Below are 72,089 nucleotides of genomic sequence, written 5' to 3'. Positions count from 1 at the left end.
TTTTTCTTGTACATGGCTAGTGTATGGCTTGTATATGAATTATAGATTTAACTGTATCTACCATTGCTTTCAATTTCCCTAGCTAGCATTAAATTCTCAATGTAACGTAGATTGAAAGGCAGAATTTTTAGCTTGCTGTGTCTTAATAACTTTTATGTGATTTGGCTCATATTGCCCCTGTGATATGGCATTTTTCTCTCCTAGACATTTTATAGCTTTTCCAATTAAGATTGTGTCCTTTGTTGTGAATCAATGTCATATGCTTTCAGAGTTGCAATTTTTTGTACCCACTTTCATGCTATGGACCATTTGATCATAAAGGTTTAAAGTGCAAATATTCCAAAATCCAAAAATTTCAAAATCCTAAATACTGCTAGTCCCAAGCATTTCAAATAAAGAATATTCAACTTCTACTTCAAAACACAGTATTCTGATTCTTCATCCCTAATGGAATATACTCTAGGAAAAAGAACAACCAAAATAAACATCATTAGTAATTTCATTGTTAGTAGTACTAGCATTGTTAATAGTAATATTGTAAGCACAGTAGGTGATAAAGAAATGATTCAATCACTGTATTAAAAAACAAATGTTTAACTTTGAAAAAGACATACAAGTAGGTAGAGAACCAAAGTTAAGCATAAATATATACTATTAAGTCTGAAATGAAAATATCAGTATGAACTCTTGATTTTTTTTCCTTTCTAAAAAGATATATTTCACTGAAAGTGCCTAAAAGCAGTAACACCCAATAGCAGTGAACCTCCCTAGTACCCATACTGTGGTCTCTAAGTAGATTTTCCATTAAAGCAGAACAATTTACAGAAAATATGTGAAGAAATAAGCCAAACAATACCACAAAGGTAAAAGGAGGCAAATCCAGAATTTGGGAAATTCTATATGACAAATAAATCACTTTCTTCAAAAATAGGAGACATAAAACTCTTCCTTTAAAAAATATAGAAAGGAATATTGTAGATTAAAACATATTTAAGAGACGTAACAAATATATAAGATGTATGAAGCTTGATGTATTCTAATTCAAATTAAAACTTTCTATAAAAACACATTTTTTAGATAACCTCTGAAATTTGAATATAGACTGGATATTAAATGGTATAAAGAAATTTAACTTTTATTAGATGAAATGATGTATGAAAAATTTTTCCTTATCTGTTAGAGGTGAAGACTTGCTCAAGTATTTATGGGGAAAATAGTATGATACCTGGTATTTCTTTAAAATATTCCAGTAACAAAATCAGTCCATGTGCTAAGCCAAACAGTCCAGAGTTCTATCACATAATAGAATGTATAATCAATTTTCACAGGTGAGTTTACTGCAAGGTCAGGTGCGGTGGCTCATGCCAGTAATCCCAGTACTTTGGGAGGCTGAGGCGGGTGGATCACTTGAGGCCAGAAGCTCAAGACCAATTTGGTCAAACTGGTGAAACCCCATCTCCACTAAAAATACAAAATATTTCCCAGATGTGGTGTTACACACCTGTAATCCCAGCTACTCAAGAGGCTGAGGCACGAGAATTGCTTGAGCTCAGGAGGCAGAGGTGACAGTGAACTGAGATCACGCCACTACACTCCAGCCTGGGTGACAGAGGGAGACTCTTGTCTCAAAAAAAATAAAATAAAAATAAAAAAGAAAGAAAAGAAAAAAGAGTTCACTGTAGACACACATAAAACGAATAATCACCATGTTCAAGGCCTATTTTTTCGATATATGTGAATCCCAATATCAATGCCAACAAACTCCTTCAATTCAACATCCCATACACTCACAGATTATAGGATACTTTGAATAAAAGCTTTGTTAAAGTTCTGATGGCTTATTCCAAATGCCATTGCCTTCACCTACTAAGAAAGTAAACCTAATAAAAGATAAATAAAGGTTAGTCTGGCATGACTTGTTCTTAGTGATGCCTCTGATTCCCAAAGATCACTACATTCTTGCCTATGTCTTCCAACCATATATTTAATAACTTATTGCATATTTTCTAAGGGACAACCCTGAGCTGATCATTTGTAATTCTCAACCTCTAACTTTTCCACACTGTTAAAAATGTATTTAATAGTTTTATTAAGAAGTAATCCATATGCCACCCAGTCTACCTATTTAAAGAATGTAACTCATTGTTTTTTAGTGTATTAAGAGGGTACAACCATCACCACAATCCAATTTTGGAACATTCTCATTCCCCCTAAAAGATACCCTTTAACGATTAGTTGTCACTCACCATTCCCCACCCTCTACCTCCCATCTCTAATCTGTCTCTATAGATTTGACTATTATGGATATTTCAAATTAATGGAATCATAAAATGTGAATTTTTTTTTACTGCTTTTTCACTTTTAGAAAATAGGATATTATCTTTTAGTGTCTCTCCAATATAACAATTAAGACCTTAAGATAATATATTCTAGTTCCTCCAGCTCTCCGGAATGCTTAGAGAAGCTCATACTCTGTCCAGAGAGTAGGACGAGCATTGGTTTCCCAAGGCTTCCATATTTGACATCTTTACTCCTGGGACACGAAAGGCATTTGAGCAATCCAGTACTCAGGGCCCAGGCCATTTCTCTGATCATCTTTGCCTCATGTCACACCACATACTGGTTTCAGCTTTTAATTTTCATAAGTGTCCTCTAGACTTCCACTCCTGCCTTGTCATTCTCTTTCTCTCTGACAACCAGTCAGGATATGCCCGTGATGCCAGGAGCATATGAAATACAGGTAGACAGGAGGATGGCAAGAGGGAATGCAGTAAGTGGGGAAACTTGATTCTGGGAATAGAGCCTGTGTCTTTGGTTCCTTTAACATCATTGAAGAAAGCAGAGATTATTGAATACATGCAAAGGCCAAATAGGAGACAGCCAATGCTAGACTATGAGGCAGAAATGGATTGGAGCCAAGTTCAAACTGCGGCAAAGGAACAAATAGCAAAGAAAAGAAGGAAAATTAAAATTATTGCTCAGGGCTCACATTACTCCAAGGAAAAAAAGACCCTTGATCAGGGTAGGTCAGCCCTGGGAACTGAGGGAGCAAATGGGCTGTGGGGTTACACAATGTGGCCTGTGGTTTCTCTGCTTTCTGACAGAGAAGGGATTCACACTGTCACAGGTCCAAACTGGCATTCTTCTGGCCACTAAACTGGATCCTGGGCAGAATTCTCTCCTCTTAGTCCTCTAAACTATATGCCAAAATGAACACCCATCACCACGAAATACATTATCAGACAAACAACAGAAAACAAACAACAACAACAACAAAAACTGCCTAAACCCCTCTGCAGTAGTGTTCCACAATATGAAGGAACATGCGCCATCTATTGCCATGGCTCCCAGCAGCCTTCTTCACTTCTGCCTGTGTTAGGCATTTCTTCTGGAAATAATGCAGAACAAATCTTCCTGATACCAGATGGTTAATCTCCTTTCCCATACTATAAGTTTTTAAACCCAGAGGCAACTTCCAATACCTGAAATAAATAAGAAGATATCTTCAGCAAGTGCCTCAGCCCTGCAATGTTGTTCTGGGACCAGAAAAATGTGTAGGAAGCTAATAAATATGGTTTCTGAGATAAACCATGTAGACTATAATTCATAATCTTAATGTTTCCATTTATTGCAGTTACTATTAACCAATTGGTATGCAATTATAGTAGTCTGATATTTTAACCTGCAGTACAGCTCTGCCAATATATCCTGGCAGATCACGAAGCTGAAATGATCAGAAACATTCTTCTGTCTTTGTCCGATTATGAAAGTGACACTGGACTCCATAAAGCTGTAAACCTCCTATCCGGACTGGACATCACTGTGTAACACTCTGTAAGAAGGAAACATTCTTCTAAACCCTATAAAGCACCATATTAAATGAGTTTTAAAGGAGAACAAGTTGAAAAAATACTGTGTAAGCAAAAGCTCTGTATGGTTATTAAAAGGAACATGTAAAATGACACCTATCGCATTACACACAAGAAACCCATCACACAGTAAAATTGCACCTATTAATTCTAACTATTCATGAGCAGAATGAAATTAAACTAAAATTCCTGGATATTCTTCTATTGTGTGGCCCCAGAGATATTTAATATTTGCAAACTATACTATTTGTTCTGCAAATAAAGGCATCACAGTACCTTAAAATGTCCATTCATTGCAGCATCATGTAGGGCAGTAACCTGGTACATTCCTTTGATATTGACATCTGCTCCACCTTTTAATAGTTCACTTGCAGTCTGATGAAATCCTTCTATGCTGGCTTCGCGAAGTGCTTTCCAACCCACCGTACGAAAAGATCCCAGCATTTGTTTCTATTTGGCATCTTAATAATGTTTTGTGCTGCCCTTAAAAAACAACTCTGATTCTAAGTTGTTTCTTCAAAAATGGTTTGATTATATGAGTCAAGATAGTATCGCCTGGAAGCACAGTGTGTTATTTGGTAGATTCAATAAACCTGAAGGACAAATCAAACTCCTACCCCCCACTCTGTTGTGCAAAAATATGAAAAGAAACAAAATATTTGAAAGTAGTCCTGACCTCTCCAAGTAAATAGGCTGTGCCGGAGTCTTTACCAACTCCAAGAGAATGCTGGTTGAAGGTTGCTTTTCTGCAGAGATGAGGGGAGAAAAGCTTTATTTCTAGTTTAAGGTGCTTCCATTAAAGTATCCAACTGGCTGGACTACATATCACTGTGTTCAAAAGTATATATTCACTTTTTCTCCTTCTTTACAAAAAGTTATTTATAGTAGTTTAACAAACCACAAACTCCTCCAAGAAAACCAGTCATACAGGCAAATACTCTTTTTCTTTGTTGGCCAAAGACAATGGTGTAAGTTATAGATATTTATTAAATTCCAACACATTATATGACAGATGTAAAAAAACTTTAAAGTTGCATGTCAAAAGAGAATTTCACTAGCTCTTCTCAGAACAGTCACAATAACACAGGGTTTGCCAATCTCAACTTATGTTTCCTAGTTGCTATGAGTATCACAGAATGTTTACCAGCATCCCTGGCCTCAACCCACCAGATGACAGCAGAAACTCCTATCCTGGTTGTAACAACTAAACATGTTCCCAGAAACTTCAAAAGTTCCCTGGGGGTGGGAGCTAAATCAATCCAGTTGAGAACCACTGCCACACAATGTTATGGAAGGAGTTTCTCCTACAGTATTAATTACAAAGTTTTGAGGAAGAAATGAAGAGATTCCAAAATGGTAAATACATGATTAATAAGGGTTTTTCCCTATAAATCTCCTTAAAATGAATATGGCTTGTTTAAAGCAAAAGTTATAACATTTATAATGTCTGTAGATATGATGTATATGATAGCTATAGCATAATGGATATGGGGAATACACAGACTATATGTATTCAGTGTCCTCGTATTTCATATGAAGTGTTACAATATTAATTTTCAGATGACTGTGAAACATTAGAGGTGTACACTTAATCTCTAGAGTAGCCATGAAAAAACACTACAAAGACAAAGAAAGAAACAAAAAAACAGATTAAGCAAACAGAAAACAACTAGTAAAATGACAGACCTAAATCCAACCATTTATGTTAAATGTGAATTGACTAATCATGCTAATTTTCAATTAAAAGTTAAGATTGTCAGAATGAATAAAAAGTAAAACTGTCTGCTGTTTACAGGAAACATAGTTTATTTCTGTTCCAAATTTTCTTTCAGGTTAAGGTTGTACATGTGCAGATTTTTTAAATGGATAAATTGTGCGTCACTGAGGTTTGGTGTACAAATGATCCCAACACCCAGGTAGTGCGCCGAGTACCCAATAGGTAGTTTTTCAAACCATGCCCCAATCCCTTCCTCCTCCCATAAGTAGTCCCCAGTGTCTACTGTTCCCATCTTAAGAAACATGCTTTAAATATAAAGACACAGATAGGTTGAAAATAAAAGGATAGAAAAAGATACAGTAAATAAGCAGAAAACATAAAAAGGCTAGATGTCTATATTCATATTATATACAGTAGACTTTAAGATAAAGTATATTACCAAGCAATAAAGACAGACATTTCATGATGATGCAAGATTTATCAAAGATATGACAGTCATAACTGTTTATGTATCTAATAACAGAGCTTCAAAATACAAGGAGCAGAAACTGCCAGAATCAAAGAAAGAGACAATTCTACAATCACAATTATGAGGATTTTAGATCAGTGGACATAAAATCCATAAAGACATAGAAGAGCTGAACAATATTACCAACAACTTTACCTAGCTGAAATTTATAAAACATTACATCCAACTAAAGAATAAACATTCATGTGTACATGGGATATTCAACAAAAGAGATCATATTCCATGCAATAATCAATTCTCAATAAAAATAAAAGGATCTAAATCATATAAAATGTATCCTTTACATCCTTTTTAGTCAAATTAGAAACCAATAACAGAAATGTAACTGGTAAATCCCCAAACATTTAATAATTAAACAACTTCTAATATAATTGCTGGATCAAAGAAGAAAGCATATGAGAAATTAAAAATATTTTAAACTGAATGATAATGAAAATAAAACACATCAAAATCTATGAGATGCAGCTACAGTAGTTCTTAGAGGTAAATTAAAGCTTTAAATGCTTCTATTAGGGAAAAAGATACAAAATCAGTGACCCCATTGTCTACCTTATTAAAACTAAACTAACAAAGAAAACCAAAATAAGTAGAAAGAAGAAAAAGAGCAGAAATCAATAATCTAAAACCAATAACAAAACTAAAAAAATCATAAATTGATTCTTGAAAAAATTAATAAAATTGATTAATACAACTAAAAAAACACAATTTAGCAAAACTGACAAGATGAAACAGAAAATCTGAATAGCCTATACCTATTCCTGAATTTATTATCAAAACTCTGCCACAAAAGAAAACTACAGGCAGAGACGGTTTCACTCCTAACTCTGTCAAACATTTAAGAAAAAAAAAAAAAAAAAAAAAAGCAAAAATCCTCAGTGTTAAACAAACTCACTCAGAAAATAGAACAGGTGAGAAGACTTATTAGGTAAGCCTGCATAATCCTGATATACAAAACCAAAGGAATTACAAAAATATTATAAACTGGTAATTATAAATTAAGTGTAAAGATAGATTTTTAAATATCCTTAACAAAATATTAGCAAATCTTGATTAAAACCATCCAGACAAAAGCATTATTCCCCCGAAAAAAAATTACAGACAAGAGAATCATCCTCTCCAAAAAAATTATAAGCCAATGTTACTCATGAACATAGATGCAAAAATCCTTATTATAGCAAATCGAATCCAGCAACATAGAAAAATAATGATACATCAGGACCAGACACCGTTTATTCTGAGAATGCAAGTTTGGTTTAACATTTGAAAATCAATCAACCTAATTCATGACAGCAGTAAAATAAGAGAATAATTATATTGCCATATCAATAGATGTAGCAAAAGTACATGAGAAAAGCTAACATCTGCTCAATTAAAAAAAAAATTAAAAGAAAACTCTACAAAGAATAGACTCCTCAGTCTGCTAAAGAGCATCTGTAAAAACCTATAGTTAAAATCACGTTTAATGGTGAAATATGCTGAAACATTGAAAGAAGCCAAACTAATATACGATGAAAAATAGCAGAACAGCAGGGGCATCTTGAGAGTAAGGAATGAATGGGAAGAGGAATGAGGGAATTTTCTGGGATAGTGTACCTGTCAAAATTCATCAAATGGCACATTTAGGATTTGTAGTTCACTATATGAAAATGTTACCTTAGAAAACACATGTACACAGACACACACACACACACAACTAAACTCTAATAATATTCATGCTGAGATGTTTAGTGATAAGACACACTGATGTCTCTAATTTCTTTGAAATGCATCAAAATAAAGATGGATTTATGGATGGACAGATTTCAAGATGGATATGTATCTGATAAAATAAATATGTAAAATCTAGATATTAGGTATATGTATAAATAGGTCACTTGAAGTTTTTGAATATTTTAAAACTACCTATTTTTAAAATGTATATACAAAGAAGATTTCCCCCAAATACAGTTTCTTATGGAAGGTATGAATTCACTGCTCTTTGGATTCTGGGCTGTGAACTAGTGAAAGTGTGCTTACCAATATGTACATCGGTTAACTTGATTATCACAGGTCTCATGTAGATGGGATGAAAAATTAAGTATCAGAAACTCAAAACTCATTAACTTTTGGAATGCAGATGATGATTTTCCTCCTAGAAAACTTCCTTTCCTTATCTATATTTTGTTCAAACTACAATAAAGATTAGTTTCCTAAAGACGATGAAAATGGACCAGGCGTGGTGGCTCACGCCTGTAATCCCAGCACTTTGGGAGGCCGAGGAAGTCAGGTCACCTGCGGTCAGGAGTTCGAGGCCAGCCTGGCCAACATGATGAAACCCCATCTCTACTAAAAATACAAAAATTAGCCGGGCATGGTGGCTGGCGCCTATGATCCCAGTTATTTGGGAAGCTGAGGCAGGAGACTCTCTTGAACCTGGGAGGGGAAGGTTGCAATGAGCCGAGTTGACACCACTGCACTCCAGCCTGGGTGACTAGAGTGAGACTCCATCTCAAAAAAATAAACAAATAAATAAAAAAGACTAAAGTGTCTACTATAGAAATGAGAAAATAACCACAACCAAATACTGTTTTTTTTTCTTGAGCCCAGAATGACTAAAAGATAAGGCAAATATAAAAGTAAACATATGGCTTCCAAGGAAAATCCGGTATCCTATTTTAAAGTTACTGAAGAAAATATCCAGAGAAAACAAGATACAAGTGTGAGTGATCCAAAGTCAGTAACGGGGTCAGGTCGGGGAGGCGCTTACAAATTAACCCTCCATATCCCTGATGAACACAGGGGCAAAATCTTCAAAATATGAGCAAACTGAATTCAACAGTACATTAAAAAGATTATTCACTAGGATCAAGTGGGATTCATCCCAAAGATACACGAGTGATTTAATATGTACAAATTAATGAATGTGATATATCACATTAACAGAAAGAAAGATGAAAACCACATGATCATTTCAAAAGATGCAGAAAAAAGCACCTGACAGAATCCAACATCCCCATTCATGATAAAAATTCTCAACAAATGAGGTACAGAAGGTATGTACCTGAACACAGTAAATCCCACGTATGGGCTTTATTTTTACCCATAGCTAACTTCGTATGAAACGAAAAAAGTTGAAAGTTTTTCCTTTAAGATCTGGAAAAAGACAAGAATGGCTACTTTCACCACTTTTAGTTAGTATTGTCCTGGAAGTCCTAGCAAGAGCAATTAGGCAAACGAAGAAAACGAAAAGGTGTCCAAACAGGAAAGGAGGAAGCCAAATTGTTGCTGTTTGTAGATGACATGGTCTTAAAATATATAGAAATCCCTAAAGACTCCACTAAAAACCTGCAAGAATAAAGTAAATAAAGTTACAGGATACAAAACCAACATACAGAAATCAGCAGTTTCTATGTCCCTTTCCCTTTCTATGTCCCTTGAGAACGTGAACGATGGCACAGAAAAAAAGGCTAATAAAAAGAAACATGTTAAGAGATGCTTGGGAAATCCATAAAGTCAAAATTGGCGGCATGTAGGGCTACTCTTGAACTCGATGGGCAGACAAAGTATACCAACAGAACTATATATCTAAGTGATGTGGCTGGAAAATAAGGATCCAAGATTAAGGGTGACCTGGCATGACCTGGGCATGACATTTAAAACAATATCCCGTTAAAATCCTGATTATAGTGTAAACCCAGGCCTTGCTAAGGTAAAGTACTGGGGGTGCACTTGTAATCACCTGCTCAACCATGGATTTTACTGTGCCTTCTCTGTACACCGTAAGATTCTTTGCACTTTTTCTAAACTGAGCAAGTTTAGAAACAACAGGAAAACTATGGACACCAAAAAGCACCAGTCAGGCTGTCCCAGTATTGTTCACTGTACTAAGTACTTAAGTACCTTTAAGGAATCACCGTTCTCCAGGAGAACACATCACATTCTACCAACAGGAAGATTGTACCAGTGACATAGCCTTGCAGAAAATACTGCTCTTACTGAGCCCCCTGTCCCAACCTCTGTACTTTATACCGTATTCTTTCCATTTCCCTGGCCACTGCTCCTACTGTACATCTACCATTTCATCATGAATCTTCCTCTATAGCTCAGTGCAACACCAGCTTCTTCCAGTGTTTGACATCATTTCTCCTTCATTCAAGGCTGAGTCTCATAGTAACAATGACCGTGCAGATCCAGCCCCATGTACCTTCTGGATGCCACTGCACACAACCCACCTGACATAATCCTTGAAAAAAGATTATCCCATTACAAATTGTAAAAGTAGGCGGGGCACAGTGGCTCACGCCTATAATCCCATCACTTTGGGAAGCTGAAGCGGGTAGATCATTTGAAGCTGGAGTTTGAGACCAGCCTGGCCAACATGGTGAAACCCCATCTGTATTTTGTAAATACAAAATTAACCAACCAGGCTTGGTGTTGCACACCTGTAATTCCAGCTATTTGGGAGGCTGAGGCAGGAGAATCACTGGAATTCGGGAGGCAGAGGTTGCAGTGAGCCAAGATCACGCCATTGCACTCCAGCCTGGGCAACAAGATAGAAATTTCATCTAAAAAAAAAGTATAAGAAGTTGTCGAGTTTTAATTTAGACCATTAGTTATTAAAATACATGTTTTCATTTTACATTCAGAGACTCAAAGTTGGTGAAGGAAGGTGATCTATGTAGTGGAAATAGCATTAGACTGAGAATCAGGGAACCGAGGTTTAATCGTTATTAACAGTACAACCCAAGAAAGATACAGTCACGTCCTCAATTTATCATATGTAAGATGAAGAGTGTGTGATTCATGCATTTGGAGCATGAAATGGGAAATCAAAACTTAGTAAGGATTAAATTATGGTGGCTAATCTTTTCTTACATATATAAGACATTCTTATTGCAAATGGAAGTCATTTAACAGTAAAATTTTATTTCTTTTTTCTTAAATTGTACTTAAAATATATAAACAGAATATATATAATTAGTCTGTTTGGCAACACCTAGAAAAATTAAGGCAATGTTCTTGCCCAGTTTTGAAATTATTACCCATTAAATATATGTGCTGCTTACTACAAAATGGGCAGGAAGATCAAAGCCTTTTGTTTTTGGCATGAGTGTTAATCTATAGGCTTTTATCACCTTAAAAAGAGCCGTTAGTCTAACAGAGTCAGAATTGGGTTGCATGTCTTTCAACACATCAGTCTACCAACACGATGCTTTTTAGTGCCTTTCTATTTGAAGACAAATGTACACCTATTTGTTAGAAATCTTGGCACCAACTCTTCTCTGTATGTAGAATATACAGTAGCTTGACATTGAAAGAACTTAGCTTTAACAAAATATACCAATTTTGTGTCACAGCTAAATTCTTCTTGGCAAAGGAAAAGGGCATAAAAAAGAAAAGTGTGAGTTCATGAGAAGAAATCAAATTAAGCCTTTGAAAATTCTTTTGGTTTAACTACCTGTGTTTCATCCATTGTTCATTAACAAACATTCATCATACCTTTTTTATGACTCATTACTATAAATTTGTAAAATTTTAAATGTGTGTCAATTTTACCCTCCTAACCTGCACATGAAATGCTTTATACCACTACAATATTTTAAGAGAAAACATCACCTCGTATGTTTTGAAGATGTACTTCAAAATTTGTGTTTAAAACATACTGTGACAACAAATTAAAATGTTTGCTACTTCTGTGGCTTGTGAAAAGGTTTAACACAAACCTCAATATAAAAATAAACATATTTTATCTTGAAAGGGTAGAAAGATAATTTGTTGAGCAAAGTAAATATTTTTTATTTTGAACATGAAAGAAACATTTGGCTTTATTTTTTGGGTCACTGCATGGTGGATCTGTTCAGGTTCTGGTGTAGCATTTCACTTCGACCTTACAGAGGCATAATGAGTAGGGTTAGGGGCTACCGTAAGCTTATTGGAGATGATGGGTATTTAGTTCCTGCTGCAGGGCATGCAGATGGTCTCCCCGGAGCCCTGCGACACTGAGTCCTGTTCTACCCGCAGACACTAAAGCAGGTGTGTGGGCTGATGGGGCTGCTCCGAATGGAACATGCCACAGGTGATGCTCATTAAGGAAGCTCAGGGACTCGGAAGGAGTGCACAGTTTACTCCTGATGGTGGCGTGCCAAAGGTTAGTGAAAAGCAGGATTGTCTGCTGGCCTGGGGAAGAGAAGAACACAAAGGGCACAGAAAAAGATTTGAAAATAGGCACTTACGAGTGTACCTTTTAAACTACATAATGCTGCATACATTGCTGTGCTTTTAGCAGTAAAATTGGGAGTTCTTTTATGAATGTATTAATTTATTAACATGAATTTGTGTTACCATTTAAGTAGCTATACTCTCGTTTTTATTTTGTCTTAAAAAAGGAACATCTAGAAAACATTAGGCTAACCTCAAATAAGCTATGATTAAAATAAATATCAGCGGTATCATGCCATTACAAATAGTTTTATATATTCACTTCCACATGAAGAAGAAAAATATTTTAATGTTAACAGCATATGAATTTTCATCTTTCCCTAATGTACTAGTTGTTTTAAAAAATATTTATTTAGAGAAGTGAACACTGCTTTCCACAGAACACCAGAATTGAATTTTTATTGGCATTATGATTATATGGCTAATTCTAATAATTATAAACCAGAGTTAATTCATGTTAAATTTATTGTAGATAATTTTAAATTTTATATATGCTACCTCATTATTAATTGTATTTTGCTTTGAATAAATTAGACTAACCCACAAGAAAGATGATCTAAAGAACAATGAATGTGAAAAATAAGGCAGGCATGTAGTGTGAATATTACAGATTTCAGCATGGTTTACCATAGAGAAGCTAGTTGATGATAAGCCACGCACAGATTACCTAAAGTACATGTAGTATAATTGATCATTCTGAATTTAACTAGTGTCAAGTTTGTTTTTCTTATCTATTGTGGCTCAACCAAGTAACCTATCATTTGATGGCTTTAAACCAGAACCATTTCATTTGCTTAAGATTCTATGGGTCAGGAATTTAGGGAGTGGGTGTCCTTGCCTGAGCATTTCCTCCATTCTTTGTCATATTTCATTACTCATTTGGCTGTACTCAACTGGGTTATCAGCTGGAGGTCAGGTTCAGTTCGAATACAGGGTCGACTGGTGAATGAATTCAGCCACCTCTCTGGTGTCTCAGTTTGAATGGCTAGAACAGCTCAGGGCTAGCTGGGCCCCTTGCTCTGTATGCCTCTCCAGTAGAAGATGGTTGAGAACTCCAAGAAAACTGAATTGCAAGCTGCAGGTAAGATGTGGCCTCAGGGGTTACATAGTGTCATTTCTGCTGCATTCTACTGGTCAAAGCCAGTCACTAGTAAGCCCAGATTCAAGAAGAGCTGGATAATAGAGTTTAAAGCTTGATGTGGGAGTGGAATGGGAGATATTATTGTAGTCATCTTTAGAAACATAGTCTAAATAAGTAGAATATTTTTTGTTTGCTACCAGAAAATGCCATATGTTTCCTAGAATTAGCATTAATAGTTATATTTGACCTTTTAAACATTAAATCCTGAAACACAGGAAATATCCTAGAATACTTCCTTATTAAATATATAAATTTGAAACCGTACTAAAAAATAGTTAAATAGGGCCAGGCGCTGTGGCTCATGCCTGTCATCCCACCACTTTGGAAGGCCGAGGTGGGCAGATCATGAGGTCAGGAGATTGAGACCATCCTGGCTCTAACACAGTGAACTAAACAATACAAAAAAATTAGCCGGGCATGGTGATGGGTGCCTGTAATCCCAGCTACTTGGGAGGCTGAGGCAGGAGAATGGTGTGAACCTGGGAGACGGAGCTTGCAGTGAGCCAAGATCGAGCCACTGCACTCCAGCCTGGGGGACAGAGCAAGACTCCATCTCAAAAAAAGAAAAAAAAAAAGTTAAATAAGAAGTCAGGGTCTACAACCCCATTGCCCTAAAGCAGTGCAGCAAGGCCTGTTTCAACAGGGAACACATGTCCACCATTACAAAGCCAAACCTCAGTGCACCTGGCCTCTCAAAGAAGTCTAAACTAGAATGAATGAGATACACTGTTAGGCGTGAGAATTTTCACCCATCACTTACGAATGGCTGTTACTTAGAAACAAACTACTGGCATCTCACCAGGCCATAATTGACCTTACCTCATTGCACCTGAGCACAGTGTTTTCAGGGAATTTCTGGGCAAGGATCACTGAAATCATAGTGGTACCAATTTCCTAAAGGGTCTAAATGAAGTAACTTCAACACCCACAGGGTGAAATGTATTTTTATCTAAGACTATTACAAATAATTGAACTAAAACAATGAACAGTAATAAAGTAAATAAAAGTGACTGTAACAAGATAATTTGATGTTCATTGACTTTAACATTCTCACTTCATTGGTTAAAACTGAAGCTTTGAGAAGTGGAAGAAACCATCAATTGTCAAGCCAAGATACTTGACCTGATTCCTTTTTACCTCTCACTGCATTATATTGACTCATACAACTTGTTTCTGTGTCTCTACATCTGGGATTGGCAAACTATGGCCTGTTTTGTAGAGTTGTCCTCTAAGGATTTTCATTTTTCTCATTTTTCAGTAGCTAAAAAAACTGAAAAGAAAAATATTTTGTGACATGTTTTGTGACATACAAAACTTAAATGTTAATATTTACAAATAAAGTTTTATGGGAACATTCTCACACTAATTTACGTATTTCTTGTGGCTGCTTTCAGACTACAAAGGCAGAGCTGAGCAGTTTGACACAGCTCTCTTTTGGTTCGTAAAGCCTAAAATATTTACTTACTGGTCATTTGGAGAAAAGTTTCCCTATCCCGCCTCTAGGCTCTTCTTTCTTTTGATCCATTATCTATTTGTTCTTTCCTTCCCTGCCCTTTATTTCTTTTCTCTGTTTTGCAATTTCTCTTTCTCTCTCGTTCCCTTTTTTCTTTCTTTCTTCATTTCTTACTTTTATTTCTCTCAGACTTTCCCTTTCTTATGGTAACAAGCTGCTCCCCAACTTTTCCCTTGACTTTTGCATACGTTTTTCTCCTATGCAGGGTTGTTTACATCTATTATACCCAAATGAAGACTTTGTCCATGATTTTTCAAAATGGCACTCAACCTCGAAGTAGACGTTTGTTTCCATATTATATATATGGAACAATTCAATCAGCAGTCCCTTCCACATTGGAAAATTCACCTGAATCAGAACCATGTGAAACTATGTCACATTAGCCAAAACAGAACAGTATTTGCTCTTGGGCTTTAAGAATGTGTATGGCACAGTTCTTCACCTTCCCCAGGTCTTTGCTGAATGTGCCCCTTTCAGCAATATCTTTCTTCGCTACTTTATTGAAAGGTGCCCAGTCCCCACTCTCTTTCTCCTTCCTTGTTTAAATTTCCTCCACTGTGCATATATCTGAAACATATAACTAATTTACTTATTTATTTTCTTTCTTCCCCACTAGAATGTGAGAGCTTGGCGAAGTTAGGTATTTGGATCCATTTTGCTAAATGTTATGACCCATTGCCTGGAAGCAAACAAGACCTCAGTATTTCCTTAATGAATAAAATAATTAATCTTTAGCTTATATGCAAATATAAGTCTTAATAAATTCTAAAAATACATTACTTGACTTAAGTCAAAACTAATAATTTTTAAATTTTAGAATGAAGCCATTTCTAAAACTGAAAAATAAAATTGTAAGAATTAAGCCCCAAAAGGCGCTATATCTTCTAACTAGACTTACATTTCCATTTCCTCAAGTAAAATAAAATAATACTGCACTATTTTACTGTATCTTAAAATATTTAGTGTGTTCAGGTGACAAGACAATCAAGGCTTCAGCATTTGCTCACTCATTTTAAATGTCAAGAAATAGCAAAAGAAGCCAGGCACAGTAGCTCAAGGTTGAAATGTCAGCACTTTTGGAGGCCGAGGCGGGTGGATAGCTTTGGCCTAGACCAGCCTGGGCAACATGGTCAAACTCTGTCTCTATAAAAAATATGTGTATTAGCTAGGCATGGTAGCGCACGTCTATAGTCGCAGCTACTCGGGAGGCTGAGGTGGGATGATCTGAGCCCAGTGAGGTCGAGGCTGCAGTGAGCCCTAATTGTGCTACTTACTGCATTCCAGCCTGGGTAACACAGCAAGACCTTGTCAGAAAGAGAGAGAAAGAGAGGAAGGAAGGGAGGGAGGGAGGGAGGGAGAGAGAGAGGGAAGGAGGAAAGGAAGGAAGGTAGGAATGAGTTGAGAAGAGAGATATGATCTCAAACTTATAGAAAAACTAAAAGTACAGTAAAAATCAGTTTTTTTTTTCTGATCTATGGCCCTAAGAATGTCTTTACAGCCAACATGTATTTCAGAGTCAGACATTGCATTTGGTTGTCTTACGTTGTTTCCTTCGGCCTGGGACAACCTATTGATTTTATCTAATTTCTTATCTTGATACCTTTGAAGTTTACAGACCAGTTATTTTGCACAATGTTCCTCTTTTGGGTGTGTCTTATGTATTTTTCATTTTCAAAATCATGTTATGTGCAGGAACATCATAGGAATGATGCTATTTTCTTTTCATTGCGTTCCATCAGGTGTCATCTGATTTCAATATTCCCCCTTGTTTCGAAAGATAAACTTTGCTCACTTGTTTAAGGTGACATCTGCCAGCTTCTCCTTTGCAAAATTACACATACTTTTTTTGTGATAGATAAGAGTTTGGGGAGGTGGTTATTGTGAAACTATGCAAGTATCTCATATTCATATTCCTTATCAAAGTTTAGTTCATTTATTTTATGTATCAGTATGGATTTTATAGATTACTAATACAGTCATTGAGCTATAATCTCTTGGTAACATTATTTGTTTTGATACCTAATGTGTTGTATATTTGTGCAGTGAGAGCCTTTCAGGTTGGCTTTTGTCCAGTTTTGATGTTTCCATAATCCTTTGAGCATGTCATTGCCTTTTGGCATAATAGGCTCTGCCAGGCTCATCTTGAATGTTCCCTATCCAAACCCTAGTATCATTTCTATCATTTCCATTGAGTTAGCACTGTTTCCAGTTTCTCTCAGCAAACAGATCTAGGTAATATGTGTGTATGTGGATATATACAAAATCCATGTTACCATGGCTTTTGTTTCCATGAGACTCTGCATGTCCAACAAATGTGTTACATAGTCTATATATATGTGTGTGTGTGTATATATATATATATGCAGAATTGCGGAATGGAGTATCAATGTCAGTGCCTATAAAGCTCATTGGCTTCTGCAAAGGCTCTCATTTTATAGACCATTTATGGCAGTATGTCCACTAAGTCAGCAGATTTTAAGACATGAATATCAGTGTCCCTATTCTCTTTTTTATATTTAAAGTAAATATAGATATACATGACCATTAGATAGATGATAGATTAGATAGATAGATAGATAGATAGATAGATAGATAGATAGATAGATAGAAAGAATTGAAAGAAATGGCCACTAGGATTTAAAAAATTTTTTTCCTGATAAATTTAACCTGCAACTATAGTATTTCATTTTCAGTAAAAATCCCACCTCAACTGTACAATTAAAACAACTTATTTTATATTTAATATAGAAAGAAAAAATAGTTGTTTTGGGGTTCTTCTTTGTTCTTATCCCTGTGCTACCATGACCAAATCTAATCTCTACCCTGCATCTCTAGCCCATCTCAGTTATAAGATTTAGATTCTCTCAGGGCCGGGCGTGGTGGCTCACGCCTGTAATCCCAGCACTTTGGGAGGCCGAGGTGGACGGATCATGGGGTCAGGAGATCGAGACCATCCTGGCTAGCATGATGAAACCCTGTCTGTACTAAAAATACAAAAAAAATTAGCCGGACGTCGTGGCGGGTGCCTGTAGTCCCAGCTACTTGGAAGACTGAGGCAGGAGAATTGCTTGAACCCGGGAGGCGGAGGTTGCAGTGAGCCGAGATCGTGCCACTGCACTCCAACCTGGGCGACAGAGCCAGACTCCATCTCAAAAAAAAAGTTAGATTCTCTCATTCCAGTAACTTGTAACAAAAGTGAGATGAAGAGGCTATAAATGGTTAATTCTGCAAGGTAATGCTTGGACATTGTTGCCTTACAGTTTAAAGAGCAGCTTTGGTCATTTTCCTTGTGATGAAACTTCCTTCATATGAGAAAAATGGCATTCGATCCACTGTTCTAGAAAAGTATGTGACGGCATGTCTTGGGATTGTCCATTCACTTATCAAAGAGAAATTTTAAACATTCCAGCAAAGGAGAGACGAAAGCATGAAAAGTCTTCATATTTAGCTCTTTTTAACAAGAATTAGGGAACATTAAGATTTTGGCTGAAAATATTCAAAATCATTACATCGTTTTTAAAAAACTTATTTTATTTTACATTTTATAAAATTATTGGCAATTCACTTTTTAACCGTAAACGGTAGATGAGTCTTTAGAATTTGAATTTGCCTGATGAGGTCATGTCTTTTTTTTTTTTTTTTTTAGATGGGGTCTTGCTCTGTCACCCAGGCTGGAGTGCAGTGACACAGTCTCAGCAAGCTCCACCTCCAGGGTTCAATCCATTCTCCCACCTCAGCCTCCCTAGTAGCTGGGACTAGAGGCACCCGCCACCACACCCAGATCTTTTTTTTTTTTTTTTGTATTTTTAGTAGAGTCGGGTTTCACCGTGATAGCCAGGATGGTCTCGATCTCCTGACCTCTTGATCTGCCCACCTCGGCCTCCCAAATTGCTGGGATTACAGGCATGAGCCATTGCACCTGGCTGAGGTCATGTCTGTAAAAAGGTAGTATAACTCTTATTTCTAGCCGGTCTTGCAACTAAAGGCGGCGTGTACAGAATAGCTCTATTCCTCTATATCATGTTTGGACAAACCATCTTCCCACTGATTTAAGCACACCTTCAGAATGAAACATAATTTCTTATCTGAGGAATTCCAGATTCCAAATGGAAGAGGCAAGCTTATATTAAATAATTTAGCAAAGCAGACTGTGCTTGGCAATAATAAAATAATCCAACATATAAAAAATAAGGAAAGAAGGAAATACCTGCTTCATAGTTGTAATAAATTAGAACTTTACCATGCAGAATAGGTAGAGAGGCATTCCTCAAAAGATTAAGAGAGGTATAATGTAAATGTGAATTATAGCGGTTTTCTTAGGCAGAGAATCATGCTTTAAGATAATGAAGGTGATGCTGGTATTCGGGTTCCTTTGGAGAAGGCAACAATAAAAGTAGAGTTATCATTCATGAGATCGAAGAAGCCCAAGAAAAGGTACTAAGAGCCCGAGCCACAGCAGGCTCAGGCTCTTTTCCTAAATAAAAAGAAATGAATAGCTAAATGTGACAAATGTCAAGGTATCTTTCAGGAAAGTTACACTTCCTCTGAACCCCAACAGAAATCAAAAACAGTCACCCTACCGCACTCCTTGCCTCTCTTCCAAGGATACAGCTATGTATTGTTTTTTAAAAGGTAAAGGGAATGTATCACTTGACCATGTCTCTGTCCAAGGTGAATTTCTCCAAAACCACAACTTTGGGGTACTTGGAAGGGATATAGTTTAAACCCCACTGAATTTGATTTCTCACCCTCACAGACACCTTTATTTTTTTTCCCTATATTTGTTTGTTTCTGTTTCCTTAATATATTCCAGGAAATATATTTATGGGCTGTCCTACAGGAGAAATGATGGTGAATGGAAAAGTGTGAAGAACCTTCTATTCTCCCAAGAGTATAGGGCCAAGAGGGTGCAACTGCACCCAAAATATCAGTATGGAATGGTGATATAACTGATACTATAAAGTAACACATTGTCTTACAGAATTCTCATTCTTGGGCTAAAAGATTACCTTCTTCATCAAACTTACCTGACTGCATGTTTGATATTGTTTGAGTAAAATATAATACTCTTTTATTTCCCAAATGTACACACACACACACACATACACATACACATAATATATTATGTTTTGGGAAATATATGTGCTATAGTATCTATATTCACTTCTAAAATGTATACTTAATTAAAATGACAAAAAATAAATTTGCTGAAAAGAGCTGGTAAAATGATCAGCTGTATTCATTCACATAACTATTATTTAGTCTTAGTAATGAAAATAGAAAAAAAAAAAAAAAACAGCTGACTGCAATGGCTCACACCTGTAATCCCAGCACTCTGGGAGACCAAGGTGGGTGGATCACTTGAGGTTGGGAGTTCGAGCCCAGCCTGGCCAACATGGTGAAACCTCATCTCTACCAAAAATACAAAAATTAGCTGGGCATGGTGGCCTGCACCTGTAACCTCAGCTGCTTAAGAAGCTGAGGGAAGAGAATTGCTTGAACCTGGGAGGCGGAGGTTGCAGTAAACTGAGATTGTGCTACTGCACTCCAGCCTGGGTGACAGAGTGAGACTCCACCTCAGACCAAACAAAAAAAATGAAAATAGAAAAAACCAACAAACACTAAAAACTAAGAAAATAGTGTGTTCATTTTGGAATCTAATTCAAAATTCATCATAATGAATTTTAATAGACCACCAAAGGCATGCATTAAAGTTCACTGAATATTATTCAATGTTTGAGAATTACAGACAACGCACATACTTTGTAGCAATGTTTGATTTGTTTTGCATCTATATATTTGCATTTATTTAAAATAGAAAACGTCAAAATACATTTTTTTTTGTTATTTGGAAAAACCATTGAGTAATTGTCCAAATATAGTTCTCTATTTTCTAATTTTTGATTAAAAATGCTTCTTATTTAAAAAAATAATGTATTTTAAAATAACTGACATTTAATGTTTTTACATTTTTTTAAAGTGTTAATGCACATCTATGTAATTTCTAGATGCTGTGAGGGAATCGTCAATGTATTTGGAAGCCAGATGCCAAAGATGTTCAGTTATTATCAGTATATCTATGCATAAAGGATTGAAAAGGATATTTCATGACATACTTTATCTAAATGTTCATTCCTTTGGAACACTGTTTTCCACAGATAGCAACAAGAGTTGGAACAAAATAAAATAGCAATATGATATGCATTTTCTATTTCTGCACTTTTCCACTTCTGGAAATAGTCATGGAATCATTTTGTGACAGATTAATATCATCCATGATCCTAAGTCGCTGAGAATAAGTGTTAGATTCTTTGGGTTAAATTGCCATAAGGACTAAATTTATTTTTTTAACCAATTCCCTGAAGAATCAACTGATTTTTAGTTTTACAGCATATGTATCATCTCTTCATCATTTTGCCTTAATTCTAGTTCTTTTTATTCTTCAATAGTGAGGATGAGAAAATCTGGATGCATATGGCTACGGTTGATTTGAAAAGTAGTTTTTAAACATTCAGAAGTTTTTCAAAACCGAAAACATATTTGCCAAGTGATCTTTTCCCCCTACATTTTCAATTCATGTGCAACTTAAAAGAAACTTAGACCATATTCTAGTTCAGATTCACTTTATATTATAATCATGAAAATTATATTTAGTAGCTTTTGACACACAAGAAGTGTTTAAATTAAGCTTCTCTAAATGTTACATTTTTCAAAATATACACTGTTTTCTATCTACCCTCAACCACTCCTCACTACTCTTCAAGAAAATATCAGATTTAATTCAGGAGATGTAAGTTGGATGTTTTCAGTCCGTCGACAATGATTAAGTAATTTAAAAAGCATTTTTTTTTCACTTCTTCTCTAGTTTTTGTTTGTTTGTTTAAATATCTCTGTGCAAGTTCTGAACAGTTTTATTTATATCAGGATCAATAATCTGATGGATGAAATAAATTGTTGCATTTGTTGCAATAAATGAGTTTATGCTTCCTTTCCAGAACATTAAGGACATGAACATTTAAGAACGTTTTAATGTTTCACTATAAATGATACTTGAGCCTTGTATTAGAATAAATAAGGTAAACTTATATAAAGAAAAAATAAAAATCTTCTTCTCATCTTCTGCATTTGCAATCCCACCAACACTTAAGTAATCAATGTTAGTGGTTTTCTGTCCATTCCGCCAAACCTCTAATGGATGGAATTTATGTAGTGTTATTCTTTGTCAGGTACAACTACACATGAGTAAACTAGGTGTGATTTGGAACTCAAGATTAGGATTTTTAACTAGTAGTGAAATGGGAGGGGAAAAGCAAAAGTAAAATACACATCAACTAATGGCAGAATGGGGTACAGAAGGGAGTCATCTGTATATATGACATCCGATGGCCCAACCACTCAGCTACCCCATCCACACATGAAATAATAGACAAGTGCATTGAAAATGGTAAGTGTGATGGAAAGGTCACCACGTGATTGCTACTATTATATTGTTTTATTATTTTGTTCTCCTGATATATAGCTCAAATGTATACTACAGGTTGTTCATATCCCTTAACAAAATATCCACTAATTTACAAATTTGTTAAAATTCTAACTTACTACAATGCCCTAAAAACAATAGTTCAGCCCATCTGTGGTGATGACTGTTCCAAAAGATCTTTCTGATTTGAATAACTAATATTGTTTTTCAATGTTACTATTAGGTTGGTGCAAAAACAATTGTGATTTTTGCCATTAATCACAACTACTTTTGCACCAACCTAATAGTAATTTAACATTCTGTATCTAACATTTGTGGACATTGTTCGAATATGTAGTATTCTGGGGAGAAGTTGGTGGAAGAGGTATGTATTGCTTTGTGAAAGACAGTATACTTTTCTTATGCTCAGACAGCAAAGATGCTTCAACACTTCTGTAAGCTTCTCTTATTGGACATTGTTTCATTTTACCATCTGCGGAAAGCAGGGCAAATAGTTTACAATTTTATACTGGTTATCAACTGCAGCATAACAAACCACCCCACAACTCAGAAAAATAATCATTTATCCTTGCAGCTCAAGTATCTGGAAATATCTAAGACCAAGTTGATCTAGGTTGAACCTAGTTGGGCTTGACTGAACTTGTGCTTCTGCAGTTTACTGACTGGAGGGAGCTCTATTCTTTACTGACTTGCACTGGGCAAATTATCTAATGAGGATCTGCACCACATTTCTTTCATCTTCCTAGAACCAAGAGACTAGCTGAGATATGTTTGTCTCATGGTAGTGGAAGAGGCACAAATCAAGTTTAATTATGCAAACTCCATTTAAGCCTTTGCTTGTGTAATGCCTGCTGAAGTTCCACTGGTCAAAGCAAGCCCCAGGAGTAAACCTAGGTCACCAAGACATAGTAGAAGGACACTACACATGGAGTGGATTCAGAGAAGTGTGAACATTTTAGTCAGATGTGTGATCTCCCAAAGACTGGCACAAAGGTGGGTGTCAGTAAAAGCCCAGCTTAATTCCAGCTACATGATGTTGAGTTCAGTTTTTCAGCTGTAAAGAAGAGAAGATGATGCCTACCACAGAAGGTCATTTGTGCGATGACAAGGATTAAATAAGAATATGAGAAATGTGTGAAGTGCCTAATACAAAGTTAATCGGTAAATGTTCTATAGTTTTCATAGAATCTTGGGCTTGAAAACAGATTAATTCTAAGCTTTTTAATATTATTCTTCATGATTGCATAGTTTAGTGGGTCTATCAGCATGTATAAGCAAATGCTAATCAGAGCCAGCCAAGATTGTGTCTTTTGGATACCAGGAAAGAAAGAGTTACAGTGGCTCTTAGAGAAGAATTGATATGGAGTAAAATACTAAATTTTAGTTTGCTATCCAAACTAAAATTGGCTCATGCCTGTAATCCCAGCATTTTGGGAGGCCAAGGCGGGTGGATCACCTGAAGTCAGGAGTTGACCAGCCTGGCCAACATGGCAAAACCTCGTCTCTACTAAAAATACTAGAATTAGCCAGGTGTTGTGGTGCATGCCTGTAATCCCAGCTACTTGGTAGGCTGAGGCAGGAGAATCACTTGAGCCCAGGAGGCAAAAGTTGCAGTGAGCTGAGATTGCACCATTGCACTGGAGCCTAGACAAAAGAGTGAGACTCTGCCCCCCCCCGCCCCCCAAAACAGCCCCTAGCAGCAGAATAAGAATACAGCAGAACATTTAGGTACACACAGAACATAAACTGAGATGGACTGTATCCTGGACTTTAACAAACATTAAGCATTTTAAAAGAACTGAAATCATATAGAATGTATCCTCTAGCCAAAATGGCATCAAATTAAAAATAAAAAAGTAAGATAACAGCACAAGTTTAAATACTTGAAAAATAAACAGCACACTTTTTTAGTTCCTTTTTTTTTACATTTTATTTTAAGTTCTGGGGTACATGTGCAGGATGTGCAGGTTTGTTACACAGGTAAATTTGTGCCATGGTGGTTTGCCCTACCTATCAACCCATCACCTTGGTATTAAGCCCAGCATGCATTAGCTATTTTTCCTGATGCTCTCCCTCTCCCGCCCCCATCCATGGGCCCCAGTTTGTGTTGTTTCCTTCCCTGTGTCCATGTGTTCTCATTGTTCAACTCCTACTTATAAGTGAGAACATTTGATATTTGGCTTTCTGTTCGTATGTTAGTTTCCTGAGGATAATGACTTCCTGTTCCATCCATGTCCCTGCAGTGAACATGATCTCATTCCTTTCTGTGGCTGCATAGTATTCCATGTTGTATGGCTACTGCATTTTCTTTATCCAGTCTATCACTGATGGACATTTGGGTTGATTCCATGTCTTTGCTATTGTGAATAGTGCTAAACAGCGAGCACACTTCTAAGGAGAACATCTCAAGGGGAACAAATATATTAAACTGAATAAAAATAAAAATACAATATATCAAACTTGATTTAACACAGTTAATGTCAGTGCTGAGAGGAAAATGTATTTCACGAAATCTGTATAATAGAAAAGTAGAAATTTCTCAAATAAAAATTCAAGCTATCACACCAAGAAAGTAGAAAATAGTAGCAAAATATAACCAAAACAAATATAAGAAAGAATATAAGAAGGATAAGAGCAGAAATAAATGAAACAGCCAAAAGAAAACAACAAAGAAAAGCAAGGAAATAAAGCTGGTTCTTTGACAATATCTATAAAATTGACAAACCTTTTCTAATAATGATAAAAAAAGGATGCCATAAATTACCAATGTCATGAATGAAATGGGCTATCCTTACAGACCTTGAGGACATGAAAATGATAATAAAGGAATGTCATGAACAACTCCACTAACATACATTTGACAACTTGGAGAAAATGGGCCAATTTCATGAAAAACAAACTACCACAAAACCCACCCAATTTGAAATAGATAATTTAATAGCCCTAAAACTTGAGGACATTTAATTTCTAATTTTAAAGACTCCTGAAGGAGAAAGCTCCAGGACAAAATGGTTTTACTAAAGAATTTTACTTGCTGCTTAAAGAATTGACAACAATACACACAATCTTTTCTGAAAATAGAGAATCTTTCCCAATTCATTTTTAGGAAACTAACATTACTCTGATATCAAAATAGACAGTATAAAAAAGTATAGACAGTGTAGTCTGGTAATTCTCTTGAACATAGATACACTAAGTCTTAACAACATTAGCAGTAGAACTCAGCAATATACACCAAGAATTACACAGCATGCCCCAGTGAAGTTTACTCCAGTAACTGCACACCTAGGCATTCATCCCGCTGAAATAAAAACTTTTTTTTAAATTGGCTTCCCGTCTGCTTTTGTTAGCAAGAGCAAGTCGGTGTCCCAGGGTTAGAACCAACTTTCTCTCTCTCTCTCTTTTTTTGTCACCCAGGCTGGAGTGTCAGTGATTCGATCTCGGCTCACTGCAACCTCCACCTCCTGGGTTCACACCATTCTCATGCCTCAGCCTCCCCATTAGGTGGGATTACAGGCGCCTGCCACCATGCCCGGTAACTTTTCATATTTTTAGTAGAGATGAGGTTTCACCTTGTTAGCCAGGATGGTCTTCATCTCCCGACCTCATGATCCGCCCACCTCCACGTCCCAAAGTGCTGGGATTACAGGCGTGAGCCACCTGGCCCAGCCAGAATCCATTTTTCCTCCCACACCAAAGCACCTGCGGTATGGGTGAAGCAGCCTGAAGCCTGGCTTCATAAGCCTGCACAGCAGGAGGGTCCCAGTAGGAGGGTTGAGGTGCCACTGCCTGGGTCCAGCTCAGAGGCTGCCAGGGAGGCCCGAGTGTGGCTCCCTGGTGCTGGCAGTGTCCTGTTCCCAGGATCTGCACATGGGGGTGCCTTCCTGCATCTCCCAATCAGCAGTAGGTGCTCCTCCAAGCCCCCTCTTGCAGGCCTGGAGACAGTGGTCTGAACCTCAACCCTACTGCATGCCAGTGAAGTGAAGCACCCCAAGCCAGAAGCCCCACAGCTGTTGGCCCTGGCCTGGACACCAGGCAGGGTGCACCAGAGCAGGAGCTAGCCGTCCAGCCCTGATTCTGTGACCCTGAGTGCCCCGTCGCTGATGGCCCTGTGTTCTGGGACCAAGGAGGAGCAGGTGTGGAAGGCACCTCAGTCAGGCCCTGTCCTCCGTGGGCTTCTTGTGCTTGGAGATTTTGAGGCGATTTGCATCCATCTCTGCCAACCCGAGCTCTGAGCTGCAACCGGGGCCACCAGCAACAGCACCACCACTAGCCTCTTGGGGGCTTTCTCCCAGAGGAGGCTGTCAGCATCCTCAAGTTCCAGGCGCATTAGCCCGAGTCCTGCTTCAAGAGGCTTTTTCCCACCGGAGGCCTCTCCTCAACGCCCTGAAATCTGGCCAACTCCCATGAAGTTTGCCAGTAATGCAAGGCTGTCACTGACATTTGTGGCGCCAAGACTTGTGCAGGCGGGTTGCACACATCAGCCACTGTCTGCGCCACGTTCAATGACGCCGCCTGAGGCGCGCACGCGGCATGCCGCATGCGCACGCGCACGCCGCACGTGCATCAGGGCTTGGCTTGCCTATAACCAGCTAGGCTTGGCTTTGCGTTCCTAGCTTAGCTTGGCGTTCCTCGCTTGGCTCGGCGTTAGTCGCTTTGCTTAGTGTTTCTAGCTTGAATTGACGTTTCCTCCCTCGCGTTCCTTTGCTGGGCTTGACCTTTTCTTTGCTGGGTTTGGCATTCCCTTGGCTGGGTTGGGTGTTTCCTTTGGGGGGGGGGTTGGCCCTTCCTGGGGTGGGAGTGGGGTCACCCCGGGTGGGCGTGGGTTTTCCCCTGGTGGGTGTGGGTTTTTCCTGGTTGGGGTGGGCTGGGCTCCCCTGCTGGGGCTGGCAGGTTTTGGCTGGGATTGACCTTTCTCTTCAAACAGATCGGAAACCCAGAGTTTCCTGCTAGTTGGTGAAACTGGTTAGTAGACCGCGATCTGCTCGCTACTACCGGCCTTCCCTGGCTGTTCAAAGCAGATGGTGGCTGAGGTTTCTTCAATACCCGCTGCCTCCACTGTGAAGAAGCCATTTGGTCTCAGGAGCAAGATGGGCAAGTGGTGCTGCCACTGCTTCCCCTGCTGCAGGGGGAGCGGCAAGAGCAATGTGGGCACTTCTGGAGACCAGGACGACTCCGCTGTGAAGATGCTCAGGAGGGAGATGGGCAAATGGTGCTGCCACTGCTTCCCCTGCTGCAGGGGAAGCGGCAAGAGCAACGTGGGCGTTTGGGAAGACTAGGACGACAGCGCCTTCATGCAACCCAGGTACCACATCCATGGAGAAGATCTGGACAAGCTCCACAGAGCTGCCTGATGGGGTAAAGTCCGCAGAAAGGATCTCATGGTCATGCTCAGGGACACTGACGTGAACAAGACAGACAAGCAAAAGAGGTAACCGGGCCTGGACTGGGAGGAGGCGGGACATGGGGGGATGATGGGAACATACCCTCCTGGTGTGGGGATCGGGGGCCAGGCTTTCTCTTCCTCCGCAGGCCCCACACCACCCTGGGTGTGGAAACCTCAGAGAGGTCAGGGCACAGGCCCTTTATGAACAGCAGCACAGAAACAAAACTTTAGCTGATTTCCTATCTGATTATAATTTCCCTTATAGAATTATAGAATTTCCCTAATAGACTGTTTTAAAGTGACTTAACTCGCAAAATTAAGTCGATGCAGCAGATTATTTTTAATGTACACATTTTAAAACAATGTTCTATACATTATAGAAAGGTGTATTTGAGAACTAAGTCCCATAATATATCCACTTCTGGGCTAAATATTTTTCAAATAAAATCCAATGTGGATTTTATATCGATGTACCCTATGTAAATATGTTCTTTACTGAGGAACCTTACAAGGAAACTGAAATGGGAAATATGGTTCATGCCCTTGAATAGGAAGATTCGTTTTTCTTAAGATGTGAGCTTTTTCTGTGTTTATCACTTTTACATAAATCAAATAAAAATAGGAAAGTTTTAGCGTTTTTAAATTGCACATGCTGCATTTTATGGTGATAAATTAATTTTTTGTAACAATGGAAAAAGACTTGCTTTTCCAGATATCAAAATGTGTATGTGCTATTTCCACAAATTGTTCACTAACAACTGAAAAAACATCAATGAATAGTACAGAGTAGGAAATCCAGAAATACCCAAATATATGTAAGAATTTAGCACTTGTTCATGGTGATGTTTCATATTGGTAAAACAAGATGAATTATTCATAAATGAAATGGATGCTGTTTGGAGAAAACTAGCTGGATTTTTATATCACAAAAATAAATTCCTGGAATATAGATTAAAAATTTTAAATATACAAAAGGAGAAAAGTACCAGAAGAAAACACAAATGCTTATTTATATATGCAAATTGTTTATTTATTTATTTATCTCAGACAGACTCTCACTCTGTTGCCCAGGCAGGAGTGCAGTGGCACAATATCGGCTCACAACAACCTCTGCCTCCCGGGTTCAAGCAATTCTCTGCCTCAGCTGGGATTACAGGCACCCGCCACCACACCCAGCTAAATTTTTGTATTTTTAATAGAGACGGGATTTCACCATCTTGACCAGGCTGGTCTTGAACTCCTGTCCTTGTGATCCACCCATCTTGGCCTCCCAAAATACTGAGATTACAGGCATGAGCCACTGAACCCGGCATATATATGCAGATATAATAAAATAAGCTCAATTTAAACTTGGGCAATGTACTTTTTTGCATATCTACCAGTGACCTGTGCACATAGGAAAATGTAGTGTTCCTGGTAAGAGAAGGAATTTTAGAAGAGGAATGAAGTACTGGTTTCTATTTAATTTAGAAGAGCAATGAAAGGCCAGTTGCGGTGGCTCACGCCTGTAATCCCAGCAGTTTGGGAGGCCAAGGTAGGTGGATCATGAGGTCAGGAGTTTGAGATAAGCCCAGCCAGCATGGTGAAACCCCATTTCTACTAAAAATACAAAAAGTTAGCTGGGCATGGTGGCATGTACATGTAATCCCCGCTACTCAGGAGGCTGAGGCAGGAGAGTTGCTTGAACCAGGGAGGCGGAGGTTGCAGTGAGCTGAGACTGCACCACTACACTCCAGCCTGGGTGATGGGGTGACACTCCATCTCAAATAAATAAATAAAAAGGAATGAAATACTGTTTTCTATCCACAAAGTTTGTGAGAGTGAGAAACAGTGGTACTTACATAGTTGCTGAAAGTTTAAGTTGCTGCAACTTTTCAAATAGACACTTTGATGGTAAGAACAACATTTTTAAAATGTGTATGCCTTTTACCCATCAATTCCATTATACTGAAATATCTATATGAAACAGACACATCTGTTTTTCTTAGTATTGCTTAAAATAGCAGTGTATTGAGAAGAACTCATGTAAAGATTTTCTGAATGAATTTCAGTGCATCCATAGGATGGAATAATTTGTAACCATTGAGAGTGTCAGTAGATATAGATATATGTTGACATGCAAAGATGTGCTTTGCTATATCAAGAGAGAAAAAATCAGTTTGTTATACACATACACAAACAGAATCTGCTCTTGTGTTACCTGAAAATATGTAGAAAACATAATCAAACATATTTCTGGGGATTTGTAAGTGAAGTTTTTCCCTTTCTCTTATCTGTGATTTATGCAATGAATATCTGAAAAGTTTTAGTTAAGTTTCATTAATAATGAAATAATCCTTGGGAAGAGAAAGAATATGCTACTTGAACAGATACAAATAATTTCTCAAATTCTACTATTTATTTTTATTCCTGTGGATGACTGTCTTCTGTGAACTTTTACCCTCTTCAGAAGTAGAGGGATTCTGTTTACCTGTTGCTGTAGGTTTTATTGTATATACATTTTATTATATAATTGTCTTTTCATTACATATAGATAAACATTTGTAAAAAGTATGGATTAGTTTATTTATGAAAACTAAAATAGCAAATATAAACGATCATTACTATTTCAAATGTATTGTTGTACTCAAAAGGAGTTTTCTTTAAAAATATTGAACTCCTAAGCTGTGTTTATCCATTCTTACAACACATTTAGCCATCAAACATAAACCAGACACCTATTATGTGGCAAGCATATTCTACTATCTCTCAGGATCCTTCCATCTTTGAAAACTTCATGTTTACCTGCTTGGCCTGAGCAAGCTGAGAGATTTAAAATTGGGACATTAGGACTTAATCTCAATTGAAGCTTTTCCTCCCTCCTTTCAAACAAAAGCATTTCTGAAGGTAGACAATAGTAAAAGATAACCCTTAACTATCCTTTTGAAAATGTATAAGTCTTGGCTAAAGACTGTTTTAGTACTTTTAAGAACTAAAATGTGGTACACAAACTGCATGGAATACTATGCAGCCATAAAAGAAAGAACGAGAGCATGTCTTTTGCAGGGACATGGGTGGTGTTGAAGGCCATTATCCTTAGCAAACTAATACAGGAACAGAAAACAAAATACCGGATGGTTTCACTTATAGGTGGGAGCTAAATGATGAGAATGCATAGATACCTAGAGGGAAGCACCACACACTGGGGCCTATCAGATGGTAGAGGGTGGGAGGAGGGAAACAAGCTGGAAATACAACTAACGGGTACTGGGCTTAACACCTGGATAATGAAATAATCTATGCAACCAACTGCCTTGGTGCACATTTACCTATGTAACAAACCTGCACATCCTGCACCTGTACTCCTGAATGTAACCATTGAGAAAAGCTCCACAAATAGTTTCATAAATCCATTTTAAAAGGAGAAAAATTATGTCTTAAATCTTAATATGAATGATTGGAAATATCTGATGTATATACATTGTATAAATCTAAGTATTGAAAAAAATGAGTCCATGCTATTCATTTGAATTTTAAGTTTTCTTTGGCTTAAAGTTTTGAAAACCAAATTAAGAAATAGATTATTTTAGAAATTTGTTTTTGTGTTCACCTCAGCTGTCTTATTCCATAGTTCTTTTAAGAATTAAAATTTAGCTAAATGCTAGTAATCTGACCAGAACTGCCCCAGACCTATTATATTATAACATATTCTACTTAATATAAGGCACCAGGGATTGTATGATGTCCCATTATTGTATGTCTCAATAAGAGAATTATTTAAATACTGCCAATTATAGTTATAGTAAATCATGAATTATAAGTGGTATTTCAGTGTAAGAAATGTTAAAACATGGAGACAACGATCATCTTAGAATCACTAAAATGCAACGTTATCAGTAATCTTTGAAACATACCTGAAGGTATTCCATGGTGTATATGTGCCACATTTTCTTAATCCAGTCTATCATTGGTGGACATTTAGGTTGGTTCCAAGTCTTTGCTATTGTGAATAGTGCTGCAGTGAACATACGTGTGCATGTGTCTTTTTAGCAGCATGATTTATAATCCTTTGGGTATATATCCAGTAATGGGATATCTGGGTCAAATGGTATTTCTAGTTCTAGATCCTTTAGGACAAAAAATCCAAGCACTGCATATTCTCTCTCATAGGTGGGAATTGAACAATGAGAAAACTTGGACACAGGAAGGGGAACATCACACACTGGGGACTGTCTTGGGGTGGGAGTGGGGGGAGGGATAGCGTTAGGAGATATATGTAATGTAAATGATGAGTTAATGGTTGCAGCACACCAACATGGCACTTGTATACATATGTAACAACCTTGCACGTTGTGCACATGTACCCTAGAACTTAAAGTATAATCTATAAAAATAATACCTGAAAGTGTAGGTATAATTGTATCATCTCACTAATTCAAATGTTATCTTTAGTGGTATTAGTGAAAATTATAATATCTTACAGTTACTGAGCTGTTATTTGTGTTAGGAACAATTCTGTATGTTTTGTGTAGAGTCTTTGTTAAGCATTACAGTGGTTTCCTCTGAAAAATCCACTATTTTCATTCCCATTTTATTGATGAGGAAATTGAGACCCCAAAAGGCTAAGCAACAGCTGGGAAGTGACAGAACTTCAAGTAGGATTCCAGCCCAAGTTGAATGTCATCCAAGGGCTCTGCTCTCTCTATTCAAATAGGCTGCTCTTTCATTAATACAGTGAGTCATGAGAGGTAATAAGCAGTGTGCTTTCTTAAAAGGAAAATTAAGTTTGTTTTGAAGGCAGAGTAATAGCAGGCTATTCAGTGTTTGCAATTACATGAATCATTGATGTGACTAGAGCGCACTACAATTTCCTAAAAAGTCTTCTCACTCTCATAGGACTGCTCTACATTTGGCCTCTGTCAATGGGAATTCAGAAGTAGTAAAACTCCTGCTGGACAGGCGATGTCAACTTAATCTCCTTCACAACAAAAAGAGGACAGCTCTGATCAAGGTATGCAGTAGTCAACTATATCAGCGTGAGATGGCTTTGATTTCAATACATAGCATAAAAATGAGTTTTCTCATTTAAATGTAACTAGTTGGTGAAACCTGTGGAATGTTTATTTTGAATTCCTAGGATTTATAATTTGTTTTTGGTCTAATACTGACAGGCTGTACAATGCCAAGGAGATGAATGTACGTTAATGTTTCTAGAACATGGCACTGATCCAAATATTCCAGATGAGTATGGAAATACTGCTCTGCACTATACTATCTACAATGAAGATAAATTAGCAGCTGCAGCACTGCTTTTATATGGTGCTGATATTGAATCAAAAAACAAGGTATAGATCTACCAATTTTATCTTCAAAATACTGAAATGCATTCGTTTTATCATTGATCTGTGTAAGGGCCAGTTTTCCATATTTGGAAGCTCAAGCATAACCTGAATGAAAATATTTTGAAATGACTTAATTATCTAAGACTTTATTTTAAATATTGTTACTTTTAAGGAAGCATTAGAGGGCACAGTTTTTTAATGCACTTGTGATTAATACTTTTTTAGAAAACACTGAATTTGTAAAAGGTAATACTTTTTTTTTTTTTTCAATTTTTCCCTGCCAGGTTTTTTTTTTTTCTCTAATGAATGTAAAATGACAAAATTTGCCCTGGAAATAGGTTTTGTGGTTGTTCATTCAGTTGTTTCCTTTGTATGATGAGACAAGGTTCTTTTCCATTTTAGGGAATGACAGTTTTCTGTTTGGGAAAGGGAGTTAGTAAGTCGTAAACTGCCTAGATACCAATTTTAGGAGGCCTCTGAGGAACCAGATTGGCAGTGAATAGGTGGTAATGTAATAGGAAACCCTTGAACAGAAGGAATAACAAGTAATTAACCAACTTACTGTCCTATTCTGGTAGAAAGGGCCAGTTAGACTCTCAACTCTGCTTTCAACTCTCGAATATCTTGATGGGAAGGTGGGAGATAAGGGGTTTGTAAGTAACAAGATCAGGTTGGATTTTGAGTTTACTAGACTTTGTTCTACTCTTACCAGGGAAAATTATGTGACATTTTCAGCAAATGAGTGTCTCTCCTACTCTTTCCTCTTTTTGGCCAAATACTCAAATGATAAAGGGAATTGGTTATGTGAATGACAGATGAGACTGAAGTAATTGTCTGTTGCACTAGCTTCCACCTAGAGTTGTGCATTCCAATTACCTCAGGAAAATTTTTAAATAATCTGCAAGTCTAGGCTTTCCCATGAAGATTTTGATAGAGCACATCTAATAAATCCTATATATGTACATTTAAAAATGTTTCCTTGAAGCCAAGCATGGTGGTGTGTGGCTATGGTCCCAGCTGTTAGGGAGGCTGAGGTGGGAGTATTGCTTGAGCTCAGGAGGTCGAGTCTAGCCTGGTCAACATAATGAGACCCCGTTTCTAACAACAACAACAACAAATTTCTCAAAATCTGGATACACTCCTGCTTAAGAACCACTGAAAACACAAGTATAATATGTAAATTCTTATATCTCAGAAACTTAAGATATTTCTAGAAGACTTGGAGTTGGATATGTGCTAATTCCTTTAAATCTTTCCTTTCCAATAACATTAACTTTTTTTTTTGTTTTTGAGATGGGTTCTCACTCTCTTCCCTAGGCTGGAGTGCAGTGATGCAATCACAGCTCACCACAGCCTTGACCTCCCTAAGCTCAGGTGGTCCTCCAATCTCTGTTTTTGTATTTTTTTTTTTTGGTAAAGATGAGGTTTTTGCCATGTTTCTCAGGCTGATGTTGAACTCCTGGACTGAAGCAAATCACCTACCTCAGCCTCCCAAAATGCTAGGATTATGGGCATGAGCCACCATTCCTGGCCTCACCTGTCTTATCTTGTTGTTGAGACATTAAAATGAATATTATTGGCACTATCTATCAGCTTACGGAATAATACCTTTTCCTTTCTACATCAGTTATTCACTGCCATTCAGAAGGTCTTTAGAAATTTGCAGTGAGTAGTCTCTCCGTAAGTAGAGGATGGCCCACTCAGGATTTTGTGTCTCTTTGTTCAATTCTTCTTAGGTCAGTAAGTGGTTGTTAAGAGCAGAGTTTTCTCAAGTAGAATTGTAGCAAATTCTAAAACTTTTTTGTCAATTGAAGCTGTATTATGGACTGTCCAGTATCTCTCTTAAGTTTGTAGAGCTTTGACATAATCAGGATGGCAGGTGTAAACACCAAAAACCATGGAGTTATTAAGAATACAGATAGGAATTCTGTTAGTTTCAGTAATCCTGTGAACTGATTATCTATTTAGTTAACAATCTGGAAAAATTAAATACAAATATACTTTAAATGAATAAATGTTGGAAAAATTCTTGAAATGGGCAGTATGAGTATGAAAGAGCAATTTTGCTTGCTCATTGGAGCTTGAACTTTTGGTAAAACGTGAAACGAAAGGAATATTTTACATTCAAATTCTTGCTTTATACAAAACAATTTTGTATTAGGGTTGGATAATACAGAGGTAAAAGATACAGCCCCTGCCCTCAAGAAGCTCTTTGTTTAAATGGAAAAAAAAATCATCATCCAAAAGTGCCATGCCAAATGCTGGGTTAGAAGCAAAGAGTCTTGGAAGCAGTAAATGTTGAAAGTGAGTTTTTGAGATGATCAGAGTTGATGTGGTCAGGCAGCGAAGGGGTGTTTCCAAGGGAAGCAGCAGCACATGGGAAAGCACAGAAGAGTGAGATGGAAGCAGCTACATTTTATTTACTTTCTATGAGTGTAAGTCCGTGGGATCTTATATAAAGTTTCCAATTTATTTGAGAAATACGTAATTTTTTGAATTACATATTGTTTTTGTTTTATATTGTTTTACAGCATGGCCTCACACCACTTTTGCTTGGCTTACATGGACAAAAACGGCAAGTGGTGAAATTTTTAATCAAGAAAAAAGCTAATTTAAATGCACTTGACAGATATGGAAGGTATAGTTATTTCTTTTAATCTGTGTGTTGTTCTAGATTGATAGTCACTCAAGTCATTAATAATAATAAGATTAAGTTATAGTTATTGGGACATAGTGATCAGTATCAACACAAATCAGTTAAATAGAAAAGCAGTTATTTGGACTGGAGAACATGAAGAACAGTTTTAGCAGGAGTCATCTTATCTTATTATATTGACTGATGTTATTTGTTGTATGACGTTTTTGGTTACATGATCTTATGTTAGCTAAAGGGATTTCATATTAATTTTATGAAGCTTGAAATTTAACTTTCAGTTTACTTTATGACTCAGTATTGAACTTCTTAACCCTTTCTAGTAGTTTTTAACCTCTGTGTCTTGTATGCTTTTCTACTAAATATGCTATATTAAACATAAATAAGGAGTTGAAAATCCTTTTGTCTTTTTAATGACTCTGCTTTAAGTTGCTTTCTTTGAAGAATATTAATGTTAACTTATCCCTACATGACAATTAATTGCTATTCCTACATACTGTGGTTTCAGCAGCTTTCGTCATTTTTTATATCCAGTGTATTTTGATGGTTTTTTTTAAATTGGTTTGGAGAGAGAGAGTAAAGATAGTTTTAAGTGGATATACTTTTCCTTTAATGAAGGCAAGCCGTAGGTGGGTGATAAAGAGAAAAGAGCTAGGCTTTGGATTCACACAAGACTGGGTTTAATCCCTAGCTTTCTTACTTGGTAAGTGTGTGACCTTGAGAATCTTATTTACCACCAAATGTGTTGTCATATATGAAAAGTAGGAGAATATATCCTTCAAATTGATTGTGCATAAGTAAGGAAGATATATATGACATTTAATTCAGTGCCTAGCACATGCTTATTGGCATCATTAACTGAAACGCCTATGACTGTTCTTACCATTATTATTAATATTACTGCTTTCAGCAAGCAGAGAGCTCTTACTTATCTTACCCTCTAGCTGATTTTCTATTACAGCATATCAGTCTAGGGGAGCTGTAAGGAAATCTTCACTCATAACTTTGTCCACTTCAGATAAGTGGCCCTAGCATTGTTTCTTGCCCATCAAAGGATTTTAAATTAGTAGCTTCTACTATGCAATACCCCACTGAGACAAGCGGTTTCCTTTTTGTCCCTTCCTTTTAATTTTAACCTTGGTTGTATTTTACAAAGATGAACTCTTGAGCACCCAAGATGCTTACGTCTTATTTAGCGCATGTAAATGTTTCATTCTGCATGGATAGGCAAGATGTTAAATTGGTAAAGTATATCAAATTAGCTTTTAAAATAACTATTACAGTTCCTAGGGGAGAAATTATCTCTGTCATTTTAGAAATGCTCTCATACTTGCTGCACGTTGTGGATCAGCAAGTATAGTCAGCCTTCTACTTGAGCAAAATATTGATGTCTCTTCTAAAGATCTATCTGGACAGACGGCCAGAGACTATGCTGTTTCTAGTCATCATAATGTGTAAGTGTTTACATTAAAAGGTGAGTTAATGCTAAATTGAGGTTTAAAATAATTGTAACAATTGCATCTTACGTATCAAGTGAGATGTCATAGTTTGGTTCAGGTAGTTTTAGAGTGGCAGTCAGTTAGTCCCCTGCATCAGCCAGAAATCAGACCAAAAGCAAGACAAGTTAGAAGTACCAATGGGTGCAGGATTCTTTATCTCAGGACTTCTGAGACCTTTATCCTTAGCGATCCCAACATTGTTCATTTCATCCAAGTATAACACCTATGCATGGGATAAAAAGTAGTGTCACATCTTTGATTTTTCAGATTAGTTATTGGGGTCTTGAAATGTTCAGTTTAGCAGAAAATCTTGTACTGTCTTCTGGAGACTATCTCCTACATACTCCTTGAATTTTTCAATAACTGAAGGGGCTCACTAAATCCAAGGAAGACAGTCCCTTTTATCAAGTCAGAAGGAGGAGAAAAAACGAACATTCCAATCATTTTGTTGTATCCTATTGTTTCTGTTGCTGCATTGTTGCCACTCAAACTGGTCCTGCTTCCTGGTAATGGTTGACCTTTGACACCAAGATGCCCTTACTGATTCAGATCCCTCAAGTCTTCATAGCGAGTCATACAGTGACTTTGAAGTTACAACGTTTTTCAGTTCCCATATCTATGCTTATATGCTTGGCCATTGTTCCCAAAGCACCAGCACCCTGCTCTGGCAGCTGGGCATCCTGACTTTATCCGCACACAAAGTGAGCAAATTGACCCTTCCCCCCATATTCAGAACCTAATGTGGAACCCACATCTTAGCCAAGAATTAGCTGAGACCTTCATGGTACGAGATCCTTTGAGGCCGTTGTTGGTCTTTTCTCTGGCAGATATTAATTGGGCTTGTTCTAAAGGGTCAGAGGGATTCAAATAATGTGGCAGAAGGAGATCAGTGTTTGTTTCTTCTTCTTTGCTACCAGATCTGTACTGTGCGGCACCTTTATATCCTGTATAGAACCTTAGGCAGTAGAAAGTCCCACATGAACCTTCCCGAAGCACTGGCTCCCAGTTGTGGTTGGCCCTTTAATGATCTGATTTACATGATAATGAAAATCATCCAAGCTACTTCCATCTCTAGCTCAAGATTTTAAAATATTTTCAAATTCTACCTCGCAGGAAGCCATTGAAGAGAATTCTCAGAATCTCAAGTAGGTTAGTTAGACTTAATAGGGCAAAGCCTTGTCCATGACTCATCACTAATCATGTGTAAAAGTAGGACTTGGTGCTTGCTTCAGCAGCACATACCTAAAATTGGAACAATACAGAGAAAATTAGCATGGCTTCTGTGTAAGGAGGCAGTACAAATTTTCAAAGCATTCCATATTTTGTGCAGTCACTGGAAGGTCATTTGACTATTTGCTGACTAGCTCTAAGGAAACAGTGTGAATCAAAGCAAAAAATGGGTGCCACTGTAATATTAAAATTGTGATTTGCACTGCAAAAATAGTCATGTAAGATGGTCTATGAGATGATTTAGAGCTGAATACCATATTTGGTGCAAAATATATTGTTAGTATGTATGTCAAAAATTAGAGAATGTCAACTTGCAACTTCTTCATGAAAACTAAAAAAAATAAAGGTAGAGTTTTGGTCTCCATGTCAGCTAGAATTGAATATCAATATAAACCATTATCCTAACAAACATCTGCTGGCTCATAGTTTGAGTCTGTAGAAAAGGATCATTGCTCCAAGCCAGGTTTTAACATCCATTGGTTCTTCGGCCCTTGGTGTGATTGATCAACTTCGTAATAGTGGACAATCACATTATCTACTTTAATGAGATATTTATGAGTAAATTTGGTTATAAATTATGACATCATTGAGATGCCCTGAAGTATAAGCCATAAGGAGTAGGACAACTAAGAAGCAAAATTAGGACTTAATAACATTTTCTGAAAACTACAACATTTGCATATTAGAACCTATGAACAAAATACACATAGGGTTTTATTTGGGATTCCAAGATAATTTTAGTCATAAAGTTTAGGAACAGATTATTCCATTGCTTTACTATTTTTCTGAGCATTTAAAAATGTTACCTTGTTAAATCGTTATAACAACCTAGTGAAATAAGGCAGCAAAGTCCTCACTGTGTTGATGAAGACATTGAGCCTAAGAGAAGCAAGTTGTCCAAGAACAAATAGCTGTTCATTATGGAGCCAGGACTTAAGCAGAGTTGGGACACTTTCTATTATGTCATGCTAATACAAGCTAATTTACTGGGTCACAGTGCCCTCGATTTATGAGCATTTCACCTTATTTTTTTTTCTACTTTAATTAGAAACTTAAAGGGAAGTTGGTAGAATGTACTCGTAAGTGGATGGGATAATACTGTTAAGTTCTGATATTATGATATTGTTCGAAATACTCTAAGAATTTTACATTTGGTAGGTATTTTTTATGTCAATATTAAAATAGTAATTTGGTTTATTACATTTTTATACATAGAACTTGCCAATTACTTTCTGACAACAAAGTAAAACAGATGCTAAAAATCTTTTCTGAAAACAGCAATCCAGGTAACACTTGTGATAGTGAATTACTTTAGGTCAGTTGTCCACAAACTTTGTGGCACCAGGGACCGGTTTTGTGGAAGACAATCTTTCCATGGGCTGGGGGAAGGTGGGGATGGTTTCAGGATTATTCAATCATGTTACATTTATTGTGCTACTTTATTTATATTAGATTACATTGTAATATATAATGAAATAATTATACAACTTACCATCATGTAGAATCTGTGGAAGCTCTGAGCTTATTTTTCTGCAACTAGATGGTCTCATGTGGGGGCAGAACAATGTGAGAAAGTGACAGATCATCAGCCATTAGATTCTCATATGAAGCACACAGCCTAGATCCCTCAGATGGGCAGTTCACAACAGGGTTCATGCTCCAGTGAGTATCTAATGCTATCACTGATCTGACTGGAGGCAGAGTTCAGGCAGTAATATGAGCCATGGTGTATGACTGTAAGTACAGGCAAAGCTTCCCTGGTTTGCCTGCTGCTCACCTCCTCCTGTGTGGTGTGGTTCATAATAGTCCATGGACTGGTAGTCTGTGGCCTGGGAGTTGTGGACCCCTGCTCTGGGTGGTCCTACCATAGATAAAAAAGTAAAAGTAAGGAATTTTTGATGATGAAAGAACAGTGAAGCACAAGTCATGTTACATATGTTTGTCCCAAGAAAGTCTCACTATTACTGACTTCATTCCTCCTAATTTGAAGTTGGAAACAGATACAGTTACTTTGTTGGAACAAAATGTGTTCTTCTACCTGCTGGTTAATTGTGGTGATAACAGTAATTTTGTTAGAAAAAGAGGCTCTGCTACCATTTGCCTAAAGATTATCATAATAAATATACAAATTGCCCAACTCTAGGCTCAGTAGATTATAATAAAAGTAGAAAAATATTTCACACTAACAAAAATGCTAGTATGCTACCTGGTTGTGGACACTTAATACTTTGTATAATCCAAACAGTATGAGGACACCTTTAATTTAGCCATCTATTTATCAAAGAGTTTCTGTAAGTTAGGTTTTGTAAGTTGCAGGAGACAAAGATGAAATAGGTGTAGTTTTGATCTTTAAGGTGCTCACAATAGAGCTGTCTCCAATCCATTTCTGTGCTTTTTCAACAGAATTTACAACGAAAACATTTCTATTTATGTTTTCACTTGTCCACTTAACAAATAACTATCAAATGTATTTTAGATACTAAGCATTTTTCTAATCCTACAGAACACAACTTATTAAAAATACAGATAGGAGCTTGTTATTATCATTGTCATTTTTTTTTTTTTACTTTGCTACATTAATCAGTGCTTACTGTGTGCTAGATGCCCACTGGAAGCCTATAATTATGATTTATTATATGCTGTACTGATTATGTGCCAGACATATGTGATGAGGAATGAAAGCTTTAAAAAGAAAGGAGTTATGATTTAAGGTAAGCATGCAGAGTGAGAACAATTTTTCAGGAAAAGAAGCAGAAGAATGATATTTGGCAGGAGGAACATGTAGTGAGATTGTGTGTTTGCCAGAAGGAACATCTAACGAGATTGCCTGTTTGGGAGGAAGAGCAGCAAGTGCAGAAGACAAGATGTTTGAGTGAGCATGGCAGGGTTTCTGAGGAGTTCACTTTTGCTAGCACCAAAAATGTGAGATATGAGAGGTTGGGAATGTGGTGAATACTTAGCTAAGGCAAGTTTGTGATAGACTTTTTAATACTACAGAAATGAGTAGGTCTTACCCTGTGGGCCATGGGAAATTGACCCGGTAGAATGCTTTGGACTGCAAATACTAGATGAACAGGGGCCAAAACAGTAGGAACCAGAGTTGTTTTGTTTGTTCAGTGATTTCCTAAGGATCTCACTTTACCCTCTTTCAGCTGTGCTGTTGGCCGTGTTTTATTCATGTCTCCTTTCATGGTTGGCTAATCCGCAACAGCTCCAAACATCTTGTTCTCACAGCACAACATCGCAAAGGCTGCTTTTCTTCGCATGTGTCTTTTAAACAGGGAGAAAACTTAGGAGCATGCAAGGGGCTTCCTGTAACATTTCATTGGCTGGGTCACACTACATGCTCTTTCCCAAGCCAGGGACTGGGAAGGCAAATATGTGATTAGCTTAGAATAAACTTTTCTCTTTCTGAGGCTGAGGAGGGGGATTGAAATAATAAATATCCCAATAGACTGTGTTTCTTCTGCAAGAAAGAATAATGGCTACTGGTAGGGAGCCAACAGTGTTTGCTGCAGAGACTCATTGGAGACATTTGAGCAGGGGAGTCACAAGATTAAATTTGAGTATTAAGGCATTCTGGTTATGGTGTAAAACAGGTTAGCAAGCTTTTTCTGTAAAGGACCAGGTGGGAAATATTTGAGACTATGTGGTCTCTATCATATCTACTTACCCTGCTGTTGTCTGCTGTTGTAGAGTGAAAGCCACCATGATGATGTGAGCAAACAGACATGACTGAGCTCCTATAAAACTTTATTTACAAAGCCATAAGGCATATTGGATTTGGCCTGTGGCTTCTAGTTTGTTGGGAATAATGGAAAGTTACCATGTAAAGAAACTGGAGACAAAGGAAGCTTTTGCAGTAGTCAACTATAGTTTGCTTGTCACACATCCTTGGACCAGTTATCAGTGTATTATAAGGTTTTCACCCATCCGTGGTGAAATAAATAACGTTAGGAATCTCAGTTACTCATTTTAATATGTTGGCCTTTGTTATGCCTTTTTCATTTGTTTTGCTTAATTTTTTTCATGAAGAAATAACATTAATAGTTGGCGGTTTTCTTTTAAATAAAAGCCATTTTGTAAATGTTTATGTTCCCAGTGGCAGTGGGAATATAAAGCAGAGGCAGAAGAGAGGTATAGTCCATATGATTTAGTGATAATTGAATAAGAAAGGCTTGGGGGACCGAGAGAAATGTCAGATGATTTACAGGTTTCCAGGTTGTACACTAGTATTTAACTTGGACATAAGGAAGGAGTAGGAAATTTTCTGGTGAATACAGAAGAGCAAAGAGCTGCAGGTCAGCAGGAATGACCATTTTTTTCCTATGCATGTTTAATGGAATACTCATGTAGGATATTTTGTGTAGGTAATTGGATGACCAGCATTTATAACTCACATCCTACTAGTTTGACTCTCAATAATAAGACTTGTCAAAGATCCGAGAATCTGAAAGTTGTTGATAAATGTCCATGTGTATCACCATCAGTGACCGAAAGTCAGCATCCACAGAACACAGAATTGGGACAGATAAACTTAATAGATAAAGATGAATATCGGAGTTATTTTTCTCTTAGGGAATGATAGTCTCCATGACCTGTGTGAGTCACAGCCACCAGAAAAGAAAGAGAGCAAGCAGCATATGAAGGAAGCACAGCAAATTCAGTCCTAGAGTGCCCTGCTTGGCTTCATGTCATAGTTCTGACTTCTGAAAATCATTTTCAGTAAAATGTGCTTTGTGTTTTTCCCTCTTGCAGGCTGCAGCCAAACAGAATCCCTTTAACAGGGCATTTTTGTGTGCTTCCTTTAAACAAAGCAACATATAAATAATGAAAAGAAGTAAGAGAAAGAGTGTTTTTTAGATAGGTTAATATTTAACATAAACTTGAGAGTGAGTACCAGGATTATACTTAGAATTTATGGACTGGATGGGAAGACTAGATAGACATCTAAAGATTACTGACTCAATCACAATGTGGTTTCTTTGCTTTATTGTCACAGCTTGGAATTCACAACTATTAGTTATATTCATATGCACTATAACTTTAGAAAATACCTTCCCAAACTAAATAGTAAGTGATTTATTATAATTTGTATGATTTTATTATAGAATTCACTTTCCAAATGTTTGTGAGAATTGTTATGAGTTTGCTACATAGTATCATCTCAGCTGTGTCCCCATGAGCTATCTGTCACCTTGTCTTAATGAATAATGGCTCACTAGGAATATTGGTTTTGACATTTTAAGTGATCTATATCTAATGCAGATAATACCAGGGAACACTCTTGAACATTAATGTCCAAGCATCTTAAAATTACACATAAGGCTTTCATAATCTGACTTCTGCCCCACTCTCCATCTTTAGCCCTTTTCCCTGTGCGCCCTTTCTCTGGCATTACTGAGCTGCTGGTAATGCCCTACTCACTCATCCTTCTATTGTAGGCAAATACTTTCACTCTTTCAGGCCTTGCTCCCGCTCTTGCTGCTGCATGGCATGCTGTCACCCTTTCCTGCCCTCTACCCCTTTTAATCTGGCTAGCCTCAATATTTAAGTCTCTTCTTCAGCATGTTTTCTAGAAAAGCCATCCCTGACATGCTTTATTTTCATTTTTTTTACCCTAATGCCTAGCATGTATTTAGCAGGACCAATAAAACATTTCTGAGTAAAATAAAGACTGTTTTTACAAAGATGAAGTGCAAGACAGTCCTCGCAGTCTTGGAGCAGAGGGGACAGACATGTGGAGCAATAATGTACAGTTTAGATGGTAAAGATGCAGTAGAAAAATCAGTGAAGTCAGAAGGCAGCCTCAAGGAAGGAGGTATCTGTTTATTTGGGGGAAGACATGCAGAATCAAGGAAGACTTCATGTAGCATTGTTTCAAAAGATGAAAATAAAGCCGGGTGTGGTGGCTCATGCCTGAAATCCTAGCACTTTTGGAGGCCGAGGTGGGCAGGTCATGGGTCAGGAGATCGAGACCATCCTGTCCAATGGTGAAACCCCATCTCTACCAAAAATACAAAGCTTAGCTGGGTATGGTGGTCCTTGCCTGTAATCACAGCTACTCAGGAGACTGAGGCAGGAGAATCGCTTTAACCAGGGAGTTGGAGGTTGCAGTGAGCTGAGATTACACCACTGCATTCCAGCCTGGTGACAGAGCAACACCCTGGCTCCTTTAAAAAAAAAAAAAAAAGGGTGAAAATAAATGTGTCTGCATAGTGGAGGGAAACATTTTAGATATTAGGAAGACATTATACACTAATAAAGGTGTCAGCAATGGTTTTGGAAATCATTTATAAGGTACTATTAGGAAGTGGAGAACAATATACTGTGTCACCTTATATGTTTCTACTGATGTTAAAGCTCTGTTTCTGGTGATTTTGTTCATTTCTGTTGCATGGATGAATTTGTGAGGGAATTTTTGACATATTTTTATGTCTTCAATCTGGTGACATCTGATATCTCCCCAAGTGGTTTTTTGAAGTTTTGAGAATTATTTCTTAAATAACTATTTCATGAAAGATTAAACACTCAAGTTATGAAATAAAATGAAACTTTGTGCTAAATCTGTTTTTAAACGGCTACAGTTTTTAACTGTTCTAAGTGGTTTATTTTAACTGAATATATGGATTTTTCAACAGAACGAGACTTAAAGCTGACATCAGAGGAAGAGTCACAAAGGCTTAAAAGAAGTGAAAATGGCCAGCCAGAGGCATGGAAACTTTTAAATTTAAACTTTTGGTTTAACATTGGGGTTTTTGTTTTGTTTCATTTTGTTTTTTTGCCTTAATAATATTAGGTAGTACAAATGAAATTACCTTTCTTACTGGGCTTTGAGAATCAATAGATTCTTTTTTAAAATTATTATTATATTTTAAGTTCTAGGGTACATGTGCACGACGTGCACGTTTGTTACATACATATACATGTGCCATGTTGGTGTGCTGCACCCAAGAATCTTTTGGCCAGGAGCAGTGGCTCATGCCTGTAATCACAGCATTTTGAGAGGCCAAGGCAGGCGAACCATGAGGTCAGGAGACTGGGACCATCCTGGCTAACACAGTGAAACCCTGTCTCTACTAAAAATACAAAAAACTTAACCAGGAGTGGTGGCAGGCACCTGTAGTCCCAGCTACTCAGGAGGCTGAGGCAGGATAATGGCATGAACCCGGAAGGTGGAGCTTGCAGTGAGCTGAGATTGTACCAGTGCACTCCAGCCTGGGTGACAGAGCAAGACTCCCTCTCAAAAAAAAAAAAAAAAAAAAAATCTTTTAATAGATTCTTAAAATTTATTGTAATAAATTCAGCAACCTTATTAACAGAAGAATCAATAGATTCTAATTTAATAATTGATATTTAACTTCAACATAACCCACTATAAAATTTAAAATACTCTTATTTTAAAATATGCTCATCTGCCTTCTTGATTAGCTTATAACTAATCTTTCCCTTTGAAATAGAGGCCAAAACGAATTCTAGGGCTTTGTTTGTTCTTTTATTTTTACAACACCCTAACATGATAAAGAAGGTAACATCAATTATTGGATTATATTATTAAGCAATAGAATTATGAACAATGTAACATTGATGGTCCCCGAGTTGGATTCATGGTTAAGGAGCAGTCATGGCCAGTGATTGAAAATCGGCACTTTTTTATTGTCAGTCACCGCTACCAAGGTTAAAGTTATATTCTGCCTTGTGATCTCTCTTTGACCTCAGCGTTTCTCTCCAGGGAAGGAACCAGGTCATAAAAGCAATGCAACTACCTATTCCAAGAATCATCTCTTGCAGAATGGGACCTTTGGTGTTGGTGCACAAACACAGTAACATTCGAACTTATTTCAGTTGCAGAAAATCAGTACAGATTATTAAAATTTTTATCCACTGTCATTAGTACACATTAGAATATATTAGAACTGGACTTAAGCAGATAATCTGGATGCATAACACTATCATATTACAGTATATAATTTCAATTAAAATTTAGAAATTTGCATGTCTTTCTGTTTGGTGTTGATTTTGGCTCCTAGTAATTGAAAGCGTACCTACAATCCAGTTAGGAATCTTCTAAAAAAGCACCTGAGTGCACTGTAGGGGCTCACTAGTTAGGGTGTGGTGAGGTAAACTCTTTTCAAGTGAGGAAGATTTTGCAACACTACAAATCATCTGCTGATTCATTTTTGGTAGATTTAATGTATAACAAATGAAGTTTAGTCCAAACAAATGGTGACCAAGTTAAGTTTGCTGGTTCATGTTTTTCTTCTCCCTTTGTCTAAGGTGAATTATTTTTCACATGTTAGTCAGAAGCCAGTCATGTGGCAGTAGCTAAACATAGATAAAAAGGTTAATTCTTAATGTTAATTATATTTTTAATTATTTCAACAGTTAAATTTAAATTTTAATTATTTTCTAACTTTTCATTGTCCATACTTGATTACTTAAAAATAAAATTATTTTAAAAACATGCACTCCAAAATGGAGGTACCACTGATATACAACAAGCAAATTAACCTTCTGTTTTTGCATCTGCAGAAAATGTCTCAAGAACCAGAAGTAAATAAGGATGGTGATAGAGAGGTATACCTTTATATTCAAATGTTTCTGTTGAATTAGATTTTTCCATTACGTTGTTTGACAAAGTTTAAATGTAGGCATACATGATCCTGTCATGTAAGTAGCATAAATCATCAGTGAAAAATTTAATACTTAGAATTCTCTACATTGATTTATAAAGAGATGCAAACCCTAGAGATATTCTTTCATTATTATGGAATAATCCTGAATGGTGCCGTAAAATGCTAGGTAAATGCCACTGTAGGAGCTTTGGATCAATCATTTTATCTTTCTTGGTTTTAGTCTGATTATCAATAGATACTGTAGCTAAAGTAGATAATATCTCTTCTGTGTATTTTCCAGCTAGAAAATTTTATGGCTATCAAACGTGAAATTTGGAGAGCAATGAATTCTCTGGGATTCCATTCCACGCTTGTTTCTCAGCAGTTTCACTCTGCTCCTTGTGTTGTCGCTAATTTTGGTTCCCAGGTTTCAGTGAGCACCATCATGTTTTTGATATCCCAGGAACCAAATGAAGAAAGAATGATCAAAGACAGTGGGGGAGAAAAATATCTTGGTGTAGAAAAGGGCAGTCTTCCTTTCTGTTCCTGAAGTCCCATGGTGTCTCATGCTCTAAATCTGACTGTTTAATGTAAAATCTAGGTGGTAAAGATGGAAGAAGACATATTTTGCATCTTTGTCTTTTTATTTGTGTGTTCCCATGAGTCAGTGGGGTAAATACATATATTAGAATCTGAAGAGTGGTTGGGAATAAAAGCACAAAATGAAGGAGGACCCTTTGTGAATTTTCAAAAATTCTGTTTTATGCATTGAAACAGAAGTGAAGCAAACTTTACAAAAATTTTAGTGATATACTAAATGAAATGATAATTACATCTTTAAATTATATGGTAATAGTTCTGTATATATGATTAAAGTGTGAAATGTTTTTCTTGACTAAAATAATGATAAACTGGTCAAGCAATAAAATCAATTAAAAAGATTCTTTCTGTTCAATAAAGCGATAAGCATCCTTAATATCAAACTTCCACTCAAGGTTGAAGAAGAAATGAAGAAGCACGGAATTAATCATGTGAAATTACCAGAAAACCTGACTAATGGTGCCGCTGCTGGCAATGGTGATGATGGATTAATTCCACAAAAGAAGAACAGAACACCTGAAAGTCAGCAATTTCCTGACACTGAGAATGAAGAATATCACAGGTAAGCCTATGGCAACATTTAACAGGAGACAACCATGTGCTGTCAAACTAATCCTTATTTGGGCTAATATTCATGATTAACAAATTTTATACTTTTACTAGGATATTCAGCCTTGCCTGGTAATCAGAAAAATGAAAATCAGCAAACAAAGAGTTATTATTTTTTCGAGTCATTAATTTATTTGAAAAATTGCCAGTATTGGCAAATGTGAGGGAAAAGGAATTTTCTTTTTTTTGGTGAACTTTTATTTTAGCTTCAGAGGTACAAGTGCAGGTTTGTTATGTAGGTAAACTGTATCATGGAGGTTTGGGCTACAGATTATTTCATCAGCCACATAATAAGCAAAATACCCAAAAGGTAGTTTTTTGGTCGTCTCCCTCCTGCCACGCTCTACTCTCAAGTAGACCCTGGTGTCTCTTATTCTCCTCTTTGTGTCCATGAGTTTTCATGTTTCGTTCCCACTAACGAGTAAGCATATGTGGCATCTGATTTTCTGTTCCTGCATTAGTTTGCTTAGGATAATAGCCTCCAGCTCCATTCGTGTTGCTGCAAAGGAAATGGTCTCATTGAAAAAGACATTTCATACACTGTTGGTAAATATGTTTTGAACGTTAATTTAGTAGCATATTCACACACACACACATAACAGAGTAAGGATATATAATACATGTAGAGGATATTTGTATAGATATGTTACCTATGTACTTACATATAAGTACATTTATTATAGCATTATTGTGTAAAAAGTTGGAGCTAGTGTAATTCTTTATCAATAGGAAATACCTCAATTTTCATACTCCCAAAATAATGTAGTATGCAACCATTTTTTTAAAATGAGGTTAGATCTAGAGTATACTGATTATTTCACATTTAAAATGTATTAAAGCATTTAGTTTCATGACACATCTTAAGAATTCTTGTTAGAATTCTTGTAATACCTGCTGTGTTGCAAATGGAAGTTACATGCTATATTGACACTGTACCTTGTTAGCAACAAGATTGCTAGTTACTAAATTTTTGTTGTCATTGCCTGAGTGCTGAAATATTGGACCCTCATTCTGAATATTGCCAAGGGATTTTATGTGGGGATCTATAGTTAATATAAACATTTCAGTATATTGGGTAAAACTTTTATTAAAATATATCAAACGATCTTTGATCTACTAAACCAGGAGTTGGCCAGCTTTTTCTGCAAAGAGCCAGTTAGTAAATATTTTAGGCTTTGTGGACTACATATATTTATTTTGTTGAGACAGGGTCTCACTCTGTTGCCTAAGCTGGAGTGCAGTTGTGGGATCATGGCTCACTGCAGCCTCGACTTTCTGGGCTCTAGTGATCCTCCCGCCTCAGCCTCTCTACTAGCTGGGACCATGGGTGTGCAACATCACACCCAGCTAATTGGCTCTGTGGACTGTAGAGTGAATAAGCATGACTGTGTTCCAAGATTCTTGACTTACAAAAACAGGCAGTGGGCTGGATTTGGCTCACAAGTGCTTACTTACTGACCCTTGTGCTAAAAGGAAGGTGCTGCTAGTGCATTGACTCTTATTTGTAAAAGTCCCCTGCATGTGTGACATTATCTTTCCTTTGAGAAAAGGATATATTTCAGTATCCACCTCACCATATTTTTCAACAGTGGCTTCATATAATTTTTAGAACTTCATTTATAAAATAAGATTATTTTCTGCATTTCTCCCTCTTTATTCCTGTTACTAGAACTCTGTATTGTACTGTGATCACTTACTTTGTATATTTTATGAGTGTCAACTCTCCTAGAATTGGCTGAGTTTTATCAAGCAAGAAATACCCTTGAAACTTTTAGTATTTCTTGGTCTTTATATATAAGCATGAACAAAATGATAATCAGCTTATGTAATCTAGAAATGTTAAGGGGTCTTTAAAACCTTGGTCTGGCATTTTTAATGCCATATGTGTATAGTTTTTATAAACTTTAAAATATATAATTGTTATATAAAATTTGAAAACTGCACCTGTTATATAAAATTTGGAAACTACTATTTCTTGTCTATCACTTTTCCATGATTGTCGATGAAAATTATGTCATTCTCAGTCATGAGTGTTAAGCATGATGTCCTTCAAAGAACTGTCTACACTCAAGAACTCAAATTTTCTTTCCATTCACTCTTGTTCTCAGTACCAGTAAGTCTTCAATTTCAGCACTCCTCCAAAGTTGTTTTTCTCAAGGTTACCACTACATTTTTCTGTAAATAAATTTTTTTCTTACACCTCATTTTATTTAATCTGTCAGCAATATTTGAGCCAGTGGAGGACATCTCCCTAAAAGTGTCTTCACTTGGCTTTCAGGACCTCACTCCCTCAGGCTTTTCCTGCTGCCTTTCTAGTCCATTCATCATGGTCTCTTTTGCTTGCTCCTCCTCATCTTTCTCCTTTTGGAAATTGTTGTTTCTCAGGGCTCAGTCCTCAATCTTCTTTCTCATAACTTTTTTTTTGTTTTTTTTTTTAAACATAGAGTCTCTCTCTCTCACCCAGACTGGAGTTCAGTGGCATGAACTTGGCTCATTGCAACGTCTGCCTCCTGGGTTCCAGCGCTTCTCCTGCCTCAGCTTCCTGAGTAGCTGGGATAACAGGTGCACACCACCATACCTGGCTAACTTTTGTATTTTTAGTAGAGAGAGGGTTTCCTCATGTTGGCCAGCCTGGTCTCAAACTCCTCACATCAGGTGATCTGCCTGTGTTGGCCTCACGAAGTATTGGGATTACAGGCATGAGCCACTGTGCCTGGCCCCTCATGACTTTTTCTACTGTGTATATGCTAGCGATTTAGAAATGTATGTCTCCAACTCAGATCCTCTCTCCTTAATTCCAGATCTCTGTATGAGCCCGCCTAGTTGACATCTCTATTTGATTAGCTGTTGGGTATCACACACTTGTCAGATCAAAAATTGGGCTACTGATGGCCTTCCTGAAATCTACACCTCATATAGTTTTTCCTACTTTGGTTAATGGCAACTCTTCCAGTTGCTCTGCCAAAAACCTTGGTGTCATTCTTGACTCATTTTTCTCTCTCTCGACACTTCACATTTAATCTGTCAGTAAATCTTGTCATGTCTACCTGAAGAATATATGCCAAAGCCAGTCATATCTTATACATCTGAGCCACCGTCATCTGCAGTCTAAATGGGTGTCATAGACTGGGAATTGATAGTCCTGGTTTTTAAAAACTTCCCTTTTCATCAATTCTTAACTCAGTGGATGGATTTAAAATATAAGTCAAATTGTGTCAGTCCTCTGCCCCAGCCCTTCTGATTGCCTCCCATTTCACTCTGAGTATGTGTCAGAGTTCCTCCTAATATCTAAAAGGCAGCAAACCATCTGGCATGTTATCTCTCCTGCTTAAACTTCTGTTTCTTATCTCTTTTACTCTGCTTCAGCCACACTGAACTTTTTGCTATTCCTTACCTATCCCTAGTGCTTATAGACTCCAGGCACACCTCTGCACTTAGCAGTTCCCTGTATCTGGAATGCTTTTTCCCCAGATACTCTTCTAGCTTAATCTTTCCATTTCTTCAGTTCTTTACTTAAAATCCCCTTTCTAAGAAGAAGAAAAAGGGTAAAAAGAAACACATTAAGGAATAACCACTTTCTGAAGAAGAACCACGTACCTGTATACTTTCTAGTCCAGAGAAAATGAAGAAAAAGAAAAAAAAAAGAGAGATATAATGAGGACTAACAGAAAGGAATTACAATTGTATCACCAGGATGCATCATGCTTAAGATTCAATTGGGAGCATACCAGGGATGCTCTCTAACATTATCAAGGGAAGGTTCAATAAAACAAAGTGATTTGTCATCTCTAACTTCAAACCTATTTGTGTCTTGACATGAACTCTGTTAACATCATTTCTTAGAGTCTTTGATGTACAAATACAATTTTCTTTGTATTAAAGAAAAATCCTCTTTCTCAGCAGGGACTTTTCTGGCCATCCCAGCTTTCCCACCACCCTTCCCATCAAACACATAAACATTTCATTTTCCTGCTTTAGTTTTTCTCCTCTAACATACTGTATATTTTGCCTTATCTGTCTGTTGTTATTGTGTGTTTATCTCATTCTCATGAATAGGGTTTTTATTGCTCATTAACATATCCTCAATTCCTAGAAAGAGGTCTAGCATATCAGAGGTAACTACCTAATAAATAGTTATTAAATGAATGAATGGAGTTTATCCTGGGCATGTTGTTTGATTGATTCTCACTTAAAAAATGTTTGACAAGGTTCATTTTAACAATTTTGCCTGGTAATTATATGCATTTTAAAAATTCTTTTGGCTCTATAATCTACATTCTTTGTATTAATATTTTTTCACTTAGGGAGAAAAGCCCAATATTGTGGTTATTCACTATTCTTTTACTGGTAATCATGATAATTGCAATTATGGTAAAATGAGTCAGAAGAATTGCAAAGTTTACTGGTATTTTATTTATTTAGAGACAGAGTCTCATTCTGTCACCCAAGCTGCAGTGCAGTGACGTGACCTCGGCTTACTGCAACCTCCACCTCCTGTGTTCAAGCGATTCTCCTGCCTCAGCCACCTGAGGAGCTGGGATTATAGGTTCATGCAATCATGCCCAGCTAATTTTCATATTTTTATTGGAGATGGGGTTTCACCCTGTTTGTCAGGCTGGTCATGAACTCCTGACCTCAGGCAATCCACCCGCCTCAGCCTCCCAAAGTGCTGGGATTACAGGCATGAGCCACTACGCCCAGCCACTAGTATTTTATTTTTAAAATATTAGAGTGGTAAATGTGATGGACTCACAAATTCTTTCCAAGGGATTATGGATCTTTGGTATTTGGAATAAAAAGACAGAGTTGGAATATTTTGCTACCTATAGTAAGATGTGTACTGGTCAGGCACTGTCTATTCTGATGGAGCAGCCCTTGCTGCTGGGCTGTCTTTCAGAAGCAAGCTGCTCACATGGATATGGGTTGGTGAGCAAGGCCAGTGGTCATTGATCAGTTGACTAGATTTTGAACTGGCTCTGGGTGGCTTCATGTTACCATGGCTACAGGTCAATTCTTTCATAAGTTTGAGTCAACTTTAACCAGAAATTTTCTATTCAAAAGTTGCCTTCCATTAACTATGTTCAAAATGAAACTTTTTAATATTCCAGAATTATAGACTTGAAGTTTTGGTTATGATGAATTGGTTAATAATAGCTCTCAGGAAAATTTTTTTTAATACATCATCTTAACCAGAAGTGTTCTCTGTATAATTTATTTCTTAAAAATAATTATTTTGTTTCTTTTTTTGGTATTTTTAGAAGCTTTTGCTCAAGTCCTAACATAATCTCCAGTTTTAGTCTATTTGTCAGTTCATGTATGTATATGGTAGTGATATTCTCTTTTTAAATTCCTTTTCTTTTCTTATTCACTTTCTTCTCTGTACAATAACAGTGATATTGTTATGCATTTTTACCTCATTAAAAAGTAGTTACAATTTTCTTCTGGCAAATCCAGCTTTTTATATATTTTGACTAAATAGTAGGTTAAAAGTGAAGAAAATTTACCAGATCATTTTATTTTCAAAGAAAATCATAACTAACAAAAATTGCTATTTTTGAATTATAAATGATGACATTTAGATATTTTAAAAGTAAGGATACCCCCATCCAGTAGTTTGGCTTTGTGTTTCCATGCAAATCTCATGTCAAATTGTAATTCCCAGGTGTTGAGAGAAAGACCAGCTGGGAGGTAATTGGATCATGGTATCTGTTTCCTCCATGCTGTTCTTGTGATAGTGAGTGAGTTCTCACAAGAGCTGATGGTTTCATAAGGGGCTCTTTCTGCTTCACTTCTCTCTCCTGCTGCCTTACAAAGAAGGTGCCAGCTTCCCCTTCACCCTCTGCCATGGTCGTTAAGTTTCCTGAGGCCTCCCCAGCCATGCATAACTGTGAATCAATTAAGCCTGTTTCCTTTATGAATTACCCAGTCTCAGGTATATATGTGTATGAATTACCCAGTCTTAGGTATGTATGACGTATGTATATGTGTGAGTGTATATACACACATACATATATATACATATACATGAGATATATTTATGTGATGTAAGATATGTGTGTGTGTGTGCATATATATATATATATATCCCTTTTCTTTATTCCACATATCAGTTGATGGACACTGGTTGATTCCGTGTCTTTGCATATTGTGAATTGTGCTGCAGTAAACATATGTATGCAGGTGTCTTTTTGAGAGTACGATTTCTTTTATTTTGTGTAGATATCCAGAAATGAGACTGCTGAATAAAATGGTAGGATCTACTTTTAGTTCTTTGAGAACTCTCCATACTGTTTTACATAGATTTGTACTAATTTGTATTCCCACCAGCAGTGTCTAACTGTTCTCTTTTCACCACATCCACACCAATATCTGTTTTTTTTATTTTTAATAGTGGTCATTCTGGCTGCAGTGAGGTGATATCTCACTGTTGTTTTATTTTACATTTCCCTGATGCTTAGTGATATTTAGCATGTTTTATATGCTTGGTCACCATTTGCACATCTTCTTTTGAGAAATGTCTATTCATGTAATTTGGCTAATTTTTAATGGAATTATTTGTATTTTTTCTGGTGATTTGTTTGAGTTTCTTGTAGGTTGTAGATATTAGTCCTTTGTTAGATTCATAGTTTGCAAATATTTTTCCCATTGTGTAGGTTGTTGGTTTACTCTGATGATTATTTCTTTTGCTGTGCTGAAGCTTTTTAGTTTAATTAGGTCTCATTTATTTATTTTCATTTTTGTTTCTTTTGCTTTTAGGGTCTTCATCATAAATTCTTTGCCTAGGATAATGTTTTCAGGTCTTAAGGCCTTTAATACATTGTGGATTAAGTTTTGTATATGGTGAGAGATAGAGATCCAGTTTCATTCTTCAACGTGTGGCTATCTTTTTTTCCCAGCAGCATTTATTGAATAACATGTACTTTCTCCAGTGTATGTTTTTGTATCCTTGCTCAGAGATCATTTAATTGTGGTGGCTTTATTTCTGAGTTGTCTGTTTCATTCCATTGATCTGTGTATCTACTTTTATACCAGTACCATGCTATTTTTGTTACTGTGGCCTTAGAGTATAATTTGAAGTCAGGTAATGTGATGCCAACATATTTGTTCCTTTTGCTTGGTATGTCTGTTGCTATTCAGGCTATTATGTGGTCCTAGATAAGTGTCAGCATTTTAAAATAATTCTGTGAAGAATGACATTGGTACTTTTTTAGAAATTGTATCAAATGTATAGACTGCTTTGGTCACTATGGTCATTTTCACAAAATCAGTTCTTTCAGTCCAGGAACGTGGGATGTATTTTCATTTGTTTGTGTCATCTATTATTTTCTTCAGTGGTGTTTTCCAGTTATCTTTATATAGATCACTCACCTTTTTCATTAAGTATTTTCCTAGGTATTTCACACTTTTTTGCAGCCATTGTAAAAGGGATTGGATTCTTGATATGGACTCTCAGTTTGGTCATAGTTGGTGTATAGTTGTACTACTGATTGATATTCATTTGTTTTGTAACCTCTGAGACTTTACTGAATTCATTTATCAAATCTAGAAGTGTTTTGTAGGCGTCTTTAGGGTTTTCTAGGTAGAAGATCATATCATTGGTAAAGAGATAGTTTGACTTCCTCTTTTCCAATTTGGATGCCCTTTATTTCTCTTGCCCAATTGCTCTGCCTAGGACTTCCCAGTTTTATTCTCAATATGCATGAAATAAAAGTAAAATGGAAAGTGTTTAATAATTAGTTTATTTCACATCTGTCTTTCATACACAGATAAAATTAACTCAAAGTTCTATGTTAAAGACATAATATTAGACCCTGTCTTGTTATGAAAGGAATTTCTAAGTTGTTTATAAAATACATAGGAATCAAGAATATAAGTGAAAGTGTTTCCAAAAAATAAACATAAAAAGTATGGGTTAATACAGAGGTTTCGAATCCCCAGGCCACGGACCAGTACCAGTCCCTGGCCTGTTAGGACCTGGGCCACACAGCAGGAGGTTAGTGGCACGTGAGCAAGTGAAACTTTCATCTGTTTACAGCCATTCTGCATCACTTGCATTACTGCCTGAACTCCTGCTCCTGTCAGATCAGTGGTGGCATTAGATTGTCATAGGAGTGTGACTTGAACCCTGTTGTAAACTGCTCATGCAGGGGATTCAGGTTGTTCATTCCTTATGAGAACCTAATGCTTTATGATCTGTCACCGTCTCCTGTCACCCCCAGATGGGACCATCCAGTTGCAGGAAAACAAGCTCAGGGCTACCACTGAGTCTACATTTTGGTAACTTATGTAATTATTTCATTATGTGTTAATAATAATAGCAATAAAGTGCACAATAAATGTAATGTGCTTGAATCATCCTGGAACCATCCCCCACTTCAGGTTCCTGGAAAAATTATCTTCCACAAAACCAGTCCCTGGTGCCAACATGGTTGGGGAGAGCTGGGTTAACACATGTGAGACCCCTTTGCCTTGTCTTGGATTAATGTGCAGATATACATTGTGTGAATGACATCTGATGGCGCCATCTTACCCTGTAGATAATTTTGGGGACACCTCCAGTATTTCATGAAAATTAAAATTTCTTCTAGTGATGAGCAAAATGATACTCAGAAGCAACTTTCTGAAGAACAGAACACTGGAATATCACAAGATGAGATTCTGACTAATAAAATCAGATAGAAGTGGTTGAAAAGAAAATTAATTCTGAGGTATTTTCTTTGGTTATTTTCAAATGTTTTTATATATGTATATATATTTTAAACATTTATTTTGGAAATATAAAGGATTTTAAAGTCATATATGTATGTATATATTCTATATATCATTTGTCATATATCTATATGTGAACACATAGGATAAAGCCATGTTTTTAATTCAACTCCATTTGCCTACAACAGTCAAGTAGTGACCTTCACAATGGTCTCAATCCAAAGGAGAAAAATTTGATATTTTTCATAAGAATTGATGATCTTTCCATATCAAAAATAAGTTTTGCTACTAAGAACAAATTTTCCAGTTTTTGGACATTAGTTTATTTTTTAAAAATATTAATGGAGAAGTCAATTGATTATTTTCACTGACAGGAAAGTAGGAAATGTATAGCTGGGTCAGAGGCCACATTGTGAATGTCATTATTCTTGCTTTTGAGGAGAGTAACAATTTGCTTCAAGTAGTTTCTCATTTCAATGCAAAGAGCTTTGAAAATAATGACATGCCATGATACACATTTAGTGATAATTTATTGATAAGTATTTTGTTCCTAGAGAAATAGTTCAGTATATTTCCCCTACTTCACACTTATTACTGTTTCAAACATTATATAGAGGAAAGAAAAGTTGTGGCAATGACAAATAATCTGATTTCTAAGAAAATTTCTATAAGTTGTATCTTATTTACCATTCATATTTTGAAATAAAAAGCTTCTTTTGTATTTGTATATTTACATCACAGAAGTAACTGTGATTTTTGTGGAGGATCACTAGAAGTAGCGTCAGAAGACTTGGGGAAAATCCTGCATCTTGTATATATTTTTCGACCTCTCCTTTTAAGAGTCGTGATCTTAAATGAGTTCAGTATTGTATGTAGAAGTGCAATGCTTAGATACAGATATGTACTGTGTAGAAGGGTACAGTGCTTAGATTTAACAGTTATAAATAAATGTAATTCTTATGACTGAGAATAAAAATATTAGAAATGTAGAATGTCGCTAAAACGTTCTTGAGTAAAAGAAACTTAAAGAACTTTGAGAAATTGCTTCTGTTCAAATATATACATAGCTAAGGCTCTTACGGTGGTGTGGTTGATAGGTTAGATATCAAAGTGTAAACCCAATCTCAAACATATAGTCAAATGTATTAATCTTACGTTTTATGCCTATGGGTTTTTTGTAACTGAGATAAAGGCTTTTTTAATTCTGAGATTCTTAAAAATCCTCTAGTGATTTATTTTTCATGGTCTTTAAATAAATATTTAAACTTTTGGGAATTTACACTCTATTAGGTTTGAAGTTTTGTCCAATTTTTTTCCGGTTAGATATCCACTATGGGGATTCTTTCATTATACAAATATACATGTTACTTTTTAATTTCAGAAGAAATCAAGGTATGTCATTCTATTGAGTGCTAATTAAAAGTTTCCTTTATTCACTTAGCTTTTTCTTAGTCATAAGAAAGAAAAAGGTCTCTTGCATGAAAGTAGTACGTTGCAGGAAGAAATTGCCATACTAAGACTAGAACTAGACAAAATATGGCCGGGCGCGGTGGCTCAAGCCTGTAATCCCAGCACTTTGGGAGGCCGAGACGGGCGGATCACGAGGTCAGGAGATCGAGACCATCCTGGCTAACATGGTGAAACCCCGTCTCTACTAAAAATACAAAAAACTAGCCAGGCGAGGTGGCAGGCGCCTGTGGTCCCAGCTACTCGGGAGGCTGAGGCAGGAGAATGGCGTGAACCTGGGAAGCGGAGCTTGCAGTGAGCTGAGATCCGGCCACTGCACTCCAGCCTGGGCGACAGAGCGAGACTCCGTCTCAAAAAAAAAAAAAAAAAAAAAAGAAACATTTGGAGGAAATTGAAAGTGTGAAAAAAAAGAATGATAATCTTTTAAAGGCTATGCAGTTGAATGAGCTCACCATGGGTGATGATACCACCGTACTTGTCATTGGCAACAGCTCTGGCATGTGCAAGGCTGGTTTTGCGGGCGACGATGCCCCCCGGGCTGTCTTCCCTTCCATCGTGGGGTACCCCAGGCACCAGGGCATGATGGCGGTCATGTGTCAGAAAGAGTCCTATGTGGGCAACGAGGCCCAGAGCAAGAGAGGCATCCTGACCCTGAAGTACCCCATGGAGCACGGCATCATCACCAACTGGGACGACATGGAGATCTGGCACCACACCTTCTACAATGAGCTGCATGTGGCTCCCGAGGAGCACCCCATCCTGCTGACCGAGGCCCCCCTCAACCCCAAGGCTAACCTGAAAAGATGACCCAGATCATGTTTGAGGCCTTCAACACCTCAGCCATGTACATGGCCATCTAGGCCGCGCTGTCCCTGTACACCTCTGGCCATACTACTGGCATCGTGATGGACTCTGGTGATGGGGTCACCCACACTGTGCCAATCTGTGAGGGGAATGCCCTCCCCCATGCCACCCTGTGCCTAGACCTGGCTGGCTGGAACCTGACTGACCACCTCATGGAGATCCTCACTGAGCGTGGCTATAGCTTCACCACCACGGCCGAGCGAGAAATCGTGCATGACATCAAAGAGAAGCTGTGCTGTGTTGCCCTGGACTTCAAGCAGGAGATGGCCATGGCAGCTTCCAGCTCCTCCCTAGAGAAGAGCTACGAGCTGCCCGATGGCCAGGTCATCACCATTGGCAATGAGCGGTTCCGCTGCCCCGAGGCACTCTTCCAGCCTTGCTTCTTGGGCATGGAATCCTGTGGCATCCACAAAACTACCTTCAACTCCATCATGCAGTCTGATGTGGACATCCGCAAAGACCTGTACACCAACATAGTGCTGTCTGGCGGCACCACCATGTACCCTGGCATCACTGACAGGATACAGAAGGAGATCACCGCCCTGGCGCCCAGCACGATGAAGATCAAGATCATTGCTCCTCGCAAGTGCAAGTACTCCGTGTGGAGCAAGCAGGAGTATGATGAGTCAGGCCCCGCCATTGTCCACCACAAATGCTTCTAGGTGGACTGTGACTTAGTTGCGTTACACCCTTTCTTGACAAAACCAAACTTCGCAGAAATTAAGATGAGATTGGCATGGCTTTATTGGTTTTATTGTTTCATTTTTTGTTTTGTTTTTTATTGGCTTGACTTAGGATTTAAAAACTGGAATGGTGAAGATGACAGCAGTTCGTTGGAGCAAGCATCCCCCAAAGTTCTACTATGTGGCTGAGGACTTTGATTGTACATTGTTCTTCTTTTCAATAGTCATTCCAAATATTGTGAGATGCATTGTTTCAGGAAGCCCCTTGCCCTCCTAAAAGCCACCCCACTTCTCTCTAAGGAGAATGGCCCAGTCCTCTCCCGAGTTCACACAGTGGAGGTGATAGCATTGCTTTCATGTAAATTATGTAATGCAAAATTTTTAAAATCTTTGCCATAATGCTTTTTAATTTTGTTTTATGTTGAATGATCAGCCTTCATGGTTCCCCTTTTTTGTACTCCAACTTGGAGTGTGTGAAGGCTTTTGGTCTCTCTGAGAGTGGCTGGAGGCAGCCAGGGCTTACCTGTACTGTGACTTGAGAAAAGTTGGATAAAAGTGTACACCTTAAAAAAAAATTGAGTGAGGGAGCACAGTATTTCAGTACAGCGGACAGCTTAGCATTTTGACAACTGAGAATAAAATGCTCAGTTCTGAACTGGACAATGTAAGACACAACAAAGAAACACTGGAAATGGAAATTCAATAACGTTATTGTAGACTGGCTACTGCTCTACATGACTGTGACCAGTCAGATAGCTGAAAGTGACTTCTTTCCAGAGAACAAGACATGAACAGGTTTATTTACAGAAGACAATGAATTCTCATATATCTAACCTAAAAGATAACAGATTCTTTCTGAACAAGTCTGATGTAGACAGTAAAATCAACAGGCTAAAAATTAAGCTCCATCAAACAAGATAAACTCTAAGAGAAAAGACGAGGAAGGCCGCCACCTTTCCTGTTCAGGCAACTTAGTCATTCCAGCCTGCGGGCTTTGGAGAGTACAAACCAACCAGAGGCAGAAGAGATCCTGCAGCACAGCATAGCTGCTTTACCAAATCATGGCCAGACTGCTTCTGTAAGCAGGCCCCTGATCCTGTTCCACCTCACTGGACAGGACCTCCCAACTGGGGCCTGCAGCTACCCCCAGCAGCATTCCTTGGCCAATGGAAATTTGAAATGTTCCTGGGACAGAGCTCCCAGAGAGAGGGGTGGGCCACCACCTTTGCTGTTTGAGTGACTAGCCGTTCTGGCCTGCGGGCTTTGGAGAGCCCAAGCTGACAAGGGGTGGAAGAGGTACCTCAGCACAGCACAGCCACACTACGAAAACGTGGCCACAGTCTTGTTTAAGTCAGTCCTGACCACATTTCTAATCAGCGGGTGAAGTCTTTCAACCAGGGTCTCTGGCTACCTTGACTGCTGTTCTCTGGCCGACAGAGGTCTCAGGCCTCCCTGAGTCAGAGCTCCCAGGGGGAGGGCCAGACTGCCATCTTTGCTGTTTGGGTGACTCAGCCATTTCAACCTTAGGGCTTCAGAGTGTCTGAAGTGACCAGGGGCTGAAGTGAACCCCCAGGACAGCACAGCTGCTCTACAAAAACATGGCCAGGCATTTTTTTAAAGCAAGTCCCTGTTCTTGTTCCTCCTGGCTAGGTAAAACTTCTCAACTTGCCTCCAGCCACGTCTTATAGGTGTGTTCAGATTGGCAACAGGTTCATACCTCAGTGGTACAGAACTCCCAGAGGAAGGGGCAGGCTATCATCTTCCCTGGAAAATACGAGGCAATTAGGGACTGGAGGGGACCCCCAGCTTACCACAGCAGCCCTACAGAAAAGTGGCCGGACTCTCTGCTTGATGGGCAGGTCCTCCTGGCCTGGGTGTCCAGCCAACCCCCCACTGGAGCTATCAAGCCAGTAGCAGTTCAGCAATTCCCTGGACAGAGCTTCCAGGAGCCAATAAAATCCTCTCTGCCACTGCCGCTGCGGTGGAACTGCCCTTGCTACCCTCAGAATATCAAGTGAGCAAAGACCCTAAGTGCCATATCAACACCTCCAATAAGTTGCAATTGACCCAGCGAACAAGCCAGTACATCTCCCATGGGTACCACACACCCTCCACTGCTCATCACCAGACAGGGAACACTGGCTTGGGCCCACAGCACAGACCCTCCATCCTGGGCTGATTACACTATGTGATTGCTAACTCATATGTCTCTGGAATGGAGCACCCAGGAGACAGGCAAAGTGGTGGAGCAGCAAGTCAGGTGATATGGAGCCCGGAGGTTAGGGACAGCTCTCTCTCTAGGGTACACTTGCCCTTGTGAGGCACTTTAGGAATGCTGAGGTCAGACCAGCCACATCTCATGTACAACATTGCCCAGCAGAGATCAGGTCTGAGAGTTCCCCTCTTAAAAAAGGGGACTTGCTTAAAAAGGAAGTCTGACCACGTTTGTGTAGAGCAGCTGTGCTGTGCTGGGGGTTCACTTTTTTGAAAGAGTTCCCTGAGACCTGATCTCTACTGGGCAGTCTTGCACATGAGATGGGACTGGTCTGATTTCAGCACTCGTTAGTCAGCTTGCCTCTCCCAGGGCCCCAGCCTGGCCACACCTGCTTACAGGGCACTCGGATGCCCACACCATGCTAGTGGACCATACCTGATCAGTGGAGAGCTGCAGCAAGGTGGCCTCTATAGCCATGCACCAGCCTTCACGTTACCTCTCCATACTGCAGCCCTTTATATGGAAACTTTCTACATCACTTTGCTGTGTGTGTTTACACAGGTGGTTTTGCTGTACTTGCCCTAAGAACACATGGGAGTGCAGCACACACCCCACCCACACCAACTGCCATTAAAGAAATTTCAGCCCAGATTTTCATGTCCAGCAAAATTAAGCATCATAAGTGAAGGAGAAACAAGATCCTTTTCAGACGAGCAAATGCTGAGGGAATTCAGTATCACCAGATCTACCTTACGAGAGCTCCTGAAGGAAGCACTAAATATGAAAAGACCATCACCAGCTGCTAGAAAAATGCACTGAAGTACACAGATCAGTGATGCTAAAAAACAACCACATACACAAGTCTGCAAAATAACCAACTGACAGCATGATGACAGGATCAAATCCACACATACCATTACTAACCTTAAATGTAAATAGGCTAAATGCTCCAATTGAAAGACAGAGGGGGGGAAGCTGGATAAAGAACCAAGATCCATTTCAGTATGCTGTCTTTAAGAAACCCATCTCACATGCAGTGCCATACATAGGCTCAAAATAAAGGAATGGAGAAAAATCTTTCAAGCAAATGGAAAACAGGAAAAAAGCATGTGTTGCACTCCTAGTTTCTGAAAAAAACAGACTATACCATTAAAGATAAAAAAAGAGAAAGACATTACAAAAGTGGTCCTGACCTTTGCTAAATCTCATTATTGATTGATACCAACCTGGGCTATATTTATTGCCCAAAGCAATAGGATAATTTGCTGAGGTTGTTGAGCTTCTCCCCTACAGAGAGTTCCTGATCTCCCAAAATTTGGTTGAGATCTAAGGTTGATTTTGCTGTACAAGTCCTTTTCTGAAGTTTTACTCATTTCCAACAAGGAAGGCAGGTTTTCCTGCCTCAATGACGATGGAGAGCAGGCACCTCCTTTCCTGAGTTTCAGCTTGCTTCTGACAGGGAAGGTGAGTGTCAATTTTTTCCAGCTTCTAAGATGACAGAGAATGATCACCAGCCTGAGTCTTATTTCCAGGTAAGTAGCTGAATTAGAGTTTTGTCTTAAAATGTTTCCTTAATAACTAAAATTGAAGATTAGCCACTAGCTGCTTTCAATTTCTCCTTACCGTTAGGACACTCAGTAATCATGTGAATTGTGCATTTGTTTGTTTGGCTGAACTCTTTGTGTTTGTTTGTGTTTGGGGTTTTATTGTTGTGGTTTCACTTTTCTCCCTTCTCTTCCTGACTTTGTCAAATCCAAAGAAATGTTCCAATTTGTGGGGAGCAAAGCATCTGAATTGGCTAAAATTCCTGTGGTTGAAAAAAAAAAAAAGCAAAAACGAAAACAGAAAAAAACAAAAAACTTAGCAGAAATTTTTTAATTTTTAATTTTTATTTTTTTAATATAAGCAGTCTCATCTATATAACAAGTTCATCTTTTGCTAGCCAAGGCCAAACTGATGGACTAGTGGTGGCGACCCAATGTTAACATTCCGTCCTCTTCACTACAGAAACCTGAATTTGGTTCCTAAGTCTAGTTCTTTCTGTTTGATATTTGTGTTACTTTTAAAATATCATCAGTTTGTCCCAGCTATGATGTGGTAGTAAGAGATTTAATAGCATTTTCTTTACAAGTTCTATGATTAAAAGCTTTATTAAAAGAATTTTTTTTTAAATTATACTTTAAGTTCCGGGGTACATGTGCAGAACATGCAGGTTTGTTACATAGGTATACACATGCCATGGTGGCTTGCTGCATCCATCAACCCATGATCTACATTATGGATTTCTCCTAATGCCATCCCTCTTCTAGCCCCCTACCCCGACAGGCCCTGGTGTGTGATGTTCCCCTTCATGTGGCCATGTGTTCTCATTGTTCAACTTCCACTTATGAGTGAGAATATGTGGTGTTTGGTTTTCTGTTGTTATGTTACTTTGCTAAGAATGATGGTTTCCAGCTTCATCCATGTCCCTGCAAAGGACATGAACTCATCCGTTTTTTAAGGATGCATAGCCTTCCATAGTGTATACATGCCACATTATCCAGTCTATCATGGATGGACATTTGGGTTGGTTCCAAGTCTTTGCTGTTGTAAACTGTGCTGCAATAAACGTATGTGTACATGTGCCTTTATATTAGAATGATTTATAATGTTTTCAGTATATACCCAGTAATGGGATTGCTGGGTCAAACGGTATTTCTAGTTTTAGATCCTTGAGGAATCCGCACAGTCTTCCACAATGGTTGAACTAACTTATACTCCCACGAGGAGTTTAAAAGCGTTCCTGTTTCTCCACATCCTCTCCAGCATCTGTTGTTTCCTGATTTTTTAATGATAGCCATTCTCAGTGGCGTGAAATGGTATCTCATTGTGGTTTTGATTTCCATTTCTCTAATGACCAGTGATGATGTACTTTGCTTCACATATTGTTTGGCTGCATAAATGTCTTCTTTGGGAAGTGTCTGTTCATATTCTTTGCCCACTTTTTGATGGGTTTGTTTTTTCTCTTGTAAATTTGTTTAAGTTCTTTGTAGATTCTGCATATTAGCCCTTTGTCAGATGGATAGATTGCAAAATTTTTCTCCCATTCTGTGGGTTGCCTGTTCACTCTGATGATAGCCTCTTTTGCTCTTCAGACACCCTTTAGCTTAATTAGATCCCATTTGTCAATTTTGGCTTTTGTTGTCATTGCTTTTGGTGTCCTAGTGATGAAGTCTCTGCCCATGCCTATGTCTTGAATGGTATTGCCTAACACAAGGACATTTTTGTGCCTGAGTGCCATACCACCCAAAGTGATTTATAGATTCAGTGCTATCCCCATCAACCTACCATTGACTTTCTTCACAAAATTAGAAAAACTATTTTAAATTTCATATGGAACCAAAAAAGAGTCTGCATAGTGAAGACAATCCTAAGCAAAAAGAACAAAGCTGGAGGCATCACAGTACCTGACTTCAAACTATTCTACAAGGCCACAGTAACCTAAACAGCATGATACTGGTACCAAACCAGATATATAGACCAATGGAACAGAACAGAGGCCTCAGAAATGACACCACACATCTAAAACCATCAGATAGTCAACAAAACTGACAAAAATAAGCAATGGGGAAAGGATTCCCTGTTTAATAACTGTTAGGTAAACTGGCTAGTGATATGCAGAAAACTGAAACTCTGCCACTTCCTTATACTTTATACAAAAATTAACTTAAGATAGATTAAAGAGTTAAATGTAAGACCTAAAATAAAAAAAAAACCTAGAAGAAAACCTAGGCCACCAACCTGAGGGAAAATGTACTTGTAGTGAAATACACAAGCCTCAGTGCACAACTGTGCTACAAATGGAGTCATATAGAGGAAATGAGCAGCAGGCTCAGGAACAGGGTGTGTGCGCTTCCTTTTGGGCTCCAGTCTGTGCCACAGGGCTTGTATTGCACTGCAGGCTTACTGGTTGCCCAGAGGCAGACTACAGGCCATCTTGAAGAGAATTTTATGTTCAAGTGTAGAAAGCAGCCAGGATTAACACCCAGGGGACTCTGCCTTCTGTAACCCAGGCCAAACTTAGAATTTGTGACTAGGCACGAGAAGCTCACTGGGAGCAGTGTGTCAGTACCTGGGGCCTTACATGCCGGGCAAGGCCAAGCTGGCTCAAAGAGCAACCAGCCGCCTCTGCAAGGGTGTGCCTGGAGCAGGTGGACCAGCCACTAACCTCAGCCACTAAAGGAAGCAGGGATGGCCAGATTCCAACAGCCTGAGTGGCTGCCTCCTCATGTTTGATAGAGAAGAGGCCTGAGAAGAAGCAGATGGCGCTCGGGCCCTACCTCTAGGGTAGAAGAACTGATGTATCCTGACCGGCTGCATGTGAGGTTGGTGGCTGGTCCACCCTTTCCTAGCACACCCTTGCAGAGGTGGCTGGTTTCACTTTGAGCCAGCTTGGCCTTGCCTGGCATGCAGAAGCCTCAGTGCACAACTGTGTTACAAATGGAACCATATAGAGGAAATGAGCAGCAGGCTCAGGGACAGGGTGTGCACTTCCTTTTGGGCTCCGGTCCATGTCACAGGGCTTGTGTTGCACTGCGGGCTTATTGGTTGCCAAAAGACCACAGGCTGTGATGAGGAGGACTTTATGTTCAAGTGCAGAAAGCCAGGATTACCACTCAGGGGACTCGACCTTCTATGGCTGTGGCCAGATTTGGACTTTGTGCCAATGCAGGACAAGCTCACTCGGAGCAGTGTGTCAGTACCTGGGGGCTCTGCATGCCAGGCAGGCCAAGCTGGCCAAGCTGGCTCAAAGATCAACCAGCCACCTCTGCAAGGGTGTGCCTGGACCAGTTGCACCATCCACCAACCTCACTCACTCAAGGAAACAGGGATGGCCAGGTTACAGCAGCCAAAGTGGCTGCCACCTGATGGCTGGTGGAGCAGAGGCCTGAGGAAAAGCAGGTGGCATGTTTAACTCTTTAATCCAACTACAGTTAATTTTTCTATAAAGCAGATGGCACCAGTCCATGCCTCAGGGCTAGTATGGCACTGTGGGCCACAGAAGGCTGAGTCCCCAGGGTGGTAATCCTGCCTGCTTTCTGCACTTGAACATAAAGTCCTCCTCAAGACAGCCTGTGGTCTCCCTCTTGGCCCTACCTTTAGGATGGAAGAACTGATATACCATGTCTGGCAGTGAGTGAGGTTGGTGGCTGGTCCTCCCGTTCCGGGCACACCCTTGCTGAGGTGGCTGGTTGCTCTTTGAGCCAACTTGGCCTTGCCCAGCATGCACAAGACTCAGTGCAACAACTGTGCTAAAACTGGAGCCCCACAAAGGAAACGGGCACCAGGCTCAGGTGCAGGTTTTGCACTGCCTTGCAGACTCCAGTCCATGCCTCAGGGAACTTATGGCACTGCCCGCCTCCTGGTTGCCAAGATGCAGACCACAGGCTGTCTTGAGGAGGACTTTATATTCTAGTGTAGAAAGCAGCCAGGATTACCACCCAGGGGACTCGGCCTTCTGTGGCCCAGGCGAGACTTAGAATTTGTGCCAAGCAGGACAAGATCACCCTGAGCAGCGTGTCTGTAGCTGGGACCTGTGCATGCCGGGCAAGGCCAAGCTGGCTCAAGGGGCAACCAGCCACCTCTGCAAGGGTGCGCCTGGAGCAGGTGGACCAGCCAGCACCCTCAGCCACTGAAGGAAGCAGGGATGGCCAGGTTCCAACAGCCTGAGTGGCTGCCTCCTGATGTTTGATGGAAAAGAGGCCTGAGGAAAAGCAGATGGCACTGGGTCCCTACGTCTAGGGTAGAAGAACTGATGTACCCTGACTGGCAGCATGTGAGGTTGGTGGCTGGTCCACCAGCTCCTGGCACACCCTTGCAGAGGTGGCTGGTTGCCCTTTGAGCCAGCTTGGCCTTGCCTGGCATGCACAAGCCTCAGTGCACAACTGTGCTACAAATGGAGCCATATAGAGGAAATGAGTAGCAGGCTCAGGGACAGGGTGTGCGCTTCCTTTTGGGCTCCAGTTTGTGCCACAGGGCTTGTATTACAGGATTACACCCAGGGGACTTGGCCTTCTGTGACCCTGGCCAGATTTAGACTTTGTGCCAATGCAGGACAAGCTCATTCGGAGGAGTGTGTCAGTACCTGGGGGCTATGCATGCCAGGCAGGCCAAGCTGGCTCAAAGATCAACCAGCCACCTCTACAAGGGTGTACCTAGACCATGGGACCATCCACCAACATCACCCCCTCAAGGAAGCAGGGATGTCCAGGTTACAGCAGCCTAAATGGCTGCCACCTGATGGCTGGTGGAGCAGAGGCCTGAGGAAAAGCAGATGGCATGTTTAACTCTTTAATCCAACTTCAGTTAATTTTTCTATAAAGCAGATGGCACCAGTCCATGCCTCAGGGCTAGTATGGCACTGCGGGCCACAGAAGGCTGAGTCCCCGGGGTGGTAATCCTGCCTGCTTTTTGCACTTGAACATAAAGTCCTCCTCAAGATGGCCTGTGGTCTCCCTCTTGGCCCTACCTTTAGGATGGAAGAACGGATGTACCATGTCTGGCAGTGAGTGAGGTTGGTGGTTGGTCCTCCTGTTCCAGGCCCACCCTTGCTGAGGTGGCTGGTTGCTCTTTGAGCCAACTTGGCCTTGCCCAGCATGCACAAGACTCAGTGCAACAACTGTGCTAAAACTGGAGCCCCACAAAGGAAACGGGCACGAGGCTCAGGAGCAGGGTGTGCAGTGCCTTGGAGGCTCCAGTCCACACCTCAGGGATCGTATGCCACTGCCCGCTTCCTGGTTGCCAAGATGCAGACCACAGGCCATCTTGAGGAGGACTTTATATTCAAGTGCAGAAAGCAGCCAGGATTACCACCCAGGGGACCAGGACTTCTGTGGCCCAGGCGAGACTTAGAATTTGTGCCAAGCAGGACAAGATCACCCTGAGCAGTGTGTCGTTGCTGGGGCTGGTGCATGCGGGGCAAGGCCAAGCTGGCTCAAGGAGCAACCAGCCACCTCTGCAACGGTGTGCCTGGAGCAGGTGGACCAGCCAGCACCCTCAGCCACTGAAGGAAGCAGGGATGGCCAGATTCCAACAGCCTGAGTGGCTGCCTCCTCATGTTTGATAGAGGAGACCTGAGGAAAAGCAGATAGCACTGGGGCCCCTCGTGTAGGGTAGAAGAACTGAAGTATCCTGAGCAGCAGCATGAGGTTGGTGGCTGGTCCACCCTTTCCTGGCACACCCTTGCAGAGGTGGCTGGTTGCTCTTTGAGCCAGCTTGGCCTTGCCCGGCATGCACAAGCTTCAGTACACAACTGTGCTACAAATGGAACCATATAGAGGAAATGAGCAACAGGCTCATAAACAGGGTATGCACTTCCTTTTGGGCTCCAGTCCATGCCGCATGGGTTGTACTGCACTGCGGGCTTATTGATTGCCAAGAGGCAGACCACAGGCTCTCTTGAGGAGGACTTTATATTTAAGTGCAGAAAGCAGTCAGGATTACCACCCAGGGGACTTGGCCTTCTGTGACCCTGGCCAGATTTAGACTTTATGCCAATGCAGGACAAGCTCACTCGGAGCAGTGTGTCAGTACCTGGGGGCTTTGCATGCCAGGTAGGACAAGCTGGCCAAGCTGGCTCAAAGATCAACCAGCCACCTCTGCAAGGGTGTGCCTGGACCAGTTGGACCATCCATCCACCAACCTCACCCACTCAAGGGAACAGTGATGGCCAGGTTATAACAACCTAAGTGGCTGCCACCTGATGGCTGGTGGAGCAGAGGCCTGAGGAAAAGCAGATGGCACATTTCACTCTTTAATCCATCTTCAGTTAATTTTTCTATAAAGCAGATGGCACCAATCCATGCCTCAGGCTAGTATGGCACTGCAGGCCTCAGAAGGCTGAGTCCCCTGGGTGGTAATCCTGCCAGTTTCTGCACTTGAACATAAAGTCCTCCTCAAGATGGCCTGTGATCTCCCTCTTGGCCCTACCTTTAGGGTAGAAGAACTGATGTAGCCTGACCGGTAGCGAGTCATTTTGGTGGGTGTTCCACCGTCTCTTGGCACACCCTTGCAGAGATGGTTGGTTGCTCTTTGAGCCAGCTTGGCCTTCCCCAGCATGCAGAAGCCTGAGTGCAACAACTGTGACACATGTGGAGCCATACAGAGTAAATGAACAGCAGGCTCAGGAGCAGGGTGTGCACTGTGTTTTGGGCTCCAGTTCATGCATCAGGGCTCGTATGCACTGCGGGCTTCTTCATTGCCAAGAGGCACACCACTGGCCGTTTTGAGGAGGACTTTATATTCAAGTGCACAAAGCAGGCAGAATTACTACCCAGGGGACTCAGCTTTCTGTGACCCAGGCCAGATTTTGAATTTGGGCCATGGCAGGACAAGCTCACTTGGGACAGCGTGTAGGTAGCTGGGGCCTCTGCATGCCAGGCAAGTTCAAGCTGCCTCAAAGAGCATCCAGCCACCTCTGTAAAGGTGTGCCTGGGGTCTGGAGGGTGGTGGCCCTACATAGGGCCTCCAATCCCGTATTTTCCTTCTACGCTGCCCGCAGAGGTTTCCCAAGGGGCTCTGCCTCTGCAGCATGCTTGTTCCTGGAAACAGTGAGAGGTGGTTTTGCAGGGTGGAAGCCTTCAACAATGGTTAAGCATCGTCTTCTTGATGCTGACCTAGTGATAGCAAGTTCCCATGAGATCTGGTTGTATAGCATCATATGCCACCTCTTTCCTCTCTCAGTCTTGCTCCTTCTCCTGCCATGTGAAACATCTCCTTGCCCTTTGGCCTTCTGGTATGATTGGAAGGCGCCTGAGTCCTCCTAGATGCAGAAGCCACAATGCTTCCTTTGTAGCCTGCAGAACTATCAGCCAATTAAATCTGTTTTCTTTATGGTCATATAGAAAGTTAGTACTGTGAACTCGAGCTATGAAATACCTTCAAGGCCTTTTCTCCTTTGTCTTGGCAAGCAGCGCTCAGCTTCTTTTCATGCAAATATCTGAAGCCTGCGTGAATTTTTTCCCTGAAAATGGACTTTTCTTTTACCACATTGCCAGGCTGTGACAAATACAGCTGACAATGCAGAAGCAGGTTCAGAAGTGTGTAAAAGACAGAGGTCGGGAGAGTTGGGAAAGCTTAGAAGACAGCAAGATGGGGAAAAGTTTGAGCACTGTAGAGAATTGTGAAATGCTTGTGATGAGAAGGCTGACAGAAGGATGGACAGTGAAGGCCAGACTTAAAAGGTCTCAGATGAAAATGAGGAATTTCCTGTGAACATAAGCCAAGGTTCCATTTGATTGACCTAACAGAGAACGTGACTGCACAGTGACCCTGCCCTGGAGATCTGTGAACTATGAACTTGGGGGTGGTGATTCAGGATGTAGCTGGTGGAATGAACATCTAGGCAGCATAGCATAAGAGGTGTCCTGTCTGCATTGAACAGCCTGTGTTCTTACGTGTTACCTAAGAAATGACTTCAAGATGGAACTTCTATTTAAATTGAGGGGATTGTGGTGGGGTTGGGGCTGAAAGGCAGGGGTTGGGGGCAGATCCTTCACAAATGTTTAAACACCATCTTTTTAATGCTGTCCTTCGGATAGTGAGTTCTCTTCCTTATTTAGGAGCTTTGAGATTGAATGAATACTGGCCTGCTGGGTTTTGGATGTGCATTGGGCCTGCGGTCCCATTTGTGTTATTTTCTGGGAAATTTCTTCCCTTTGGATTGAGAAACCTTACCCAATGTCTGTACCATCATTGTGCTTTAAAAGAACTACATTTTAAATTCATTTTAAACCCGTAGGCAGAAGAGACTG

The 72,089-nt window shown here is 38.9% G+C and overlaps 2 protein-coding genes and 1 non-coding gene across 3 annotated transcripts; all 3 read left to right on the top strand.

The window, feature by feature from the left end:
* Positions 1–27,302: 27,302 nt before the first annotated feature.
* Positions 27,303–58,764, top strand: LOC103215442 (POTE ankyrin domain family member B-like). Its single transcript, XM_073008365.1, is given in 12 exon segments — positions 27,303–27,878; positions 32,709–32,823; positions 32,984–33,157; positions 35,686–35,792; positions 37,124–37,261; positions 39,752–39,822; positions 45,178–45,248; positions 47,069–47,113; positions 48,147–48,313; positions 56,949–57,028; positions 57,031–57,068; positions 58,511–58,764. Coding segments are annotated over 12 exon segments (1,608 nt in total). The 5' UTR covers positions 27,303–27,468; the 3' UTR covers positions 58,703–58,764.
* Positions 38,526–38,631, top strand: LOC119622796 (U6 spliceosomal RNA). The gene has a single exon (XR_005239354.1). It is a non-coding gene; the product is annotated as a U6 spliceosomal RNA (small nuclear RNA).
* Positions 58,765–58,989: 225 nt separating the features above from the next.
* Positions 58,990–60,062, top strand: LOC140708537 (putative beta-actin-like protein 3). The gene is given in 2 exon segments (XM_073004805.1): positions 58,990–59,407; positions 59,410–60,062. Coding segments are annotated over 2 exon segments (1,071 nt in total).
* The last annotated feature ends 12,027 nt before the right edge of the window (positions 60,063–72,089 follow it).

Source organism: Chlorocebus sabaeus, chromosome 2 (assembly GCF_047675955.1).
Source record: "Chlorocebus sabaeus isolate Y175 chromosome 2, mChlSab1.0.hap1, whole genome shotgun sequence".
NCBI lineage: Eukaryota > Metazoa > Chordata > Mammalia > Primates > Cercopithecidae > Chlorocebus > Chlorocebus sabaeus.
The sequence above is the reverse complement of the archived record's forward strand: the minus strand, read 5'-3'. Positions and strand labels throughout refer to the sequence as shown.